This window comes from Ylistrum balloti, unplaced genomic scaffold, assembly GCF_031769215.1.
Source record: "Ylistrum balloti isolate Yb309-2 unplaced genomic scaffold, AGI_CSIRO_Ybal_v1 Utg370572, whole genome shotgun sequence".
Taxonomy (NCBI): domain Eukaryota; kingdom Metazoa; phylum Mollusca; class Bivalvia; order Pectinida; family Pectinidae; genus Ylistrum; species Ylistrum balloti.
This window is the reverse complement of record NW_026782358.1, coordinates 160954-223779: the sequence shown is the minus strand read 5'-3', so window position 1 is coordinate 223779 and position 62826 is coordinate 160954. Positions and strand designations below refer to the sequence as shown.

Sequence of the window (62826 nt, the reverse complement as noted above, 5' to 3'; positions counted from 1 at the left end):
CAGTTATGAGTAATTTAGTACTGCATTATTTGTAACGCTTCAGTATTATCCAGTGTCACCGGAGTTACAATGGAATATAAAGAAAACTTAAATATTATCCTGTTGCATTTTAGATATTCTGTTTATCATATTGAATAGTATCGAAGTTGCAGACAGTATGCAGTGAGCGGTAGGTTGTAAACATTTTATAGTATAAGTATACAGCAGACAGTATGCAGTAAGCGGTAGGTTGTAAACATTTTATAGTATAAGTATACAGCAGACAGTATGCAGTGAGCGGTAGGTTGTAAACATTTTATAGTATAAGTATACAGCAGACAGTATGCAGTGAGCGGTAGGTTGTAAACATTTTATAGTATAAGTATACAGCAGACAGTATGCAGTGAGCGGTAGGTTGTAAACATTATGCAGTGAGCGGTAGGTTGTAAACATTTTATAGTATAAGTATACAACAGACAGTATGCAGTGAGCGGTAGGTTGTAAACATTTTAAAGTTTAAGTATACAACAGACAGCATGCAGTGAGCGGTAGGTTGTAAACATTTTATAGTATAAGTATACAGCAGACAGTATGCAGTAAGCGGTAGGTTGTAAACATTTTATAGTATAAGTATAAACATATATGCAGTGAGCGGTAGGTTGCAAACATTTTATGATATAAGTATAAACATATATGCAGTAAGCGGTAGGCTGTAGGAATTTTAAACAATAAGCAGTCTACAAGAGGCAGAATGCAGCGAGCGGCAGGTAGTTGAAATTTTAAACTAAAATAGTCAATACGCCGTGTGCGGTAGGTAAAGAGGAACAGAAAAATAAATTTACTCAAACGTTTAGGGAAAAAACTATCATGTCAATTATATGCATTTTCTTAATAGCAATTTAACAGAAAAGTAATAGAAATTTGATGGATTCATGTTAAAAGCCTTCATATCAATTTCCAACATTTACAAACTACTTCATTTCAATGATTTGATATAAGAAATGCACAAAACATGTGACTTAAAAGTCATCTGTAATGTATTACCTAATATATGTTCCAACGTACTGGCAGTTTTAGAATCTATGACAGGGATGTTTCAATAACCCTTATGTAAAGACGTTTTGCCTTAGGTCTATGTTAACAAGTTATGACCTTCTTCTAGCTTTGTCAAAGGTTTGAGTAACTCAACTTTTTCATCAAAGTGTTTTAAATTATATTATGTACATACATCAAGTCTTCTCTCATTCTTGCTGAAGTTGACGCTCGCTATATGATAGTTCAGTAAATGTTGGAATTAGCTCTTCGAATGTTTTCCATCATTTGGATGTCTTTGGTTTTGCGGTTCCATGAGCATGCTATATATTCCAAATGTGGTCTAACTAATGCTTCAGATAATGTTTAAATATAATTTAGTGAACGTACATGTATATGTTGAATTTATCATCAAACGACATTCCCAGGTATTTTTCCAGTTTCAATACTTCATGAAATTTAAGTTTTACCATCCTAACGTTTTCTTTTGTCACCTCCTAGACTTCAAATTTTAGGACCTTAGCATCACCGACGAGTCCTAGAAGGACGAAACAACTGTATGATGCAGTTTAATTGTTTGCCTCTACTGTATCTCACTCTAAATTATGAAAATGTGCTATTCACTTGAGTGTCTTTTATACAATCTTCAAAGCAGGAAAACCAAATTGGTTGTTACTAGTTATTTTTTCACATATGCAATACAACTTTGTCTCGGATAAGCGCTTCCATTGTTTATTAAGTTCCTTGATAGACTAAATGGGTCCCAAGTTGGATTTCACCTTTTTTGCTTTGGTGAATAACTGTAATATAAACATTATTCTAAGACTGTGGTAACGTTCCTTCTCTATACGATGAAAAAAATGTAATTTCTTTTAAGATGACCTATTACTGTCCAGTTTCAGCAAAAGCTTTCTTAACTACTTTTCATTAAAGTGTGTTTTCTCTATCGATTATTTCGACCACTAGCTCCATTTTGAATTGGAAAATGGCAGCACAAAATGTTGAAAAAGGTCCGGTGGAGCAACAAGACGAGTCAACAATAAAAGGTTGTTTGTTTATTTTAGGGAGGTCCTTATCCTTATTGATAGACAATCGAAATCATTGTAATACTGGAGCACCATTAACCAACATATCTCTAGAAAGAGTCAACAATAAAAGGTTGTTTGTTTACTTTAGGGAGGTCCTTATCCGTGATAGGAATTGATAGACAATCGAAATCATTGTAATACTGGAGCACCATTAACCAATATATCTCTAGAAAGATGTGTAAGTAGGTTTTCCTTTGTTCTCGGACAAGTCTGGCTGAATCTGTATGCAGGGAATGTAAAAACTGTCTGCAGACAAGGATTGGATACCTTATCTACAGGCATAATAACACAGAAAACATGTAAAACATGAAGGATGGATCTAACATCAGAATCGAGAAACACTGAGCTGTATTTCGGTTTCCTTTTCTATTGCAAGCTGTGATTTTGTTTTGAGAATGATAGTGAAGGTGAAAACATTACAGTTCGATTTCGTTTAATGTTTTATGGGATTGGTATACCTGTATGCAATGACAGCTGTATTTCGGTACTGGAAGTATGGTGGGATGTGGCTTTGGCAAGTGTATTTCGGTACTGGAAGTAAGGTGGGGTGTAGCTTTGTCGGAATTCTTGTGTATGTAACATCGAAAATATTTCTAACCTGTGACTCTTCAAAGAACACCATTTTTATTGATAAGAAAGGAAAGACAGAATGGATTAGGGAAACAACAAAGAAAAGTACCAACTTCTTAACAAAATCATAATTAAAACTCCAAGTCAATAAAACAAGGAAAAATAAGAACAAAAGAAATATTTACACGGAGACGCTTGCAAAAGTACAAGGAGAATAAGACCAGATGTTCCGGAAGAGTATAAGCGTCTTTTGCTTCATGAATGGCACCCGCTTTTTCGATTCAAACAAGGAAAGTCACACTCCCGAATGAAAGCATGGAAATGAGTGAACATCTACTGCAGTGTAAACGTAGAAAAGCCTGAACATATACTGCAGTGTAGGCGTAGAAATGACTGACCAGCTACTGGCAGTGTAAGCGTAGAAATGACTGAACACCTACTGGCAGGCGTAGAAATGACGGAACAGTTACTGGCAGTGTAGGCGTAGAAATGACTGAACACCTACTGGCAGTGTAGGCGTAGAAATGACTGAACACCTACTGGCAGTGTAGGCGTAGAAATGACTGAACAGCTACTGGCAGTGTAGGCGTAGAAATGACTGACCAGCTACTCGCAGTGTAGGCGTAGAAAAGACTGACCAGTTACTGGCAGTGTAGGCGTAGAAATGACTTAACAGCTACTGGCAGTGTAGGCGTAGAAATGACTTAACAGCTACTGACAGTGTAGGCGTAGTCCACGTTGGTCTGATTCGAGTGTAAGTAGGATCCTTTTTATTCTATTCGTGTTTGACGTAATTCTATAACACATGCAGAGCTGTCAATGATCAGGGTCACAATGATGATCGATCTGTTTATTGAAATTTGATTTAAACCACTTATCATGAGATCATCTAAGAAAAAATAACATGCGGCAGTGTAACATATAACAGACGAACCAATTTCAGATAAATGAGTATATCATTAGTATGTTTCTGGTGACAGTCGTTGATTTGTTATGGGATATGCGTGTGACTTTTCTACCCGTTGTCGAGAAAAATCATTTGGTCTACCCTCAAAGTATAATTATTCACATTTCACAAGCATCAAAATAAATTTCTCCTTCTTTCGTTTTTTTTTATTCAACCCATTGTGCTGTAAATTCATTGGCACGTTAAGATTGCGTCATCAAATGTAAAAGATTAATAATTTTGCTCTAAACAAAACCTGATATGAGCGTTCTTCTGTCCTTCTGTCAAGCGTGTCTGCTTTATTTACATAAACTTTTGTCTGCTAAATCTGAAACCCAACACTCATTAATGAAGTGTAAATACCATAAATCAGTTTTCTATACATCTGAAAACTGCTGAATTGTAAAAATATGCTTTCATGAAATATAGCATTTTCAACATTACATATTGTTCATTTCAGTGGTTCTTAATAGGATAAAACGAATATATTCCTTTACTATTCGCTCTGTGAATAGAGGATTGCTTATCGTATGAATAATGTAGGTAACTAAGAGTTTCCTTTGGTACTTCGGAGGGGATATTCGTTTGAAAACCGTACATATGAAACGTATACATTATTCTTTTGAAGTTGTTAATGAATAGTTAACTTATATTTACACACAATATTACGTCAACGACAAATGAAACTCCCACAAGTCCACAAAATCTTAATTCAAACATAAAATTGATGAAGCGAAGGCACAAATTGACCAAAAGAATTACTCACACAGAGAATCCTTAAACATAGTACGAGGAGAATACGACCAGGTGTTTCGGAAAGGTAGGCGGCTTCTGTTTTACTAAAGTCGGCCATCATGTAAACAATACCAATCCAAGCAAGTAATATCACGTTACCGAATGAGGACACGGTAAACAAGAATGATACCATCAAGTATATTTACAAGCATTAAACACATCCAATTTCCTATCTTATTGGAAATTGATTATTTCCCAATGAGATCATTATGACGATCATACAATTTCCCCACAATCTTTACCATCCTTCATCTCTTGAAACACTACGTTATAATGTGATATTGTGATTTTGGGAACAAGTTAGATATTGAATCGACTTCTTCATGTTGGTTATAGATGCAGGGATATCAAAAATTCAGAATAAGGAAATTCAAATCAACACGAGCTTTTTGAAACCAGTCCTTGTTGGTCTATTTGTTGGAAAAGATTGTTGAAAAATAAATCCCGCCATTGATTTCCAGTAATGTTGGGTGTATAGGATGGACATTATAAACAAACTTCTCACTTACAGACAAGACGTGATCAGTAGCTGAAAAGGAATTTAAAGGTCGTGGTAAGGGCTTTGTGATCAGTTGTAATAAGCTTTAAGATAAAGTCTGCCTTATAAGACAACAGAAACAAGTCAGGCAAGAACAGGGCACGATTGTTCCCAGAGGTATGTCAATAATCTTTCGGAAAATTTTACCATAATAAAAAAAGTGACAACCACGATTATGTCGATATGATTCGATTTGTGCTGATGTAATGGCGTTAATGCCCTCTTAAAGTGATATTCTTACGCAAATATTATATAAATTATTCATATTTCTACAAGTATCATAGTTGTCAAAATATGAATTGTCTTAAGTATCAACACAATAATGGTGCGGTGAACAATGACCGATCTCACAAGACACAACGGCGTTGTAACTCACTAACTACAAAACAAACATATTTGTATTAGGTCAGATATTGTCATGACATAACGGAATATATTTTGTACCCATTCAGCATTACAGATTGAACTCCTGTCGGAGTTATGACTGAATATGGTTTCAACTACCTGATCATCAACTCTGACTCTGGATGAAGTCACAACGTCTGTCAGTAATACTGACTGAATATGATAATACATACCCTGTCACTGACCCCGACTGACAATGATGCCATTTGTTCTATCATTGCAAATCGAATTTAACATCGCACTAACCATTCTTATTAATAATAAACAAAATTCAGATAATTTTGGAAGTTTAAGGTAGCCAGATAAAATATAATAAAATCATGCAGGGAAATGAGTGTGATATATTACCTATTATCTAAATTCTAATAACTTATTACATTTCATGATGAAACGAAAATCTTAAAGCGAAAACGGAATTCCATTTTTATTCGCAGCTTCGGTCACGAGATAACAATCGTGAAAGTGTAAGTAGCTTGTATGGGATACCTTGGTACGGAATGCTTCAAATACGGAATACTTCAGTTACGGACTTGTTCCAGTTCGTCAACCTTCAAAATAATATGATCGATCTATATCAAAACATGGGTAATTCAGTATAAATAGTTTATTGAAAACGATGTAAAGAACTAGGTGTGGTTGCGAGACAGAAGCCCCCATACATGGTGTTCATTCTACTATTGTGACTTATCACGTGATGCCAAGGACACGTGCGTATATTTAATTCACATGAACAAATAATGCATGAAGTTTGCATATTTGCATGAACCCTTAAAAATATAATGGAAATAAATACGTGAAGGTGTTGGAAAAGACTATGAAAAACAATCTTTAAAAATATCGAGGCATTTTCTTACAAAATAAATCAGCATCAAATCACTGCAGCGCTAAATATATGATGTACATATACCCATATATATTATGACTATTTAAATGTCGTCCTGTTTAATAACCAAATATTTGCATATTTAAGCAAGCTACTCGCCAATAAATCAAACAATTTTATACAAACCACCTCACCTCCCACAAATAATTTACTAGGTAGCACAAGTAAACAATGAATAAACATCGGCTAGTTGTCGATCAGTTTGGGCACGAGCTTCAGTCAAAATTAGCCAATTATATGTGTAGTGTTTTCTTCCATTGCTAAAATCCGTCAATCACATGGAAGTTTTGTTTAGTCGGAAACTATTAAAGACCATGGTTGTACACTTTCGGATTAGAGGTTTGACAAATAATGTTGAATTTGCCTATTAGCCATTAAATCACTTGTACTCATTTATTTGTCTCAGTAGTTCCACATCGTTTTGCTACTGAATTTTATTTAGTTATCCAGCAGGTGAACGAACGAAAGGAAAACGAGTTACTAAGTTGTAATATATTGAGAAAGAGATGAAAGAAATAAGAAAAAATACCGTACCTGAATGATACTCTACATTCAATATAATAAACATATTTTTAATTGGCGATTCCTTGGTATAAAGATTGTTTTAACTGTTTGCTATGAGAGAATATGGCTCAATTCCTTCTGATAAAGCTTAGCTTCGAACTCTTATTTTCCCCTCTGTGGAATATCTTCGTGTTTCGTTACGAAGATTTTGTAAAAGACACACAAGTGACTAGCACCTTTTAAATTCAAACAGCTTTTGTGTCCTTATAGGACTCGAAAGTGATGCTACATCATACAGCTGTTCCATCCTTCAAGGACTCGTCAGTGATGCTACATCATGCAGCTGTTCCGTCCTTCTTAGACTCGGCAGTAATGATACCTAATACAGCTTTTTCGTCGTTCTCGGACTCGTCAGTGATGCTACATCATACAGCTGTTTCGTCGTTCTAGGACTCGTCAGTGATCCCACATCATGCACTTGTTTCGTCCTTCTAGAACTCGTCAGTAATGCTCCATCATGCAGCTTCCGTTCTTCTTAGACTCGGCAGTAATGATACCGAATACAGCTTTTTCGTCGTTCTAGGACTCGTCAGTGATCCCACATCATGCAGTTTTTTCGTTCTTCTAGAACTCGTCAGTGATGTTACATCATACAACCTTTTCGTCGTTATAGGACTCGTCAGTGATGTTACATCTTACAGGTTTTTTTGTCGTTCTATGACTAGTAAGTGGAAATCTTAAAATCTACATGGCGACTGAGGAAAACCGAAATTGATAGAAAGAAATCTCAAAATCAAGAAGGAGAGGTGTTATACAGCCATAATTCAAATTACTTTATAGTTTCTATATATATGATAATTTAAAAGAATATCAAAAGATTGTGATATTCTGAACTGTGCCATTATTTTAACTTTTAACAAATTAAAATCATCGCATACAAGACAAATGATAAAAGTGATCATTAATGCGCAAAAGTTTTCAAAGAAATCGAGGTACAAAGAAAACCTAACAAGAAAACCCATTATAAATTTCAATTTTGCATTTAATTGTGGAAAAAGTGCTTGAAATTTTTTAATTCTGTCCTCTTCCTTGTTTCCCTACAATTTTCCTTGGCTCAAGCGAGGAGGTTGGTGAGTTATAAGTTGCTCCTGTTTGCTTGACGTTCAACTTTAAAAGAGTTGCGGTAGAGAGACATTTGTCAAAATATTAGTACAGTATGAACGGGCGCTTGCGATATAATTTGTAGAGATTTCAACATTTCATTGAAGTGACATTTACAATAACACTTAAGTAGTTCAATCATCCATGAACGCCGTCTTGAGTACCCAATTATCTATGGACGTCATATGGCCTTGTGTTGTAATGACGTACAGCCCATAACAAACAAGTATACAAAAACATTAATGAACGGTATTGATCGGTTAACTTTGGTTAAGTATCTAGAACGGGACGTCCTCTAAAATGAACTTTAAATTTAATTGTATGTTAACGTTTGTTAATATGGTAATAATAGGTTTATTATATTAATGTTAACAAAATTACTGAACCCAGACATCGATTTGACATTGTCCCAGACTTCAAATACATTTGCATTTAGCCTGTTGTTTATTACAAATGTATATGATGACACAACATACTCACATAAAATAATTATTGGGTTCAATGGTCGGTCTTTGACTTACTCGCTCAACAGAAAAATCGAGAGCGGGTACATATATACTGTGATTGTTGAGATTACGTAATTTAAATCTAATTGCCATACAACTTTGTAATGGAACACAATTACTTTTACACAGATAAGTAGAAAAAAAGTGCCATTCTATTATGATAGCGCCAAATTCCTTACTTTTAGTGGCATTTATCACTTCAGAATCCAGTTAAATAAAACATATGAACTAGGGATACATAAAACACAAAAGAAATGCATGAACTTTCGCAGAGGGTTTTTATCAAAATTTAAAAGCAGAAGAGAATAACATGAAATTGATTGTCGCTTTCCCTATTAGTCTTATTTTCAATTTATCTATTTTTTGTGATTTCAATTCATCCGCGAAAATAGCGAGCGATGCCAACCGTCGAACATAACAACTGAACAGTATATTGTATTGACTGTTGTTAAGAGCCTTCAGTACGAAAGCCGTACGCCCTCGATAATTCTGGTTAACGCTGAATGCTGTCTGGACATAGGCAGGTAGAACAGCTCAATGACTGTTAATGTAAATATTTGTGATGGGATGGTTCAGTGATATTAGAACCACTTTCAGGCAATGAAATAATGGTTGACACGTTTGTCGCTTATCTATTAATGGCTAGTTGATATATAGATATTATTAAGTTTTACTTATCTAGGTGTCGTACGTCAAAGATGTAAAAACACTATTACCACTCTAGGTCAGGATAACGGTTCTCTAATTTTAACACATATAACAACACTTAATTAATTTGTTCTGCGTCATATATATCATTAACGCATCATTTGTGGCCAAAAGCATTTCAGAGAAACGACTCACGACTCACGACTCACGATAACGAGCTAGCTATTGACTCGTGGTTTTAACATCCATGTGATCAAACACATAAGAACATATAAGAGAGTTCCATAACATCAACTGGTCACAAAATCTGTTAATGCCTAGCATAGATAACCCCTACTAGCAAAAACGTACTGAACTGAGGAAAAATTTAATTTAAGCGTACTAACAAGAAATAAGATGACGATTTCTGTACATCAGTAATACTTGCTCTATATAAACGATTTACAGAAGTGACATTTAATGTAATAATATTTTAGCGTAGTACTTTCAGCGCGAAAAGCGCAAAAATAATATTAATGCTAAAATGTATCGGTTTACAATGTCTACACGTTAATGATTCAAATACAATTACATTTGGTAATAGATATTTTCTAAATTAAAAAGCACAATGCTTCATGCTAAGGTTGAGAGTTTGAAAAAAGGAAAAAACAAAACAAAACCCTCTTAATACGCTAAAGAAACGGGAATTACATTTGAAACTTTTTAGTTGATTACGACATATTTCTGATATCATAGGATCAATTGCAAATTTAAATCTAAAAAAGTTTTCATGTTTAAATTCAATGTTATGATATATTTAAAAGTTACCTGTCAACTTAACAAATATCATAGTAACGAGTTTTACCACACTCTTATCAGTGTTTTCTTAATGTTCATATACGGCATTTGTTTATATGTTCTTCAGAGTGGGTGAATACTGAAGGTATTAACGAGATGTAAAGGGATCACATGTATTTCAGACATGCGACAATCCAAACTAAAGTAAATATACAAAAAATATTCTGTCACCTGAATGTTAAACATGTATCATGTTTCAGTTAATATGGACCATAGATTTCTATGTGCATTTAATTACCCCATGGAATGAAGGTTAAAAATAATTGAAAATTCTCTACTCATTGCGTCAACCAAACGAACTAAAACTTATTTTATTTCCATTCACAAACCAGCAACTTTTGGTTGAAATTATTAATCGTTGACGTTTTCTTTGCATAGAACATATAAGGCAAAATCAGTTACTATGTAAATGATTTATGTACTTCAGTCAAACGTTACTACCAGGATATTCTCTCTACCCCTTTATAAGTTGGTATTCAGGCGATAAATTGTTCCTATTAACCATTTTTACTATTATATATGTTTAAAAACTGTAGGAAAACATATTTAGTCACTTCATAATGGTATTCAAGTTGAAATAAAAATGATATTTTACGAAAGATTTAGAGTATAAAAGGTTGGTGGTTACGATATACACATAGTTTAATACATTTCTCAAATGGAGTTTTCAATGGCATGCATAACTTATTCGTCAAAAAACGATTTGAAATTTATTTTTGTGCATCGATGACATATGTGAAAAGCTCTGTAAATACGCTTTTAAAATTATCAAATCAATAATCACATCTATATATTGATATCTGAAGAGTTAACGATGTATGGGAGGACTCTTATAATGTATACAAACACTTGACGGTATCACCGTTCTGTTAAAAATTCTAGTATCACGGTGACATATCAATTATAGCTCGGCTAACGACCTGTCCAAAGGATCATCAAAAACAATGATTTAAAAACATGTCCATCCAGTTCCAAAGAAGATTTGATATAAATTTCGGAAACTTCGGACTTTCGATTTCTGCTTAAAACTGTTTCCTGGTCTTTGGATTTTGGATTATTTGGATCCTGAGAACGTCATGATATCCAGAAATGGCCTCATATGTACCTATAATCTGTAATATCAAGGCTGAATTTGAAGTTCGTAAAAGGTGCTAGACATATACGAATCTTGAATAAATATATATGCCTTTCAGCCTTTCATGACTTACGGTAAATTGTTTTTACCATCATGATTTTCTTATTTAAAACAAAATTCTGCAAATGTGACATTAATATTATTTTGATATAACCTTTGTAGTATTTCAATGATACATAACATCAATTTGTCAAAATATATTACACTGAAAATTATTAATTACTATAATGTAATACCAAATTTTGACAGGTTAATTCAAAATGATTATGTCACGAAGATTTATTGTTTTCTTGGAGATTGACAATTAAAGTGATTAGAATACACATATATGATATTAAGTGAGTATACATTTCCTTTTATTTGTTTCGTAAATCTCAAATCAAATGGAAACGAATTTAGGATCGTTCAGGAAAATTATATTGAAAACGAGCATTTAAACCTTAAATGTCCTTTTTGCATCATAAGTATCGCCTCTAATGTTTGTTTCGTTATCTAACGCTTACGTCACAGTGGATTGCATTGCATATCTGTATTTTGTGAAAACATGAAAATGATATATCCCCTGGATAAGGAGACAGTCATGTGTCAATTAGTGATATATGTATTTAAAGATAGTAATAAGTTACTTACAGGACAACCCTTATTACAATAATGACTATGTTAAGCAGTTGTTCTAGAGTTCTTCAGTGATGGCAGGAACTAAAAGTTTCGAATTAGAAAGAGAAAGTCAAACAAGCTTCTTTCACCTCTACTAATCTATGCATATACAAGAGAAGTTTCACATTTCCACAAAGTGTTCGATTTGATCATAATAGATATAAAGTGTATTTACAATTTGTATAGCGAGCATGTGCAAGTTTCTGTTAATACTTAACCTGTTATGTAACAGGGGAAGTGTGCCTTCTTTGAAAACTACCTCACCTATCTCTTTTTTTGTTGTAAAATTATCAAAATAATGCTGAATAATGAAAGAGGCTGGCAATAGCTTCGTTGCTCCATGAATTAAGTCGTATCTACATTTGAATTACTGAATATAAGGAATATTTCGTGTTTATCGTAAATATATTTAAGCATTTTCTATAACTTTGAATCATAACAATTTGATATCTTCCAACAATCAACGCAATGAATGTAATGGATAAATATTCTTGATTTTAACAGACATCTGAAATGGAAATGGCATTTGTATTACCGTATGATGTATTGTCTTTACATATACAAATTGTATTAGTAATTAACGAACCTGCAAGATCTATGAGATTACTTAACAGAAAAATGGCACCAACAACAATGTTAACGATAATAATGATATACCGACATGTTCACAACATGAACGGAAGAAAGATTCACACAGAAATCGTGAAGATAAGGGAAACTGTCTTCTGCCTCATCCACAATACTGTCCATATTGTTTGATAACAACGCAGCCACCAGGTGTAATAACGAGCATTTAACTCCTGTTTCCTAAGGGCGAAATACCGAATATCTTAATGAAACCTTAATGACGCTCGTTCAGAATTTAATCACACGACTAAGTCGGCAGAAAGAGCATGCTGGTAACAGTGCAGACCAGATGAACCGTATGGGAGATCAGAGAGCAGTGAGTAGTGCTAGATCACCAGTGCTGACCCGCCAACAAGAGAATGTCGTGAAACAGGGGCAGAAATGGTCGATGATGGTTGGAATTCACCTGTCAAAAGTTGTCTCCAGAGCTCCATATCGCTAATGTCTAACCGAAGTAGGAGTTGGGTTTACCAACTGCAGAAAAATATGAAAGTTCGTATCGGAACTATGACTATATCTTTATGTCGGCGTTTGAGTTACTCCAATGAGTGAGATGTCTAAACTCAAATAGTTACAAATGAAAACATACATTGTTGTCATGAAACTGCTGAATGTAATGATTCCATTTGGAATATCCGCAAGCCATTGGGAATGTTCAGAGAACGGGTTTGGATTCTGATTTCTTTAAAAAAAAAGTTGTCTTCGGCCACAACCATTCAGATGTGATGAATAACCCTAATGCAGATAAGTCATCTGCTAGGTCCACTTGTTGTAAGATAACATTATTCTATACAAACATTACAATCCCGAATAAACATTTTTCATTTCAAGTATTCTTAAATGTAGCTCAATATCATTTGTCGTTACTAAATCGAATTCTAAATTTGTTTTAAAAAGTACAAGTTGAATGTATTTTGTACAATTGACGATGGTTCCTTTTGTAGGGCAGTTTATAATTTAATGATGAGACAGTGGTTAGACGCGGCTGGACGTGAAAACACTTGCAATTTGACTTCCTACAACGTAGTTACCCATAGGGCTCTCCAGTTTCTCCCATCATACGAGTCCAATGCGCTTTCAACGGGTCCAAGTTAAATTAAGGCTATATTTTAAGTTTGTTTGAAGTTGTTTTCATGATCAGTTTTACGAAAGCGTTACTGCATCATCGTGTCCATTGACACCGTTTTATAAGTCTCAATCTTTCACATTGATTGTTTTTATGATTAAACTTGTATTGTTCGAAGCTCATAATTAAGAAAAATAAACTATAATCATTGTTATTTATCACAAATATTTCGAACAATCCTATGCAAGTATTTATCTACATACATCCCGATGGCACAGAAGGATCAAATTTGCCTGTCACAAATGCATTATTGATTTCGTGAAATTTTAAATACATTGACACCGTTTTACCAATAAGCAACTATAGCAGCAATTGATTTTACAATTAATGTGATATGATTTGATCAAATGAACACCAATTTCCCACTGAATGAAACGGAGATATATGCTAGATATTTATAACCATTCCTTCCACAGGGTAGTTACCGATCGCTAGCTTACCTGAGGGGACACTCGGCAACCGTCAGAGTAATTATGTCCTTTCATAAAGTACAGCAAGTCAGTGTGAGTTTGATGTAGTATCTATTCTTTCTTGATAATCAGAACGTGCATATACGTGTGTATAAACTAAATCATAAATTGTATTTTAAAACATCTTCTCCTTATTGTATTAAGTTCCATTTGGAAATGGGCTGCTTAAATATCATTACACAGATACAGCAATACTGACGTTATAACAAACCAATTGAGCATTGCCATTGTTTACCGTTGTTTGGTGATTTGCGCCTGGGTTTTGTCGGTGTATAAATACATTTACCTCACCTCTACCAGTTAGCGTATTTGGAGGTCACGTGCATTTAAATGTCTGCATACAACATGGGTAGAAGGCATTGAAAGGATGGCAGTTGATGATGTGACAGTCCACGTTAATTATACGGTGTAAAACGGTTGAAATAACAATATAATACATTTATAGCACCATTTGGTGATTTTATGTCAATACAGCTTGTGATATGAAAGAAAATCATGGATCTGTGATGGAATGGAAAACACTTCTAATTTCGACTTTAATTACAGCGTGCTTCCTTAACACATGTAAAGGTAAAGTGTGTTCTATTTTTCCATTTCAAAATAATTGCCGTTGTATCAAAACGCATGAGATTTCTCTCTATTCGTTCTGTTTCATTTAAAGTTACAAAGTATGCACTTGTATTTTAGCCAAATCTGATTTAAAAACAAAACATTTTCCACTTAATGTTAAAAGAAATGTTCATTTAAACACATAATCAGTAATTACCTGAAACTTGTGTCGTTGATGAAGCAGAGGACGCTTATCTTTCGGAAAAACCTGGTCTTATATTCTTTGTAATTTTAAGTCTCCGTTTAAATCTATTTTTTTCAGTTTCATCATTTCATGCATTTCATGCTTCAGTTATTTCAAGTGCGTTTTTTTATATTGTGTGCAGTTTATTTCCCATGTATTTTATAACTTTGTTATTCTTAGTGCGTATTACATTTCATGTGACGTAAAAGTTTCAGATGAGGTCATATTCTAAGTATTTAGGTAGCAAAAATTAAGAAAACACAAGATTCAAATAAGGGGAAACTAGCGGTACGTACTGTGCTGTGTTTCATCGGTTAAAAGAATCAGTGATACTTTTGCTAAAATTGAAACCATGTAGATATTTATATCCCGAAGGTTGAAATAATCTAGTAAATTGTTTCTTTACCTTTTTAATTTTTACAAATTAATGAAGTACTGATGAAAAATGGAACTTAGTAATATGTTTTTGTGACTGAATTTGGATGGCTTCAAATATTGAAATGTCAACATTTGAATACTGGTTTGTAAATATACTTGTATACCTAATATATTTACATTTCATACTACAATATATTTACCATTCCTGAGTAAAAATACTGTATATACTGTTTTACATAAAAAGACAACAAATATGTTAAAATGTAATATTGAAGATTTTAGATATGTTCGTCTGTAGAATTTACGGCAATTATAAAGCACACACACACACACGCAAAGCTTTATAGCAATGACCAAGTCACATAACAGACCAACAATGCATGAGGTATATCGGTAAAGAAATCCGAAAGACAATACCGTGGCTCTCACTTTGAGGATGATATATTGTATTAAGTGACCTCGATATTCATAGCTTGCATGTTCTGTCAGTGACAATTCTATTCTATTTCGATACTGAGTTCATTTAATGCTTTTAATTACTCTTTTTCCTATTGTTTCAATTCATTTTTTCAAGAATGTATTCGTCAGCTGCTTTATCTTAAAGTATTTCTTCTTTTGAATCGGACATAATCAAATAATGGTGTTATCTGCATACAAAATTGTTAAGTCAGGAACACATGTAAAGACTTCTTAAACGGCATTCTTAAACCTCCACACATAACAACAATAAATGATATAGAGTGTGCCTAGATTTACGATCTTTAGCCATATTGAGTCGCACTTATGTCATTTGTATTACATTATATGTACAATTTATGTTCAGCTTAATACGCCTCCCTGCTTTTAACTTTATATAGTATCGTAAACAATTGATTCGAGATTTTGTGGGTGAAAACTATATTGATACGTCATTGTCATCTCTTCTTTTAATCAAAGTATTGATATACTAGGTTTTATCCACAACACGCCCACCATGTTTGTAAATATGAAATGTTTCCTGTTACATGGCATATGCTGGCAGAATGCTAACAGTTTACAAGAAATATAATTTTCTCAATATATCTTAATCATAGGAGCTTTTCTAGCACGTAAAACACGTGCTGTTGAGCAGTTTTAACAGCAAAAATTGAAGAAGAGGCTCTTATATCAATGTCAGTGTCTGTGTTTCTTATTAATTAACAGTAGCACTAGAAAATGTCAAACTGAGTCACAATCGAATCGGTTGAAATATTTATATAGTTAATGCGTATATACCATTTATTCGCTGAGGTGCCTTATTTGTTGATTTACACGTGAAATCTTGGTGCTAGGCGAGGTTCTATGATGCCCCCTACCGTAACAGTGTTGATAAGGATAGTTGAAGTACACTTGAGAACTGATGATAAGTTATCAGAAGGGTTTGTATTTCATACTTGACATCACAAATATAAATCTAATAAAAAATATGGTCATGTTATGTTTTTGTTGTCTAGTACCTTAGTAACAAGGATAAAGGAAAAAAAATGTAAGTTTCCTTTAGATCCTGTGCTGACATCGATATACCAGGATGGAACTGATAGAGATGAATAATGGAGGGGAAAATCTTCATATATCTAGGCTAGATAATGATGTTTGATGTTCGTTATTTTTCCTGCCGGTACCGTGTTGTATTTTCCTTAGTTTTATTGACTTTGAGTTTGGACTATGATTGTGTTGACAGGTTTGTGTTTTCTTGGTGCTTGTTTTACATATTTGATTTACTAGATTATGCTTGTATATCAATAGGCTCTTTCCTATGTATAGGATTTCACCTGGGCTTGGAAATTGCTTCAGTTAGGCATTTTTCATAGTACAAAATGCTGATAGGTTCCGCTAGAGTTGACTACCTTGTTTCCTCGATGAATCATAGCATGGCAACTCTTTGGAGCATTTGGTTCGTTTTTTTCAATTCTTTTTCGAGAGTCTTTTTGTTGATATTTTCTTAATTTATACTTCATCCACGGTTTTGAGTACGAAATACGCCGTGCCACTATTTTCTAGGTACTACAGCTACTCATTGTTTCAATATATGAATGATGTTGTTGTTCCTGTCTGAGAAATCGGATTATGCAGAAACGTTTCCTGTTATCCGTTAAAGACTTCTGAGATACGACTTCAAAATGTAGAAATTATTACGGTTGTGGAAACTTTTATAGAAATTTACATCCTTTTAATGTATTTCAGTGTTTAAGAATACCTTCGAGATTGATTCACATTTACGCAATATTTAATCATATAAGTAAACCGGAAAATATATTTTACGAAGCATTGAATATGACAGTTGTTTGGTTTCATTCCTCGACTAATTAAGTATTTTGTTTCGGTCATCATAAAGTTTGCTTGCTGTAGGAAGACGTACATAACTGATGACGTACCAAATTTAGAATAATTATTTATGATCTTAAATGTACAGGTTTTAATGTAAATTTGTCTCAGCTATGTTGTATACCAAGAGAAGCATTTACTTTAAATGCGTCGTTTATTAAATGTATAAGTTACATATATATAACAGAATCGTACTGCAATTTAAAAGAACTGAACATTACAGAGTCGTCAAAAATTTCGATGAACTCATACAATACCATTAAGACATTCAATTTGATGTATGCATACCTCAATTTAAACATATCTATGTAATATTCATGCAGTTCCCCCATTTTTATTTTTGTTTGATGGATAAGAATTCTTGTCAGTCTGGAAACCTTCATACTCTCAAACAACTTTTTAAATGATTTGAAATAGATGACCATTTTTATTTTTTTTTCTAACATTATTTCCCTTTCTGCTTTTAGTTGTATAACGATTTTCTTGTTTTTTGCAACCATGTACAGAAATGACTGGTTTTCCATTGGATAGATAGTGATCACTTAACACGATACGATTAATGCTTATCCCTAAACCTTCGTTTGTATCGTTTTGAAATGATCATCTACTGCGAGAGTTAGCGTGAGGATTATAGGGTCAACTACAGTACGATTTATGTGGATCATGGCATACTGTCTTTAATGTAAAAATACAAACGCTGTCTTTTCAATGGCGCAAATGTAAGCTTAATGTTCCGGAACTGTCTTTATCTAAAATCGCCTTTAGATGTGAAACTAAACATCGAATACAAAATGTTTTCCAAAAAAATTAGTGTTATGAACGGAAAATATCACAAAGAAAGAAATGGCATGGTTTTCGACAAGTAAATCGTAGACACACGTTACGATCAATTGTCTTTCCCGCCTTCATACATTATCGCTACATACATTATATGTGTGACAGGTTTCACAATAAATCACAATAAATGCAATTGAAAGTAAGACACTCCTGCAATGACAACCTATAAACATAAACTCTTTGTAAAGAAAACTCTTGTATCATTTTATAGTTAATGGTTTTAACACATGTCTCCGCTGTATTGATATCACTATATACATAAAGTGACGAGGCACAGGACCCTCTGGCTAGCTTATCGTTAGAACAGAACATCTTATCTCAGGTTTACTTTTAAGTGGACTTTGGTGTTCAATTTGATAGATACACTGAACAAACTTCATACTAAAATTTTTCCACACGCTACCATGGGTGAAACTGGAACAATACGCGGAATTTGAAATACATAAGAAAATGTATTAAACCGAATCAAGCCACTGTCACCAATACCGTGTTTATTTCTCTTTTTATAACATCGTTCAGAGGTTCACAACCATATTTATATTTAGTAGGATATTGCACAGAATACGACGCGTACTTTAGGAGGCTATCTACGTCGGGAATATAACTTACACCAGATAAAAACACATTTAAAAATGCTTTGGTAAATATCAAAGACAATCTCAAAAATAAAGATTGTGTGCAATTACATTTATAGTACTATTTATAGATTAATTAAAATATCACCTGGTTGGTCTGAACTAAGGTATCATACACGCTTATGTAACTATAAAATGTAATTGCTCTCCCTGATCAAATATGAAATAGTATAATCATTACGGAACAGCGAAATAGTCGTATATCAGCATTAGTTCTACTGGCATGTGTTGACTCAAAATTACTGTTAAATGTATAGTTGATGTGCCATTACTTATCAACCCAGTGAAATATGTTGGAGTCGACTCTATAACTAGCCGAGAATTATCATTTATTTTTCTTATATTCTAAAGAATTTACAAAAAGACACTTTTAAAAGACAATAATTATTTTAAAACTTGGGATATGCATTTTTTTGCTAATTATTATCGTATATAATTCACACAGAATTTTTTTTACAACATGTTAGGTTAGGGATTTACTTCACCGTAAAAGTCGTGCTAGTAAGCATGTTGTGGGGTTGTATATTTATTTAGATTTTACTATGTTGTCTTTAACAACTGTATTGACTATAGTTAAAATGAAATTGATTTCTTTCACTCCTCCGTTATAACTGTTTATATTATACATAACTAGTTAATTACAGTAAAATTATTCGTTACGATAGCTTTGAAATGACATCCAAGCGTGAGTTGATGACCGTTTACAGTATTTTTTTTATTGTCGAATCATACGATCATTTCTCGATAGCAATCCGTTTTATTCATGAAAGCAATTAAAAGGTGAACTAATTCATATATGTTAAACATTTTATTACCAACAAATTGTTAAAAAATGGATGTATTTATGACAATTATAGTGATTGACGTCACTAGTTATATGAAATGGGGTGGGGGATTTCATTTCAAGATAAGTGTTTAATCCCATCAACACGGGTTCAAAGGAATGACATGTTTACTTTTGGAAGTGCTAATTTTAGGACGGTCGTTACATTTGTTGTTTTAACAGAGCATAGCAACAGCATTGCATGTACAACTGCTGTTACCTGTATCCCAATAATCCTTCGCATTCCACAATCACATGTAATCATTCATAAACTTAAAGTCCATTTTTTTTCTCGAAATATCTTGAAAGCTAGACAACGTTCAAGTGCTTGTCATTCACCAAACAAAGAACTGCTCAACATGAAAACGGCTTTACAAGCTCTCTGTAGTTTCACAAGTACCTGAATGTCAGACTACAGTCCTGTGCAAAATGGTAAAGGGCTGTCAAGGTGTGTCGTATTTGATTTTGTATTACCGCAGGAGATCATAATCTCTCAAACTGCAATATATCTGGTGAAAGCGTGTACACATAGAATTTGCAACATGAACTCCATAGTAAAGGTGTGAACGACATATTTGTTTCATTTCTCTTTTTCCGGAAATCATATCAATTATGTTCCTTACTTTTTTTTTTACTTTTTTTTTTTAGTTTATTTATCACGATTAATTGATAGAAGAAAACCCGTGCATATTCTTGGATGTTAAGTTAGAAGTTTCTTTATATAAGTGATTTTAGTCATTTTTCTTCAGATTTTAAGATTGTATTTTGCTAGCCTCTCCAGGACTTACCAAAATTACATATTTGTTATTATGATTTGTAAATATGTAAAGAAAATGTTGATTTTCTCTTTCGATTGTTCCTTACAAAAGGTTTTATATTTAAATCGGAGACGTCGTACTGCAAAACCCTTTGACGCCATCAAGTTATTACGCCTAGCCTGTACTTTGAAATGTTTATCTTAACAATGCTCGATAGTTTATGACAACTAGTTGCATATTTTAATATAACCACGGCCTTTCTCCACCAAAAATACTACTTATTCGTCGTTCGTGTAGCAGTCATCGCTGATGATTAGACTATTTCTTGGAACGATATATGATAAGAAGGGTTCGGCGTGTGTTGGTACATATGCCTGTCTATTTGTTCATACTGTAGTTATCAACATGCTCTCACTTGCGGATATCGTTGATGAAAAAGAATCCGCTATCCCTCCTTGAACACATGGTCACTTTTAAGTGTCGTTAATCTTTGGTTGTTCCTGTAACATATCCCTGTCGATTACACTTCATAACGCATATTCCGTATGAGTTTAATACTGTATATAGATTTTTAACTCATCCAATGTTGTGTTCATATGGCATTGATATTTACATATGAGAAAACAACTCTAAGTGTTCGATATGAATATATATTCATAATATAATAATATGAAATGTACAAGAAATATTGAAATCCACTACACCGAGTAATAGTCATAATTTCAGGTTAATACAGTAGACAACTAGTCATTAGTTTACTGTCATGAATTGGAATCAATTGTATGTGGATTTTAAAGAACTACAGAGAGATTTTTAGAAATCTTCAACACACTCTTCTAATAAACATTTTGTCTATAAAACCATTTGATTTTTCCACACTTCCACAACCATCCCCCAATTCTAAACTTAAAGAACGTCTACTATCTCTTGTCAAGAGAGCTTTCTTCTCCAAAAAGGTGAACGGCCGTATTAATATATGGTTGTGAACCAACGTGAAGCGTATTTTATAAGAAAATACGACCAAATCAAAGATGACGAAATCATAAAAATAATCTAGGTTTTGGTTGACAACATCTCCGTCGAGTTTGGTGGTAGGATTTTCAAACTAACTACTGACATACCTATGGTAATTAAGTAGGCCCTCTCTGCTGAAAGGCTTATTTTTTCATACGAGGTTAAATTGATTAAAGAGCTTATCAAAACAGGTCACAAAGACCTTGCAAAGTCGTTTAATTTCACTTTCAGATAAATTGATGACGTCTTTTCTTACTTACAATATCATTGTACCAATTAGTCTCGGAAAACAAAGACACGACCAACTCCTCTACAAAATCGGTTATCACGATCTTTTCCTGCAACAAAACCAACATAGCTTTCCACCAAGAAGCATGATAAGCTTGAGGATTTCAATTTGCCTTTTGTTAATTTCTCATTTCTGGATAGTCATGAAAACATTAGGCAATCCAAGTATGTAATGTCACGTTCTCGAATGAGAACAGAGTATAAAACAACGGAACCCAACATGCAAACAAACGAGCATCAAACACATACAGCGTCATATCGCACAAAGAAATCGAATATTTCTCAATGAGATCCCTATGGCGACCAACAAACTTCCCATGACTTTCATCTGCCTGATCTTCTGCAACCCTGTGTGAGGAGTTTGTCCGTTACTTGGCAGTGTCAACCAATCAAAACGCTTGTAGTTTATCTCACGTGTGGTATAAATGTTTTTTTATACAGCTGTCAAAGTTGCAATGATTAAGTGTTGCCCAATGAGTTGATTTACAACCTACCGTTTGGTGAAAAAGTAATTGATATGTGATAGAGAGCGAAGCATGTTTCTTATAGGTGTTGACTGTATGAGATTATGTTGATATGAATCAAATAATGCAGATACCTACCCACATTTTGCATAGAGCACTACTGACATTAACGTCTTTCAAAGTCAATAACAGACGTGTTTATTGCATTTAATCATAATAATTTTCGACACGTAACTCAGTAATTACATCGAATCAGAAAATATGACGTATGTCCTTCAACAGGTGCTGATCCCATCTGGACCAAGCCCTCCACCTCGACGTCTATCTCCATCAGTGAGAACACAGCCACTGCTGTCTCCGTCTATCAGCTGACGGCTACTGACGCGGATGGCGACAGTATCACCTACTCCATATCGACCGGTTCAGGTTTCAGCGTCATCGGTGACGTAGTCTACACCAATACGGCGTATGATTACGAAACAACGACGTCATACGCGTTACAGTTCAGGTAAGCACGACAAACATTCTCGTTAAATTCGTTAGAATGGTCAAGCAAGATGTGTTTTGGCAAGCAGTTTTATGGTTATTAATCCATGAGATTTTAGATAGAGCTTATACTGTTATGATTAGAAACGTGATAGGATCATTGCAATGTTTGATAAAACTTTTCCGTGGAATAGCCATGCTATTTTTTCAATTTTCTGGCATAAGCTTTGCGATTTTCATGGGACAACAAAGCCAATATTTTTTCAATGCTATCAGTATCATGTGACATTCTGATATTGGTTGTATGTTTGTATTGTTTTTTATATTGCAATGTAATGTTTTATAACATTTAACTATAACTTTTTGGGAGGTTTAACAAGATGAATCGGTCTATTGACAATGTCATATTATGTGATATTAGGTTGCTTACATGCATTTGAATAAAGCTACCAATATATAAAACTTATCAATACTTTTGTCAAGGTGAATTAATTAATTAATCATATAATTAAAAATTTCAAAATGAATTGAGTAGAGTATAACTTTATCACATCTTTGGAATCACGGGGTTAGCGCACTGCCCCATCCAGGATTCAACACCTTAAGCCCATAGCATCACTGACAAGTCCTAGAAGGACCAAACAACTATTTCATGCAGTTTAATTGATTATTTGACAATACACTATGTAATTCTAAATTTAGATGAAAAGGTACAATTACTCTTTGTCTCTTTTGTACATTACTGCCAACTTGCTCATACCTGTACTATTTGATAACGATGAGTGATATTATTTTTCAGTGCGACTGATGTCTTTACCCCTGTTACAAGTCCTACACTGACGGTGTCCATCATCGACTACAACGATAACACACCCACCTTTAGTCCCGTCATCTATTCTAAAACTATCCCGGAAGGATCCGCCTCCGGTATGTAATTTTTATGTGGAAAACTAGCGCGGTAAATTTCGTATATTACAAAGTGTACCTAAACAATTAATACTTTAAAAGTTTTATTGTGGCATGCTGAACACTGGACGTTCAGACAAAATCATTTGTCACTCACATGAACTGGCTTACTTGTGAGTAAACTTCCAATTATATACATTATTAATGTATATTTAGCCGTAAAATGCAAAAATAATGATAATGTAATATTTTGCATAAAAAGTCATTTAACGCATTATTGATATTAAATTAATTATAATCTTATCTTTTGTTCAAAATTAGACGTTTATTGTTAATATAATCTACAAAATCGTTATTATTACATGTATATTATAATGTAATGCAGGATGTGTTTCAAGCGGTGCTAGTTTATCTGTTTATGTTTTCTCAAATAGATGAACTATCTTATCCACAGCGACATCTATTGCGGCCCTGACTTGTACCGATGCTGACAGTGGTACTAACGGAAACTGTGCACTCAGTATACAGAGTGGGGACGATGCCTCAGCCAAGTTTACTATTTCCGGTACCACTCTACAAACAACAGGAACAGCCACCGACTACGAGTCGCTCTCCTCACAAAACTATATCTATAGCCTCGTTGTGATAGCTACGGACACACCCACTGCAGGGTCAGTTCTAACCGGAACTGCCTATGTTTATGTCACAATAACGGGGACAAATGACAACACTCCGGTGATATCGGGGACCACGCCCTCGTCAATATCGGTAGGATTGTCTTTTATATCTTCAAAAGAAGGGATGGTTTATATCGTTAGGTAAATGGAGATTTTCTATGGGTTCCTCAGTACTTTTAATTTAAACAGAGCACTGTTTAGGTAACATACATCTCTGCATTAAAATTTATCATGAAGACAAGCTCCATTTTGAGCTGTTTTAGAATTTTCCTTTATTTAAAGCAAGTGCCAACATCAACAGAGTCTCTTCAACATGGAAAAGTACCGCCCACACCCTTACCAATATCGAAAATCGATATGTTATGGTGTTGAATTGCGATTGAAATATATTGATGTGCTGTAAACAGGTGACAAAAACAGCCAATTTGATGATGGAAACGGATGACGTCACAAACACATAGTGCAATTTTACATTGCACAGCAAATAACGCCCTCTATATCCTTAACAGATATGAAAAGAATGTCTTTTTTCTCGGAGGAAAGTTATATACTATCTTGTACTAAAATTGACGACGTGAAGATGTTTAATTATATTCATATTTTCACACATGATTTATTGGAGATACTGCATGACTATGTTCCTGATACTGAATTACAATGGGCATGTTATGAAGCGTTTCTTTATCCATTAAGTCAAAGTACATTGTATCTTAAACAGTACCATTTCAACAAAACGTGTTCTTATTCGAATGTAAAGTTAATGTTTACTCTATCAGAGAAATTCAATATAAGTCGTAAAGATATTCAACACGAAATATCAGCTTTTCAGGCCAAATTTCCTTTAAGCAATTTTGATGACCTCTCAAAATAATGGCGAACAACGATTTCACACCTGACTGTATACTACTCCAGATAAATATTTCATTATATCTAAAAAAAATCAACTGTGTTTAAGTATGTACATTTGATTTTCGTATGATAATGATAAGAAAAGATAAAGTGATGAATTCTGACGGTTGTTAATGTCATTAAACTTTTATTAACTTTTAAGTATGTAGAAGATATTCAAATGCTTTCAGTTTACGAATGAAATATATACAGGTGAAATATATATACAAATTATATTTAACAGGAAACCATATTTTTTTTTCATTTTATTACATTTTTAGGTGGAAAAATTATAATAATAAAAAAGTGATTGTTTGAAATAGTTCGTGAAATATTAGCGCGTTTGACAGTACATTTGACAACAAGTCGACGCCATTTCAGATAGGACGTTTAACGTGATATTCAACCACTTTATGTTGTTTTCTGGTAGAAATAATCCAATACCGTTTAAAGTAACAAATTAGAGAAAGCTCGTAATGCACTCTGGAATTATTTGAAAGGAAACAAACTAATTCAACTATCGCTTCATATGCCTCCGAACAGGACACTCGGCGAATATCAGTGTAATTATATAGCTTTGTGGTCAAATGAAAATGTTACGTCATTACTGCAGTGTTAATAAAGCTTTTCTCTAATTGATATATTCTATGATTAAATATAATTAAAGGTTGTTCATAATAATTATTACTCTGTTCCTGACCTAGGCGTCACTATAAAACTCAGATCAGGTCTGTTGTATGTTATACGCAAAATATTATATATTAAAAATGTTACGTTATCTTTGCATTTTAAAATGAGGCAGCAAATCTCAAAATGATATAGAAATCAGATTCTCCGTTAAAAGTCTCAAATACTCCCAAATTTCAACGGCAGAGAAGCTAAGTCATGGTGTTGTAAGATTTTTAACACTTCCGTGATTTTTTTACACTAGGTTGCTGAGAACAGTGCTGTAGGTACTACAGTAGCGACTATACAGGCGTCAGACGCTGACGATGGCGACGATGGAGTGCTCACATACAGCATCATAGGTATGAACTTAATGATAATGTGTCTTAACAGAGAGAATGCCAATTTATTCTGCAACTGACGATATCAGGTTTAAGTTTTCTGTATTCAGCAGTGGCAATAAAGAGCAATATTATAACTTTTCGTGTATGGAAAATCACTGTTTCTGACCATCAATATACAAGTGGAGTACATTTTGTTCATAATCGGCTCAATAATGTATGGTTGATGAACAGCCATATTAACTGTTTTTATTGAATATTTATTTCTATACCTAATGTTAAACATTATTGGGAAAGATTTCGAACTGTACGGTATGAGACTACTGACCTCATTCGTGAGGCAAAAGCAAACTGCGTAAAAAAAAAAAAAAAAAAAAAATAGAAAATTCACTTCATGATAATATTACTCCAGATAAATGGTGGAAGATTGCTAAATCTATTACTAATTTCTCTAATAAATCTTCTGCAATTCCCCCTCTTTACTCAAACAACCAGTTAATTCATCACCCCACAGACAAAGCTGAACTTCTTAACAATCACTTTACTAATATTTCTACCTCATCACCTAACTTTGATTTACCTTAGACGTCACATCCCAATACCCACTACTCACATACAAATGTTCATGTTACTGAACAAGATGTCTGTGACCAAATAGATATTCTTAATACTAATAAACCTCCTGGCCCTGAAGGTGTTATTCCTAAAATTGTAAAAAAAATCTTCATGCCTCTCCCAAGTTACCTCTTATGCTCCTTTTTAATAAAACATTAGAATCAGGATTGATACCAAACAGTTGGAAACAATCAAATGTAAATGCTATATATAAGGGTAATGGTTCATCTAATGATGTTTTTAATTACAGACCAATCTCCATAACTTCATGCTTCTATAAATCAATGAAAAAAATAATATATAAATATCTTTTTAACTATTTGACTGAAAATAGCATACTTACAAAGCATCAATCTGGCTTTATACCTGGTGATTCTACTGTTTATTTATAATGAAATTGTTAGTAATATGGATAAAGGAAAGGCGCTTAGATTTGTTTTTTGTGATGTCAGTAAAGTTTTTGATAGAGTTTGGCATGAAGTTCACTTACATAAGTTCGGATTATATGGTATCCATGGAAATTTACTTCATTGGTTTGAAAACTATCTTTCTGACAGAATGTAAAGAGTAAAGACGGAAGGTTATTTTTTTCAGTTTAAGAATGTAACAGCAGGGGAACCCCAGGGATCTGTACTCGGACCTCTGCTATTTCTTCTTTATATTAATGATATCACTACTAATGTTTCTACAAATGTCAAACTTTTTGCAGATGACACTTCCTTATATGTAATAATGGATGACAATCCAGCACAGGCAGCACAATCTCTTTACACCGACCTAACTAACATTGGTGAATGGGCAGCAATCCGGGACATAAAATTCAATCCTAACAAAACCACATCAGGTACCTTTTCTAGAAAACAGGACACAAATCACCGACCAATATCCTTTCAAGATAATCAAACCACAGACACTTCAGCACACAAGCGCTTAGGACTAACACTTCAAAACAATGCCGAATGGAAACAACACATTCAGATATATATATATATATATATATATATATATATATATATATATAAAAGCTTACAACAGACTAAACATACTTCCCTTGTGAAAACAAAAATTAATAGGAAGTCATTAATTAAAATGTATGTAGCATTTATCAGGCCACTCTTAGAGTATGCGGATGTAATTTGGGATAATTGTACGACAAAGATTCTCTTAAATCCATACAACTTGAAGCAGCAAGAATCATTACTGGATTGAGATCTGGGACTTCACATGAAAAATTATACAATGAACTGGGTTGGGAAACACTAACGGTAAGAAGAAACAAACACAAACATATAATGATATACAAAATTATACATGCACAGACACCACAATATTTACAAGAAAGTTTAGATCCCTTGATTAACAATCAAGATAATAACCCCTATCCTCTCAGACAAACAAGGCTTTTTAACCCACCTTTCTGTAGAACTAATATTTACTTTGAAAGCTTCTTCCCTCACATGTGCCGCACGATTAATACCACTAATACTGACCTCTTAAATTTTCCCTCAATTGCAGCTTTGAAAAACAACTTGAATAAAAATATAGAATCTGATAGTAAATCTGTTATAATATTTTAAACTGAAGGTAACAGAAGGGCTAATATTATTCTTTGCCAGTTAAGTAACTCCTGTAGTAACCTAAATTATGATATATACAGAGATCACCTTACTTACAGTCCTGCATGTACCTGCTCTGCTGCAAATGAATCGGTGTCTCATTACTTTTTGGAATGCCCTTTGTATGACAACCAAAGAATCTCTATGTTTAATTCTCTCGTCAACTACAGTAATAATAATCATACAGATTTAAATAGTCTTCTTCAAGGCTGTCCTGCTTGTGATTAGCTTACAAATAAATCGATACTTGAGGCTGTTCATACTTTTATTGTTAAATTGCGTCATTTTACCTTTTATACAATTTAGAATGCCAAGGTGTATGCTTTAGTCAACATATTATAATATATATATTAATATATCATTAATTACTTTTAACGACAACTGTGTAAAATATTGATTGATCCTGGCTGCTGATAAATAATGTTTACTGATATTTCTTGTACAAAAGAATAATTCTGTTAATATTAATTTGTTAATAGTTGGTATATATATATATAATTACAGTATATATAAATCCTTTTAATCAACCAATTGATGACAGATGTGACCATGCATTTTCATGCACATGGACATTTGGTCAAACTGTCAATAATATATTTCTTATATATATATTTATATATGAATGTATTAATTTCTATCTGTTATACCTTAAAAAATTGTGTACAATATATTTAGTATACCTTCATGTATGTGTGTATGAGTGAAAGTAGGACGAAAGTTAAATTCTATGAATTACCTCCCTTTATTGTTGAAAGAGTTACCTCCCTTATGTTTGTTATTTTTCATTTCTAACTACCTGTTTGGAGTGAATTTGCATAGGCTTTGCCTGTTATTCAATCCAGTTTGACGTTTACATCTTTTCAATAAAATTTGTTGAAATAAAAAAAAATGAAATGTTGAACATATTTGTTATGTTAACTATAAATGAAATGTTTATACATGATATAGGTGGTAACTCCGAGGCACGGTTCGGTGTGGGGACTACGACCGGAGAGATATATCTTATACTGGCCCTCGACTATGAGACGACCACATCCTACTCTCTTACTGTACAGGCGACTGATGGCGGTTCACCATCAGATAGTGCCACGTCTGTAGTCACAGTGACCGTCACTGGCGTGAACGATAACACTCCAGCCTGTCCATCCTCTAGCTACACTTACAGTATACCGGAGACAAGCTTATCCGGGGTTTGTACATTGACGACAAATACTGATCTTTCTTGTCTCTTCACCGTTAGAAGAATTGCAGGATTTATTTTTGGATATATTCATTAACATTGATTTCAAATATGTAATGTAATCATACAAGTACAAATAATTAATCAACATTTTTTACAAATACATTATCTGCCCGTGTTCATTACATTGAGCTATACATGTCCATTGTTAATTTTTTTGATGAACAGACAGCCGTGACCACTCTAGCCTGCACCGATGCCGATGGAGACCCTGTGACGTACTCAATAACGTCCGGTAACTCCGATAGATGCTTCTCTGTGACAGCTGCTGGCGCATTGTCCACCGCTTGTAGTATGTACCATAATATTCAAATATATTATGAAATATAAACCTCACTTAACATTTTCTATCATAAGAAGTCGATTGCACTAAATTTCATTTACTTTCATTTTCCAGCTTTGAACTATGACACCGGTAGTCAGTCCTACACTCTCGCCATCGATGCCAGTGACGGGAAAACATCTACATCCGTAACTGTTTACGTTAGTCTCACCGCCGAAAACGACAACACTCCCGCATTCACTTCAAATCCTACCGTCAGTCTCGCAGAGAGTACAAGTGTTGGAACAGCTGTGACTACATACACTGCAGTAGACGATGATGTATCTCCACACGATATAGTCTCATACGCAATAACAACAGGTAAAAGACATCGATCTCAGAATCAATTATAAGTAACGTCAACAGTTGAACAAATAAGACATGGTGACTAAGTCGTTTATCACAGTAATCAGTCAAAGAAGGACGAATCAGCTGAGTGATGCAGTTTAATCAATTGTTTTGTTCTACTGTATCTAACTCTCAATTATCAAAAGGTGCTATTCACTAGTGTGTCTTTTGTACAATCTATTATGACCCACATTTTCTGTTGATACCTATCACAAAAAACAACGGAAAGGCCAAGCAACTCTCCAACTTCAATCCCTTTCGCGAATGATTGTATCCCATGTCTGATAAAAGGATGACAATATACGTGAAATTCGGTGATCGCAAGATTTGGTTCGGATGTGATCTATGTTGATAAAATTTGCGAACATAGCGTTTGATATCTTTTCATGTTTTAACGCTAAGTTGAAGAAGATGATCAATTATCAAATACTTTTTAAGGAATTTGTTTAAGGAGAAGATTCTAATATATTTCGGCTGAAGATTATGATAACATTCCTTCTTTGCACTATTACAACAATTCTGCGGCCTGTATCATGTATTATGGAATTGGTTACGTTTTTAGCAAAATTTAGAGATATTTTGATTTAAAAAACTTCCTCATGAGGGTTCAGCAAAATCAAGGTGACGAATTGTTGAAATATAATTCATTATTATGAAATATTCGCAGAACAATAACAAATTCCGTTGGACAAGTAATCAACCGTCAAAGAAATAGCCCTTCATTAGAAGTTTTGCTATATAGATAATCATTCAGGCACTAACAATAAGGAGCAAAAATACTGATAAATTATTTCCTTTTGTTACCAATTAAGCAAAATAAAGATTATAACATGTTGCAGTGAATATAAATACATTTCATTGATAATTAATTATATGTTCCAGTGACAAACACAGGTAGTTCGTACTTCGGAATCGATATCACATCCGGGAGCATCACTCTAACACAACAGTTAGACTACGAGACATATCAGATTTTTGAAATAACCATAACTGCTACTGATGGAGGCGGTCTAGTGGTAAGGGAAATAACTCGTACAGATAGAATGATTAAGCGATTTACTAAAAATGCATCCTCTTATATATTGATGTACAAAAGAAAAACGAAACACGTCGTCAAAATGTTTATTTATCTTAAAATAAATAGTATAAGGTATGTCAGGGTAGTACTCAGTATGTCAACTAAAATATTCAAGATGATTAATTATCTATCTTTCACAAAGAATATGAAACTCTGAAGATATATTATGAAGGCAAAACATATGAAAAAATATCCGGGAAGTTATCCAAATTCAGCAAAAATTTGCAATATTAAACATAAAGAATGCTTGTACATGTATGATCATAGTTCGTTAAACAAAACGAAAATATGCAAATATTATGTACCAGGTAAGATAAGAAATATAAGCCATCTAGGCATTTTTTTTAGAAATAGACACACGTATTTGTGACAGGCCAAATGAGAACCAGTCTCCTAATTTGAGGGAAGTTAGGTAGAGAGTTCCTCAATCGGGATGCATCAAATAATCGAACGATTGAATTACGCTTGGCTTTGATAGCACTGTTCTTAGTCCAAATAAACAGTCAATCACTTTATCTTCACGTAGCCAGCCTTTCAGTCAAAAATTACTGATGTAGATATAAAGGTAATTTACATACTTTGTAGGATATTGGAAAGGGAAACGAATATGTCTTTATTTCAAACTATGTATTATATTACTGATATAGTGTTTTTATATTTCTATCGGGTATTATATACGCATGTATTTGCAATTAACTATTTCAAAGTTTTTCATGTTGAAAGTGTCGTGCTTAACTATGATTGTATTATCAAAAATCCATATTGGCTATAACATTGAGGATTGCTTTACAGGCAACAGGGACGGTGACAGTTTCAGTAACAGACATCAATGATAACTCTCCTGTGTGCAGTCCTTCCATCTATACCCCTACAGTGTCGGAAACCTCTTCAACTGGAGTAACGGTAAGACATTACTGATGGAATCCATTTATAAGAACCTGATATACATCAAAACTGTTTAATTTCGTGAAAGCTTTATTTTCCTTAATTTTGTGGGTACTCTTTATCAACGAATTCACTTGTCCACGAATTACCAAAATCTGTCATATAACTTGGGTGTCCTTGAATTTCTATGAAATCTTTTTATCCGCGAAAACAAATGTCCGTGTTGTTTTAAAAAACGCGAAACTTGAGCTCCGCGAATATCTATGATACACAGTATACAGACAGTGTTGTTAAAACACAAAAAGGCTCATGTATATATGTATTTTATTCTAGTTAAAATGTTTTTATCTTTATAATTCTAGGTCACAACATTTGCCTGTACCGATGGCGACACCTCTGACACGGTGTCCTATGCATTCGTCAGTGGTAATACTGGTAGCGACTTCGCTGTATCGGCGTCAGGAGATATCACACTTGTGAATGGCGAGTATATGACATTACACAGATTTTTATACTAGAAAGTGCTCTGCAATTCTTATCTGTCTCCTGTGATTATATCAAGTGAAGTAGAAAAACGTACAATAACTCAGTCATACCAATCAGCAATCATTTGTGTGAAAAATGAAATCGATTCGTACTTGACGCCTTTTGCTTATAATTTGCCTAATTCGGGTGTGAGACTCGAATATATTTCATTCGTGACAAGATGCGATGTTATACAGAATTTTGTAATAATAATGTCTGTCTTTGGTAATATATATATATATATATAAATTGATAAAAATGAATATATAAGTCAAAGATGATAAATCTTTTTATATAATTTCTTCAATCACGTATCATGCTGTAGTATATTTAGATAATATCGTGCTTACAATTGTTATCGTGCATCTCTAACGGGCCTCCATTATGACGTATTGATACTATGATCTCCGTCTTTTAAAACAGCACTCGATTATGACGCTGGGACCCAGTCATATACATTACTAGTTAAAGCATCTGATAGTTCAAATACAGTCACAGCAACTGTAGTTGTCACTGTCGGAAACGAAAACGAGGATACACCAGCATTTTCATCAAACCCTTCTACAACGCTGACGGAGGATACCGGAACCGGAACTGCTATCACGACGTACACGGCAACGGACGCTGATGCGTCACCCGACAACATCGTCAGCTATGACATCACGGCAGGTAATGTTTAAAAATGTATAAAAATGTCAAAAGGGGTACGTAAGATACACAAAAGAAGTTTGTTACAACATTGTCGATATTGCGAAAATGAGAGACGAAATCCTTAATAAGCGGTGAGGTCGATGATGAGATCTATGGCAATTACTACAAAATGCTTATCAAGAAAAAAAATCGGCAACTTTTGTGTGATATTTTGAATTTCGCTTAATTGCTGCAGTCACTAATGGCGGAACCTCCTACTTCACTATCGATCAGACATCTGGAAATATTCAGCTAGCGCAAACTCTGGATTATGAAACTGCTACAGATTATGGACTGACAGTAGTGGCAACAGACGGGGGAGGATTAACGGTAAGTAGCCGTAGCAAAAAAATCATCATACTTTGTATACATAATCATGCTCAACATGAACATCGATTTTGGTTTTCTCGAATAAACCAATTAACTGCAACATAACCAACGTTTGAAGCTATCATATAGCTGTTTTTAACCTGTTTCTTTTTTAAACAGGGGACGGGTACCGTGACTGTTTCAGTAACGGATGTTAATGATAATACGCCAACATGCACGCCGTCATCTCGTGTTTTGACCGTGGCGGAGAATACAGGTATGGTTACGTTTGTAGGGTACAGGAAAACCTTAAATTTATATATAATGCTCCACATCCCATAACATCCCACGGTTGAAAAAAATCTATGTTCTGTCCCAAGAAAAACTCCATTGCGAACCCCCGTAAAAATGGTGACCTGATGGTACGTCCACCATCGGTAAAACGAAGACGACTAGGCTCAACATTGCATTGCATTTTCAGTTAGACAGAAGCGGAATCTCAAAATACGTGAATGGAAAACACATTTGTTTGACATTTCCGTGATGTGTGATGATATTCTCAACTGTCTATCACTGCTTACTTCAAAACGCGAAATCATATTTTCACCGTGTTGCGACGAACGGAACATAACTGGAAATGAAATCGCCCAATCTGTCCCTGGCCTGAGTTTGTTTTTCGAGCGCTGTAATTTCTGGGAAATGTCCTGGCGCGGTGTTTTGCTGTACGTAATGCATCGTGATTCTGACGAATAAATTTTGATTTTCAAGACAGAGATCTGGTGTAGCATCAGAGGAAAAAATAGATGTCACATGACTTGTATGGACAAAATGGCGGCGCATGGTAGGGGTTCGAACCCCGGCGAGAATTTTTCCGGTGTATAACTCTCCTAAATTCATCCTTCATCTCATGAGAGGGATGTCTTTAAATAGCCGAAATCGTGCTGATAGGGTGTTACCAACATTTAATTTCATTTTGAAGATGCTGTACTTTTAATCCCCTGTACTTTTATGAATTCCCAAAGAATTTTCCGCTCTGTACTTTTATTCCGCCCTGTACTTTTATTAATTTCCTGAGAATTTTCCGCACTGTACTTCTATTTGGCACACGAGAGTATCGGAACGGTATTGCTACAGATAATTAAGAGGAGATGGATGTGATATGAAATATTCCTCTTAACAACAAGGGCTTAAAATGAATCATAAATGTGCTATATATTTATTTCTAGCTGTGAATACGGCGGTGATATCCGACCTCGCCTGCTCTGATGGGGATGCCGGAACCACACTGACGTACGCGATGACGCAGAATCCGGATAATAAATTCGGGGTGACCGTTTCCGGATCTACTGCCTCCCTTGAAGTTATAGGTAAAGTAATCAATATTGAAATGTTAACAGTTAAGTAAATTATCCATAAAATAAGCTTATGAAATCATATCCCGGATTTCTTTAGTTGATATTCTATTTATTTATTTTTAGCATCTCTTGACTATGAGACGACGACATTTTATAACTTACAAGTGACAGTAAAAGATGGCGGTTCACCGGAACTCACAGCTACAGTAACTATCGACGTCAACGTAGGAGATGAGGACGAGGGCTCTCCCGTGTTTACAAACTCTGGTGACTATGATTAACATCGTTTTATGAACTTTTAAATTGTCATACATGAAAATTGACTGTGTTAATACAAATGGGTATGCAAACATCGAATGTTTTAAACTAGATCATAAGAGACAAAATATTTCTACCAATGTTAACAAGTAATGAGCATGCGTCTATTGAAGGCCATAATACAAATATTTACTGAAAGCGGTTCTGTTCTTCTGCTCACAGGAACGTACGCTGTGTCTGTTGGGGAAGACACAGCTGTGGGATCTACATTAGTGACCGTTACGGCTACAGACTCTGTAGATACTGGCGATTCAATATCTTATGCCTTTGTCGCCACCTACTCTATGTTTGAATTGGACACGAACGCCGGAACCATTTTGCTTGTTATGAGCATGGACTACGAAACGGCAACCAATCATCAACTCTTTGTAACCGCGTATGACGGTACAACTTACGTCACTGCCACCGTCACCATCACTGTGAATGACGTCAACGAAGTTGCTGTTTTTGGTAGTTCGACGTACTCGTATGTATTTCTCTTCGTCCTTGACAGTGCAGTTGCATTAATTCAATTAAGGGATCTGGGATGGGGGTGTTTAGGGGTAGGAGGTAGTTGGATTATTTAGCAGTATCGTTATATTTTTTTCTATTAATAATTTCCTTAAAATTCAGCTTGCATTCACTACAAAATAGTCCTAATACACAACTTCTAGATGATTTTTATATTTTAACCACTTATTGGACACAGTTGATGATATATAAAGAGAAATGATCTATATATGATAACTTCATCTTTTTTTTCAGACCGACGTTTGCCGAGAACCAAGCCATAGGATCGACGTTGGTGCAGGTAGCTGCTACAGACGGGGATGCCAGTACCTTTGGTACGATAGCCTACTCAATCTTCTCAGGTGATGGAGCTTCTTACTTTACCATAGACTCTTCCACGGGTATAATCACATCAACTGCCGTCATAGACTATGAAGTGAATACAATATTTTCCATGATAGTACAAGCGGTTGATGGAGTTCCTGCTTTAACTGCTCAGTGTCTCGTCCAGGTGACCATGTCAGACGAAAACGACAACACACCCACCTTTAACCCAACAACGTATACCGTCACACTGTCTGAGGACTCCGCGGTTTCTACGACCGTGACCACAGTATCTGCTACTGATGCTGATTCTGTCAGCAACAATAATAATGTGTTTGAGTACAGTACAACGTCATCCGTACCGTTTACTGTCGGAACAACCACAGGGATAATTACTAGTAATTCTGTCTTGGACAGAGAAACTACAGCAAGGTAAACACGATTATTATAAGAGATTATGTAACATTAAACAGCTTATTATTTCAAATTTGTTCATTTACAGAGAGGTCATTTCAGAAGTTTTGAATTCACAAGGAAGATATTTGGTCGTCTTGATGGCTTTTTTAATGAAATTATAACCATGTGTTCAAAGCTGAATGTGTCGTAAGCTCGTCAATAATTAAAGTAGAATAATCTGTACTTAAAAGATTGTTGTCGAGTGTGTTACATGACGTGGATTGACCTAGATTCATCAGACCGTGAGAGAACGAAAGTCTTTGCCGCTGCAATTGATGGTCTTTGCTCTCTCAAAATTAATCATTCGTTATCATTTCTTCCTATACGCTTTCCCTCCAATAATCTATTTTGAGTTGAATTTTGTTATGTTTACATCTTGAAGATGATTACTCTCCCAGAACACCTACTCTTATTCTCCTTGTATTTTTTCAGGGGCCTCGTGTAAATGGTTTTCTTGTTCATATATTGTCATAGTTTTATTGAATTTAGGTTTTAATTATAATTATGTTGATATTTTGTTATTTTCGTGTTGTTTCTTGTCGCTAAGATGAGAATGAAACACCTGATAATTCTTTGAGTTTTAGTTATGACATGGTGATCCTAGCGACGGACAAAGGGGCCACCCCTCTGACCGGCACCTCCACCATAACCATCTCCTTGATAGATGTAAACGACAACGACCCCATAATATCTGGTACTTACGATAGCACGATAGACGAGGATACCGCCGTCAACACTGTTGTGTTCACAATCACTGCAACTGATACAGACTATCAAGAAAACAGTCAGTTAAGTTACAGCATCAATTCTGGGAATACTAATACAGACTTCAAGATTGAGGTTGGAACAGGAATATTACAAACGGCGAATTCCCTCGACAGAGAAACAACAGCATCATATACTTTGGAGGTTTACGTTGTTGACAATGGTGCGACTCCTAGAACAGCTAGCGTTACATGTACTGTAACCATTGGTGACCTCAATGATAATACCCCAGCATGGACGGCAGCACCATACACATTTGCAGTGGACGAAAATGTTGCAACTGGTACGAATGTTGGCACTATAGCAGCTACGGACGCGGACACCGGGGTCAACTCGGCGATAAGTTACAGCATTATAGGATACTGGTCGGGTGGTTCAAACCCTGTAACCATCGACACTTCAACGGGAGTAATAACAACAAGCGCTAGTCTCGATAGAGAGAGTGTCGACACGTACGTTATATGGTGCCGTGTCCAGGATTCTGGAACTCCTGTGCTGTCGTCGGACACTAATGTTACCATAACAATAAACGACCTTAATGACAATGACCCGACATTTGCCAGTACGACCTTTTCCGCCACAGTGACTGAAAATACTGCTGTTGGCACTTCGATAACAACAATGTCTGCTACGGATGCTGACACGGGCGTCAATGCAGTCATTGTGTATTCTTTCGACACCTCTACAACAGCAGGTGCTAGAGCAGATCTGTATCTGACCATTGGTTCCTCTACAGGCTTAGTAGAAGTAAAATCCTCGATTGACCGAGAGGTTGATGCGACATTTACTGTAGTAGTTTTGGCTGTAGATACTGGTACGATACCTAGAACTGGATCCACAACTCTCACAGTGACAGTAGGAGATGAAAACGATAACTCCCCAATATTTTCTCCGACCTACTACAACGGGGAGGTTCCGTATACAGGTTCATGTAATCCCACTATTTTAACACTAACTGCGTCGGACGCGGATGATGGTGCCAACGCGCAGTTGTACTATTACTTCACAACCTCAAACAGTGACTTTACAATGGACTCTAGCACAGGTACGTTTGCTCATTACATATATACTTAATACTTTGTAACTGTAGTATTGTTTCTTATGTCGAATGCACTTCCACTTGTGACATTGTCCGAAATGTCTCCATGTTAATTGACATTTTGTTTTAATATACGATTGCAGGTGAAATTACTCGGGCGTCAACATTGTCAAGTGGGAAACGTTATATTACCTATGGCTACTCTCATGACGGCGGTAGCCCACAGCTCACGACCAGCACCAGTTCGACTATTCGGATAGATGCGTATACTCCCTCTATTGTTGTAATTTCATTTTACTTGGGGATTAATAAAACATACTACGAGTCGGTAGAAAGTACATTCATCGGTCTGTTAGATGCCGTGTACCAGGTCACATATCCATCCGCCTCGGTCAAACGATGGTGTATCATCGAATCATCCGGAAGGTAAGAATTATGTTGCAGAATATCAGAATATTATTGGGACAGTAGAATCGAAAAAAAAATACTATGGACAGAAAAACAAAGTAAACACGTTTCTTGCATTTAGCTTAGAATGTAATTCCTGTTGATTCTAGGAAATATTTATTTTCCAGCTTGAGTATTGTGCATATGTATGTGTTACAAGACAATACGACGGATTCCGTTAGTAACGTCGCTTCCAATAAAGTGTTCCTCAGTGCATCAACCGCCCAAGGATTTGTGGCTACCGATACGGCGGGAACACCATCAGCAAGTGTTATAGGTAATTCAAACTTGCGGTTAATTTGATTCAAGTCCATGTAAACATTGCGACATCATCCCCTATTTTGCCAGATGCAGAAAATTCTATATAAATTTCATCAGAACTAACCAGACACTTTAAATGTTAATTTGTTAATGTATGGACACTGGGATCTTTTAACTGATGTCAATAATGTAAACAGTGTTTCGAAATGCAGAAAACTCAACCATTTATCTGTTAGATGTAGATTTTCTTTCTGTTGTAATATTGTCTTTTATACATAATGTCATACAGGGACTTCATGGGATCCATATGCCATACAAAAAATACCACTTTACGATAGCGGCTCAACCGACAGTAGCACGCCTTGGATACAAACAGCCACTGGTATCGCCGTAACCACAATTTGTGTTCTTGTTGGTGTCATATGTATTGTCGCGGCAACGGTAGTCATCGTCAAGTACTGCAGAGCTAGGAGGTAGTCTTTTGAGATAATGGAAAAGTCCAGATTTGACATATCTTTTAACAATTGTAATTGAAAATATTTCATCTTAATGATGGTCTTTTGATATCTGTCAATGCTGCAAAATCTTATTTCTGAAGGCTAGAAATAGATTTTTCGATTCTTTCATATAAACGATAATCTTATTTGGATTTAAATTTTCAGAACAGCAGACGCGGCAGAAAGTGCCTCAAGTAAAGCGCCAAGAGCAGAGGTCGTTGAATCAAATGGTGTCGATTCATCTGACAAGCAGCCTCCACCATATTCACGTAATATAATTGTATTGATGTCATAAGGATTGTAATTCAAGTACTGGTGTCCTAGTTAAACTGTTCTTCCAGACATCACGAAAACGATAGCATTTTCAAACACAGTTCTTAATCCACTTTTTTGACTGAAATGCACTGTACCTTGACGGTGAGAGATTACAAAGCTGTACAACCCGATAGGAATATAAGACTCGGTGAGCGTTACGGGATTTTTGAATCTCAAAAATGTGATGTTTTATGCAAATCGGAACACAGCTGACGTATAATGACAACGTGACAGTATTTCAGCTGCCATTTAGATATGCCTTTCGCTTCTAAGTCTTGTAGTAACGTCTATGTTTTTAATTTGTTATAAATTCAGGCCAAGGCCGAAGGGCAGTAGCAGCGGCCTCTGTGAGTATCTGAATATCATTTTCAGTAACAAAATCCCTTTATTTTCATTAGTATAAAATAATATAAGATACTTACTTTTGATTCCTTTTCATTGAAAGACATTCTTTCCTATTCCACTTCGACTTCTTTCGTAAGTTATATCATTTCCAAGTTTCCAAAGTTGTATTCCGTATTTATGTAAAATTATATTTATAAGAAGGAAATTCTCCCGTGATACCTTTTTGTTAAGTGTGTGGCCTCATGATCTTAACATCCTTTCCAGACGTTCAATAGTAAAGCGCCTGTCAGTACAGCATTTGTAGCAGAACCTGGAGGAGATATAAACGCTTGGCAAAAAAAGAGTGATTTTGTTATTACCAATAGAGATTTTGATGGGAGAGCGTTTGACCAAGGTAATATATGAAGGTAAAACATTTGTCATGAAGAAATTTATCAAACAAGATTAAGATCGCTTGTAAAACCAATAATAAATCTTCTATTTTCGTTTGATATCTACATATAAACGTATTGTTATTTCTGAATTTCTTTTCATTTTTAACCTTAACCGAAACATATTGCATTTATTAATTCTTTTCAGCTTCAGGCCAAGTATACGAGTATAGCACGAAGACTGAAAAACGACAGTGGCTTAAAACACCGGAGGGGGACCCCGTTAAGGTCAATATTGGCAACACCAATGACGCGTTGGATGCATGAAAAAATATACATGCATTCATTGTTTTATTCAGAACATTATTTGTTCACGGATCCTATCTACTATATGATACTTATTACAGATATTTGCTCACGAATCCATTATTTTGGTCTATAATTTACATGTAGAAAAGCACGCTTGAGTTCTTAGCTCATGAAATAAGCTAATTCTTCATTTCCTCTATAACTAATCAGCTTATCACTAGAAATGCTTTTATAAAAACGATGCATGAAAATGCAGAAGAAAAGAAAATATATCTTTGTATTGTAAATCTCTTGAACATTGAAAACAAATATACCTTCTGCTGAAAATAGCTGTATCATACAGTGTTTGCATCGTACTGGGGCACTTTAGTAATGCTTTAGACGAAACAAAGAACTCCAGAAGGAGAATGAGAGCAATACATTCGCCCTATATAGATGTAACTTTATAGATGGTACAATCGGAATATTGAATAACTAAAAGGTATTTCAAGTACACGTGTACAATTACTTATTCAGGGATCGACATTTAAATCTTTCATTGTATTTATATGTAATTTATTTTCCTTTTGTTCCTCTACTTCTACGAATAATCGTGTTTTTTTATGTTGCCACGATTTCGTTGATTTTGTATGTTGACGACAATATTGTTGAATGGTTACTTTTAAAGAATTGCTCAGTTTTTATGAATGTACATGTACATGTATCTTACGTCATACGTATTTTATTTAAGGATTCTCTACAATGTTAAGATATGCTTAATTTTGTATAATTTTTATTCACATTCCTTTTTTTGTTTGAAAACGGCGATAAAAATGTTGAAATTTTAAGAATAATTGCATATACAGGTAACAGGGTAAGTTACTAAGTATTAAATTATACGGTACTAGAATAGAACAGTGTAAATCGTAATTTACTATTTTTGACAAGTGTAGTTCACATTTTATTTGTCAAACTATGTTTTATATGTATGTTTATTGGCATATTATAAAGTCATTTTAATGACGGAATAATTCGAAGCAGTAGTGTTATACTCTTTTCACCGATTGACCTTTAACAGGTCAACCTCGTGCTTGTCGTCTTCTGTTGGTACGTTCTCAGGATGACGTTCCCCGTTTTATCGGGCTTGTTTAATTCTTCTGAAATCTTCTAAAAAATGGAATTTCCACTAAATAAATTTCTAGCGCAAACCAAAGCAAGATCTTGTGGGATTCTGAAATAAATACAGCGCATATTAAACTAGTTTTGATATAAGATGTAGAGGCATGCATACTGAAGTGCGACCTGTAACATTTAGGAATGTTAGTTTAGTTCCTTAAATTGATGTCTATTTCTGTGTCGGCCTTGATCATCCTCTTATTTATTTTGTGACGTAACTTTTTTGTAAAGTGGTGCATACAATCATAATCACAATCATCTCTAACTCCTTCATAGCGATATTGAGATACATCTATTACTTGTTCGTGTATTTAAATGATTAAGTTATGTGATCACCGTTGAGAGAAGTGATATTCATTTTTCTGTCTTGAAAAATTGAAAGTGTAATCTGACGATATCGCGAAGGTGGAAATACGAGAACTGTTATGTAATAAATTAGTGTAAGGGCATTTCACACGCACGGCTTTTTTCAAATGAATTCGCATGGCTATAACGAACTTTGATAATGGGAATGCGTGTTTAAGGCCCACAACATATATAGTTTGATAATGATATGGATACATAGATATAGGTTTTTACTACCGTAAGTAACTAGAAACGTGATACATTTATACAGCTAGAGCGTTGCGGAAATCATCATCTTCATGCAAATTAATATTGATGTTGTTTAGTTGAAGTAATTGGAGCTTATCGAGTGTTGAATTTGATTTGGTTATCATATTGAATTAGTTCTGTAACAACTGCTGCACAAGAACGTTTGGCTCTGCATTATAGATACAATTTTAGTTATGCGGAACAGTGAAATAGTCCTGAAAGTTGATGTCTTTCAATTTGTTCTGTGATAGTAAAGCACTCCTGAATTGGAAGTAATAAAATTGCTTTTTTATGTTTTAGTTCAAGTTTTTTGTAAGTGATTTTCGAGTATGTATTTCACAAATTATCTTACTATGATTTGTTTCAACGATTTTATGAGACATGTTTATTGTTATATTATTACATGATTGCTTTTTTATGTTTTAGTTCAAGAATTTTCTCAGAGTGATATTCGAGTACGTGTATCACAAACTATCTTACTATGACCCAACTAAACGATTTGATGAGACATGTTTATTGTTATATATGATTACATAACGTCATAAGGAAAAATTAGATCACACTTAGAGGTTAAAAGGCGTCAGGAACATGTTTGTAAACTTTTGTATTTGGTTTCATATGCTTTTGCATTCTCTGTAGTTTAAAGGGTTTTTTTTATTTTATCGTTTTACTTTATAAAAAAATGTTTCCCGGTTTTCAGCACCACAGGAATAAACATGTCAATTCAGTTACGTATTGGTGCATCTAACATGAAGATACTGTAAAATGTCACAGTTAAATACCAAGGTTACCAGGATGGATTATACAGTAAACTATTGCATGATAAAAACAAGACATGGATGATTATGTTTTTTTCACAGCCATGCATTCATATACCATAAGAAAGTATGATACATACCACCACCTCAATACAAATAAGAAACAAAATTGAAATAAAAATTAAGCATTTTTCTTTAAACATCACGACAGTGATAAATTTAAAGTGATAAAATCCCTGGTAGGTTTTCAGAAATCAATTACTTGTCAGGACCTTTTCCATCCTCTTCAAACCTACAATATGCAATAAAAAAGGAAATATTGAAATACATCTAAGCATGATATACATGTTTAAGGAACGGAAATTACTTTTTAAAATAGTCTTAAAATTTAACCACGTCAATTAAAATTTTTTTTAATTCAGGACAGATATGCTGAATTCTGATGAACCGGTTATTTTGGTTACAAATTTATAAATATCTATGTTTTTACTGATACAATTTCAGAAAACAGCCACGTATTCTATTTGATAAAATTTTCAGTATAAATCGGACTTATACACGGATGTCGTGTCGATATCTATAAGAGGTATCGCCATCTTTTATAGTAACAAAAGGTTAAATCATCATATAATGAGCCAGTTGTATTTTATAAAATCACCCTCTATCACGTGGTCTTTGTACGTTGTGAAGGTAAAACGAAACCAGCCCGCGTAAGGGGAGAACATTTCTTTGCCTGGACATAGGTAAACTCCGCCCAGGAGTAACTTATGGAATAAGGCTAGTTCCTCTTCATTAGTCTTGCTGGGTAAAAACTACAAAATGAATTAATCATCAGCAGCAGCGACAGTAGCAGCAACAGAATCAAACTTCATCGAGAACAATATTTCCATCCATTACGAGAAGTATCAGTTCTTTCTATGGGGTATTTTTTAAAGGTTTAGAATTGTTAACATAGAACAATTTTCTAAAAATATGTTATCGATAACATTCCAATCACATAAAAACATTTTTTTTACTTTTATCATTAAAATGTTTTGCATGATATCGGGAGAATACATGACTTAAAAGTATGTACACAATAATCATAAGAACATTTTTGAATTGTAGATCCATATAGGTAATCATAATTCGACACTATATCAGTCTATTAAACATCTTCCTGAAACATACAAACCTTTGTTAGATCCATCCAGATGTAACTTCCGGCGGTTCCTCTGTAAAATGGAACCCCAATGGCTTCTAAACCCCTACATGCGATTTCAAAGTTTTCCCGCATACGTTTTTGGTACGTTGGAAAGTAAACTGTATCTAGCCATTCTGAATAAAAGCGAAGTTAAACTGTATACATGCAATTGAAATTATTATTATTGAATTATATTACATATTCAATCCCGGCAAATGACACTAAAGAAATCAACTAATTCACTACCATATATCATTTTAACAACGAAGTGTATTTTTATTTCATTGATTTGTCTTATTACATATTCAAAACCGACATTGAGAAAACATTGCTTACCGGAGTCAGAAATGATGGCATTTAAGATGATTTGAACGGGGGCAGGCACTGAGCAGAAGAACGATACCTTACGAATGTAATCTATTAGCCGGGTGCTTTCACTGTATATCATTCCACACCTAAAGCCTGAGAGTGACAGGTCCTGAAAGCAACATGCAACAACAGATTAAGGAATTACAATTATAGTCAGAAATTAATGTATATTTGTTATTTATAATTGAAATATGAAATATGTATATGTCCTTAGCTTAAAAAGACAAGTGCTTTACTTTAATCCACCAGACAGAAAGTTCATACCGGCTAATTTTATATAATTCTTGACGGATATTAATGTACTGTTACGGAAAGGTGATACGGCAATGTGTTGGATGATATCGAATTCATTTTTCCTCTCTGAACCCACATCAGAAGTATGACAATGCTTGACAGGTACTGGTTCCTTGCTATACATAATTCTTACAGGAAGGGAATATGACATTATATGACACCATTTGGACATCTGCTGGACATTTCCATACCTTACTGAACCCCCACAGGAAGTGGGTACGAGCGGGATCAGGGATATTGCACTGAAGCACGCTTATGAATTCTGGTTTGTCATAACAAGACAGTGCGTAGATTTCATCAACAACAATGTGGATCCCTTTCCTAAAACAAAATTCATGTAATTACATTTTGTTCCTCATCCTTTAATACTATTTTGAATAGGAGAGAAAAAAAGTGATTATACAAAATTGATTTCATCATCAAGTGAAAGTGATGTTGTACACTTTTGTTCCTATATAGAAGAATAAGCTTAAACTTAAAGCTTATTATACCATTTAACCATTTAAAAAACAAGCAACAAATACGAAACTGTTTATTCAGGAATATCTTAACAAGATGAATATCAATCCTACTGAATACCTTGCACAAAAGTCCAGCAGACAGGATATATCATTTTGGCTGTAAACTTTTCCTGTCGGGTTTTGGGGGTTACACAGGATAAGTCCTTTCACATTGCGACCCTGCAAGAGCAGAATGGTGTTAACACGGATGATATCTTATCATACATATTTCAGTTTAAAACTTTAATAATTCAATACTGATATGTAAATTTGTGTTTGAAGAACCAAAATATGCAAACCATTCGATTGGATAACATATGAAAAATTCTGGTCAGTTTAAATACTTTTTAAAATTAAATATTGATACACATGAACGTTATTTGTGGGTGTGTTTTGGAGGGCTTTAGATAATCACAGCATCTGAAGCTATTGCCTAAATGACTTCATACTGAAATAACATCATACCGAAATGTGAAAATCTCGACAATGTAGTATTTCACCTCTAGTGAATATCTCACACTGGCAATGGCCAGCGGGAAGTCGAGAAGGAAGAAGCGAATAGACATCGATTCCAAATTGAACCGTCCTTTACGTTGTAGTTACGTCGTTACCATGGTTAATTTCATTACCTCGTTAACAGCTTTTTCATAATATTTTTCAATTACATCAATTCGGAACTCAGCTGCATCACCAGTGTCACATTCCTGGAAAATGAAATAACAGTTAAATATCTTTATTTGAAACTAAAACCTAATATCCGCATAACAGTGTCCGTATATACGATATTCTTACTACGAAAGCCGCATTTTATAATATCCTATAGACGTTTGTTTAGTATTAAACTTGTTCAACTTTTATTAATAGAAAATACCTGAAACATCGGTACTTTGTAGAATCGGGCGCTGGCCACTTCCTCTATGTCATTAAGTATACGTCCATAGGTCGGTATCGGGCATAGTATGGCATCTAGGACGACCAATATATTACAAGATATATATAGAATCGAATTTTTTTGGGGGGGCACAATAAGAAAAAACAGAAAGATTTAAAATATACCAAAACTCCTGAAAAATTACAAGGAGTATTTGACCAGTTTTACTTAAAACGAATGAGAAATATTCAGATGGATCGATTAACCAAATATCGATGTTGCTTAGAGCATTTTAGAAGGAGCATAACCGTTCTCTACCGTGATCAACATAATAGCTATATGAACGCTGTCATGATTTAATAAATAATTGTATAGTACTTTTATCCCTCACGGTGAGGTGAGTCACCTGTAAATTAATGGTGATAACAAACGTTCTACACGTTGAATGCTACCCATTATATTTCATGTGATCAACAGATATTTAATGAAAAAATCAACTTTGAATTCAAGAAGTTCTATAATGAATATGTTCATGAATTAACAAAAAACAGAATGAAATCGATCTTTGGCCTGTATCTGATACGGTCAAGAAATTTAATTTCAATAAATATTTTCAACAATATAGCCAAGTGATTAATGATATACATATGTTCTTTTCCAGAAATTCTAATTTGTACCCAATAGATTCCTGATTCGAAATTTCATGAAAATATTAACACGCAAATTTATACAAATTTAGGGAGAAAGGGATTGTTTCCCTTGTGTTATGTTGTAATACGATTATTATATATATTGTATATCAATGTATTTTGTCGGATACCGCTGTAATGCTATGTTTGATAGAGGACTGAAATAGTCTTGTCTGATGTCCGATCCTTTGTAATATATGTATCTATATGTCAATAAAGATGTTTGAAATTGAAATTATACACGACCGCTTAGATAACACCTGTCACAAAATAACATATAAAGCACGACCTACCACCCTCATCCGCGATCGCTAACGCTACTGCATTAAGAACAGCTGTCACTCCATCAAGAAGAACTATCTGAAAGTGTAAAACATTTCTATCATTTACCATGACTATCTCTATCATCAACGATAGATGTTAATTAGAAAGTTATATTAATGTATTTATATTAAGAGGGACAATCTAATGTTGATACGGTCGTTTTTGTTGTGATATTTACGATTCTCAACGTCGTCACGCAGTCATGGTGAAAGTTATTGAGGGATAATTGTAAGCATTGCATGATTTCTTTGCTTATTATGCTTCAGAATGTAATATTATTAGCATAATCCTCAGTGTCGCATAACGATGTGATTGCTTGGAGGAATGGGTCTCGGACTGCGGCTGCGGCTGGGGTCTTTAATGTATTACTAGTAGTCCGGCAATAATACCTTTTGTGGATCAAGAGGCTCCGGGAGTTTCAATTTGGTTCCTAAAAACTTGCCAATATTTTGACGAAGCCTGTAACATCAAATAGGGTTAATAAGCCATGTTTAAAATATAATTTCTTGCAAGTTTGTACAAAACGATCCGGACTTCTATGAATTAGACAAAATAGACCACGTCCCTATTGACCATATCGCATTTTCGACCAGTGCATTTAAGACCAGTTTTGAAAAGTTTCAAAGAACTGTCTTGTAATGAATTTCACTTCACTTATCAGACCAACGACCTGTCACAAAAAAGTATAAAGTTACCTGGTGTGTATTTAACCGTGTCAGATGAGTTAGTTTTTATGTGTCAAACTTCAACTCAAGAATAATTACGGTTTGTTCTATATTACGTAACCTATATTTTATTGTAATGACTGAATAGATGGATAGAAGTGATTGTAAGGGAAGTATGTTTTTTTCAATTGGCCATGCACTCTATTCATACTACCTCGCTGTTGTCTAGTCCACAAGGTTGTATTAATAGAGATATTCCCCTATATAAGAAAACGAAGCTCAGATAACAACGTAAACATATTCCATTTTAATCGTAATACAATCTTATGCCATGACTTGTGGACTTTTATGTATGATAAATTGTGGGTCTAGAATATTGTTTAACTGTAGATACGATATAGTATATATACAAGTTCGCTGAAAAATTCCAATTTATTAACAAACTATATGATTTATTTTGATGAGATGGAACCTATTATTTTCATAACAAGTAAGCGTTTTAAATTGACTCCTGTATTCAGACGTCATCGATAAAACAGAAGGCGATTGCTCTTCCAAAATGCATGGTCTTTTCCAGGAGTCTCCGGGTAAAAATTTGTTTTGTTCATAATTTACCCTAATGTCACTGAATTTGGATTTGGATTATTATAATTATGTTAACATGTTGGTATTTTCCTTTTAGTTATCCAATATAATGTGAAAAAAGACACGAAAAAAAAATGTTTAGGATACATTGTATATAAACGAAAACTAGAACAAATGCATGATGAAATTTACATACTTTTATTTGTGTGGGTATGCTTTAAGGAAATTTTACGTATTCATGTAGTCTTTACTTACGTTTCAAAGCCAGATAAATTGTAATAATACAGTGAGGATTTATCGGCAATCAAAGGGGTCAAATCCTCCACCTAAAATAAGATGAAATAAAAATGGATGCAGAATCTAAAACTGACAGTACAGATTGAATTGAAAATACAAAGGTAGAGATTACATTCATGATACATCGCTATCCTTTCATTTGTTTACCTTGAAAGGATCTTTTTGTAAATGTTTTAAATGATTTCATTTAAATTGCATCCATTGGTGACAATTGCCTCAATCAACGGCAATTCCAGGTTCTTTAGTCTCCGGAATAAAACAAATGAAGAAATCAAACCTGAATAATATACATGTTTATAGATGTGTGACCTTGTGTTATGCTTGAAAAAACGATAATCAATATAACATGTGTGTCTTTTATAGGTAGCATACTTGGTCCCATACAAGGCAGAAACTAAGTTAATTACTCTTCCTACGTAAACCGTATATGTCTCAATGGAAAATCAGAAGTATTCTGAATCTGAATACAGTAACGTTGTTTACATCTGATCTCAATTTGACAGCCTTTAATCTATACAGTAAGCTTCAACACAAAAGGATAATGTTGATAAAGTGAAAACGTTGCAGAACCCTAAATTCAAGATTTATTTTATAAATCAGAATACTTCCTTTTTTTTTAGTATTTTAAGAATGTTGGAAGACTTGATACAGAATATGATGGTATTTTTTTCTTTCTATTCTGCCCATTTGTTTCGCGGGGCTAGTTTTCCCGGGTGTCCTGGATTTACGTAAGCTCACAGGGATTAGGTTTCGTGCGTGTCTATACATTATTAAAAGTACCTTTTCCCAGAGTTTAGTTCACCGTAAAATATTTGCTTGGTATTTCAGTTCACGTTATCCTCACTTTATAATTCGAGATTAAATTAATCATATATATAACTAACTATAGAGTATACAGTATGGTTATGACATTGTTATGAAGGGATAATCAAGGTAAACTGTATGTACCTTTTTCAGCCATATGTCTTCACAGGTTTTATTTTCAATTGTACCAAGGTTCACTATGCCCTGAAATCCAAAATTCAGATATATAGTACCCTGCATAATTTTCCATTCATACGAGATTCATGGAACGATCATTGGGTATTTTTCATTGAATCGAGTCGCTAGGGAGGTAAAATAAAACATTTGGGGCGAGTTTCAAAATTCTCTTCATGGATCTTTCTTTACTGATGTATATGATGCCATGAATCTTTGATGTTACATTGGAAACAACATGAATGTTCAACCTATCACATCTCAACTACAATGTAGGTCATGTCACACGTATGTAAAATACGTACGTAACGAAAATAATATTTAATGGGTGTTTCCATACTGATAACTGGGAAGTCATGTGATAAAAATATTAACAAATAGGTCAAGTCATATCCTGATTACACCGATTTACAAGCAAGATATATGTATTCTATATATACTATTTATTTATCACACTCATATTACATTATCATATTGTAATATATTATATCATATTGGATAATACCTTTTGTACTTTATGTGGGTTGCTTACGAGAAACCATCATCCCCTGTCCTTTTAACTGTGAGACTTTCAAGTGTAAATATTTGCTTTCATTGTGTCACACTTGTTATACTTACGGAAGGGTTATCAGCAGGGTGGAATGAGTTAGCAGATACCTCCAACAGGTAATGCACTAAAAACTCAGGAATGTTTAAGGTCCTGTCTGCACGTTTAGACAACACGTCAGCCATGTTGGGTGAGCTAGCTTATCTTTTTATGCCATGACCTTCACACACTCGGAGGGTTCCTATCTGTCACAAGTAAGCCACACATTCCTGGTGTACTGACCAGAATACATTTGATTAGGTCATACCTTTACTTATTTGGCCATAAGATCATTGTGCTTAGGACAGACAAGCTCATTCGCGTCTTGTTTGTTTCCAATATCAACAATTTGTCATTAATGATACGATAGTGTTAGGTACTCACTTTATCATTTCAATGCAGTATAAAATCCGTTTTACTAGTAAGTATTACATGCTGGGTAATGCAAGATATATATAACACGTGTTCTTTATTAATAAAACAGTCTCTATCGCAAATTAACTAAACAATGCGATGCGTCAACTTTATTTAGATTTTAAAGCTCTGCTTACTAGTTCGAAGGTTTTGAAAAGGGGCATCATGATCTGTATCGAATATTGTTGTGTAGCTGGATTTCTACAGGTGGAATACATTGTCCCTAACAAAACATTACATTAGAGAGTTCAAAGATAACACAAAGACAAACTACACCGATCTAAGTTTTAAAACAAATGTATCTATTTTCTCCACCTACCTTTATCAAATAGGCACATTACTTAGCCATCTTTGCTGCTTGTTAAAGAATGCCCACGATCTTAACTACTCGGTTGATTGCAGACGTTATCAGAAAGTTCGCATTGATGATAATGTACGAATAATATCCAGCAATATCAAATATGGATTTGAATTAAAAAATATCGGACACAGAACTTAAGATCCTTTGTATCGCTGACCAGTCCTAGAACAACTGATATTACTGGCATCATTAATCGAATTGATCAATATTCAAAATAAAAACAAAACTGAAAAGTAACTTAATTTGTGTAATCAACTTTATTTCCCGAACAACAAAGTAATAATATAATAGTTACAACACTGTGATGTTCCCATGGTATTATGCTTAATTCTGAAAATAATCGGTGTTAGTAATAATTATTATGAAAGGCATTTAAACCTATAAACATACATTTCACCACATTTCACTTTTCCTCCACATTAATTATTAAACATAGTCAAACCTCATTCGTTCAGAACATCCTTGGTGATTACTGTAATTATAGGATACTTAGATATATTTGTCGCTTTCGTAAATGTGTTGTAAAGTGTTCATTTCATAACATAGCTCACTACTCTCCTAATTATAAATGGACACACTTTCTTATGTATTTTTCACTCGATCATACGAATGAACTAGTATACATATACACGAAGTTAATGATTAAAAATCGTTTGTCAGAAACATTATAATGATTGCAATAAAGCATGGCTGCTTTAAACGTTGCGCCTTCAGCCTCTTCCTGTTTGAGGTAGGTACACAACAACAATCAACGTCTTGACATGCTTGAAGTTTTCCTCCTTTTCATTGGAGGAACATCCGGGCCACTAGCAGTAGGAGAGAAAACTCTGGTCTCGATAGATTGGAGAGAATGATAGTTATCCATCATTGGCTTTGCTTTCCTCCAAACCTGAAGAAATCATTATTTTATTGCAATAACTCATTGACATCTGCGCTTTGCATATGGATCATCTTTGCCTCACTCATGAAATATTTGTTCATGCTTATGTAAAAGTAAGCATTATTGTGGTGATTCAGTTTCAAAACTTTTAGGTGTGAAAGAGTAATTCTGAATTTTGATTGCAATTAGTTTTTTTTTTTTTATCATTATTATAGTTTTGTAATTTTGTATACGTCATCATCAGAAGCATCAGCATTCTTACCTGCTCTTCTTGCAGCATCTTTGTCACAGCCTCAATGTCTGGGGTCATGTATCGGTCTTTGTTCCATGGTCTGTTTGTGAAATATTGAATCCCTTTTCAATAAGATTTGCCCCTCACATTTATATATGTAGATTTAATATAGTCATGTTAGTGTTTATAAAATATCATATAGTTTCCGAGAACAAAAGATACAATATAAGTTTTGCATCCAATTTGATTAAAAATGTCACAAAAAAGCTTAATCCTTATTATCAATTCATTTTTCGGGGGAAAAGTTTAATCATAACATACCCAGCTTTGCTCCGAACCAACTTATAAACTTCTTCGAGTGGTGGAGTAGATTTCAACGGACGTAAGAACTCAATCGCCTGGCATGCAGCTAACAGCTCTATTGCCAGCACTATAGAAAACAACGAAAATAACGTAGGCTTGATTTTTTTTCCATTTGATATATGCGAATATGTAAAATATCACTGTCACGGGTTTCATTCAGATTGTTAAAACTTACTGAAGCAGTGAACTGTATTAAAATGTTATCAACGTCCTGAATCAAATGATGTTTGTATGTAATACCACCCTTGAATGTGACATTTTGAACATGAGTAACTTTATGGTGTTTCACTATACCTTGCTCGACATGTTCAACCACACGTAAACATTTCCTAGCGGAAAATCCTCCCATTGACACGTGGTCCTCTGTGCCAGCACTTGTCGTCAGTGAGTCGACAGATGCCGGATGACACAAGACCTTGTTCTCAGACACTGGTAAATATAGCATAAGGAGTCTTGATATATACAAATCAATATGTGGAATAAATCCTAGAGTATATTAATGGAAGAGAACCACGAGTTTCAACAGAAACCAGGATCATAATGAAAGTGCTTTCAAGGAAATACATTAAGCTGATCAAAGTTCTTATGCGAATTTATCGTTTAATGTTCTGGGCTGTATGCTTAATTGTACGGGGTGATAAATGTACTTTTGGAAAATAAAAGAAGCTTTGAAAATTAAACTATTTATCATATACGGTACTGAAAGTTACATGAAAGTTACCTAAGGCTGCAGCGGTACAATGAGCAATCATAAAGCCAGAATTGAGTCCACCATCAGGTGTTAAAAACGCTGGTAGCTCACTATAAGCTGAAAAGAAAAAACATTTTAAGCTACATATAAATGTATATTTCATGTTTCTTAATCAGATATACTAATCATAATAATACTTACATTTTTACATAGTGTATGGATGTAAAATGACCATATATGTAACACAACTTATTGTTAAATCTTAACTTCTCATATTAATATATAAAAGGCACTGAAAGTCCTACTAGTTTGTGTTCTTCTATCGATATAGTACATACCTGGATTGACAAGTCTCTCGATACGCCGTTCACTCATATTGGCGAGCTCGTGGACTCCGATAGCAAGGTAATCGAGAGCCTGAAAGAGATATCAGTAGTAGATGTAATTACTCAATATAAAAATGCTGTCTTTGTGCACTGAATGAATTGAATCTTGCTCTGTAATAGAATTTAAAGATTAACTGAGCTTAGTATGTTTATGACATAACAATCTTGAATGGTGATGAACGAACAATTACAACACTATTTGTTAATCTAGAATTGTCCTACAAGATAGTTTTACTTCAAGATTACAACATATCAAACCTTTGCTGGATATTCGCCATGAAAGTTTCCTCCAGAAATGATTTCGTTGATGTCAGCGAACACCATCTTTTACACGCTTAAGGAATAACATCAGAAGACATGTGCAGAATTATGCACAACTTATTATGTAATAAATACTTGTTATTGCGCATGTTTATATGATCTATGAAGCTTGTGATTTGCTTAAGGTTTCCATTGTGACTTCATAATTGCATGGCGTCATATACATCAGTAAAGTTATAGAGTGAAAATATCAATAAAAACAATTATCTCAGTCAAATAAAAGGCTGCTTTATGAATGTTTCCAAAAGCATTACGTTAAACAAATTCGTACATTCGTTTTCATTACACGAGTTTTCATTCGCTTCCTAGATATCATATCAAATTGAAACAAAACAAATATTGTCTATAAACAGAATACGGTACATAGTAATTACTTTTAATCAGTTCATTAGCAATGAACACTATGAAAATTTTAAAAAGATACAGGATTATCGGTAGCACTGTTGATTTCCGTAGTCAGCAAGCCTTTTACAAAATCAATAGTGTCGTTCACAATTCCATGAACCTACAAATCAAACATGACATTAAACAAATTAAAATCATATTTTTTCCACCGTTTATCGATGTATTGTATGATAGAAATATTATATTCATCTCCTGCATATACTGATGAGGACGAATTCATAACGACAGCGAATATAATAACACAGCTTTAAAGAGATTTTGACTTTTTATAAAAATACCTGAGGGCAACAGCGAAGGGTGTAGGAATCTTGTACCTTGTCACAGAATCTGTGACTAGCTGAAAAAGTATACACGACTTATATATATGTACTATTACTTTTTATTTTCATTATTTTTTTTTCTTTAAAATTTTAATGAGATGTTTGAAAGCTTTGGAACAAGAATTGGCACCTTTTTATTATAATCCTAATGTAAAACGGTTTGAAATTTCGTTCACCGCTGTCATATTAATAGATATCGATATGATAAGCATAATGCACATACATCATAAACTGTATAAAAGTTGTACTAAATAAAACACATTTAATTACATTATGATATGAATTGTCAAGTTATGGATAAACTGATTACAAGTAGCATCTAAGTATTGATGCATGTAATCTATTGGAAGTTCATTATACTCTATAAAATTAAGATGACATATTATGATGATTGATTTAGTCAATACCTGCAATCTCAGATGGATGTGTTTCCGAGTGGAGTAATGATCGCAATCTTCTGGCAACTTTTATTTGGCCCTTATGTGGTCTGACATCATGAATGTCTGCAAAATGACAAAGGATTACTTTTTGGTTTGACAGAACTACCTTATTATATCTTCTGGGGTATCAAATAAACAGCTTGCCGGCGATGTACCAAAATAACTTTACAACAAAACTGAAGAATGGTGTCATGCCAAATACGAAATTCGTAACAAATTTACATCAATTAATTGTTGACTTAGAAAACTGATTTATTGCGGTATCAATGTATTGGTTATTTACAATATCTTGAAAGAATGATAAAAAACCAACATATACATACATTGTTCCATTGGTTAAAATTTTCTGTACTTATTCACGTTTGTTTTCAAATCGACTAAACTGATCTTCATCTTAGTTGAAATTTGATTATCTGAATTAGTGTTGGCACCGATGGTAAGTTTATTAGTCTATAATTAAGGACTTACTGCTGTCAAATGCCCTTGTTGTACCCTTGAGAACATCCAAGGTGAAAGCCGCTACTATATCCGCTTGCCTTGCAATGGCTTCCGCTCTCTCCACCGCTGTAGATATGATGTATTTTTCAGTTGTTTGTTATATGGTATAAACATGATAATCTTTAGACTACTCAAATGATGGTCTTATAAGCAAAATGTGTTTTATTTTATACACGGTACGACACATTGTAACGTCATATGTACCAACCTTCAGAACCGAGTCCAGCTATCAGCTGTGTTCCGTTGATCAACGCTATACCCTGTCAGTAAAATATGACAACAATGCAATCATGTTTTGTACTTAAATTCATTTATCCATTTGACATGGTATGGGTTAGCGAAAAATTCAATATTTGTTAATTCACAATACCTGAAATTATAACCAAATTAAAACAACACAACTAATGAATTATTACTATGTTGCTTCCATAAAAGGATATTGGACCACTTCTAATTTACATATTCGTGTCAGTCTTGCTAATGTAATGAAAGGCGATAAATAGAAGTCTGAATTGTAATTTCTTATGAACCCAAGTTACGGACAGAATTGGAAACTATCTTTTTGAAGTTTTGGTTTTCTTTATATCACATTGATTGCATAAAGAATTATTTTGATTTTGAATTAGGTATTTCATAAATTGATATATCACTCATACATTGTAATAGGATACTTGCCTCTTTTGGTCCCAGCTTTATTGGTTCCAACCCGTTGGATTCCAAAACCTGTAACGAATGGCATTTGCATATTAATTCTTATAGTTTCGTGATGAAAAGTGTTGCAGCATATTTTCTGTATGAAGACTAATATTGATATTCCTCCTTGTCTCAATACTTACGTATTTAGCATCTGCCCAGCCGCTGTTTGGACTCCACATCTTGCCCTCTCCCATCATCCCTAGAGCGAGATGAGATAATGGTGCGAGGTCTCCACTGGCACCAACGGTCCCTTTTTCAGGCACGTACGGCAAACAGGAGGCTACAAAATGTTACATTCAAACAATAACATTAAGTATTTCGTGCTAACATCACCATATATACTGTAAAAATTGTTCATTATCAAACTCTGTCTACTTATAAATTGTTTCCTTGAAGTACAATCAATACATAAATTCAGATTCGTTATAAAATCCATATATGATAGTCAAACCAATTGAATTCAGTTAGCTAGTTTTCCAAGTGTGTTCCTGATGTTGTTAAATGTACAGGTCCATGCTTTTTAACTACTTAATGCTTTGTATGTGGCGCTTCAGTGAGTAGTACGCAATGTACCCTGCCTCGTTCTATAGATAAAAGATATAAACATTAATAAAAATAGCATTATCTATTTGCATTTAGTGACCTTTCTTCGTAACCATCTCAGTTTGTTTTGTGCAATTTTACCGGATGATTTCCATTTCGTTAACGTATTAACGGCTATTAAAATTATGATTTTTAAGATTTATAAAGATTTATTTAACTCTTACCTGCCAACAATCATACTGATTACCTTATACTGCTTGAAGTATGTGCAGTTTCAGTAAACAAAAGCACTTAAATTTAAGTAAATATTACCGTTAAAAGCCGCTATATATTTTTGAAGTGTATCCATGGAGATTCCGCTGAAGCCCTTCGCTAAAACATTGATCCTCAGGGCCAGGATCATACGAGTCCTCTCTGGGGATAGTGGTGGACCAACACCTGACAAACAATTCAACAACAAGTATATAGATATGAACAGATTCAAACCACAAAGGACCTACTTATTATCATTTAAAATCCTGTCAGTATCATGTATAGTTCCCTTCTCGTGACATCTTTCTTTTCTCTCTATTAAATATCTATCAGAAATATATGTCGATTTTTTTTCAAAACAAAATAGAACGAAACGCATCTATTAAGATAGGTTACGATTACATAATTAATTTCGTAGCGTATCCCTATAATGATATATTGTAAATATTGATGTTTTTTCACATTCTAAATATAAACACAAAAATATACTCTTACAAACAAAACTTTCAAACGTTTAGCAGAAATATTTTAGAAAAGATATTGTTAGCATACAAAAAACACAGGAGTACATATAATTCATTATTGAAAATACTAACAATAAAAATAGTTTCAACCTACAGTGGCTTGTCAAATATTCAGATACGTCTATTGTTTGACTTTCTAAACTTACCAGCAGCATGAGATCGGATAAGATTTTCTTGTAGCTCTCTAAAACATAAAACGTGGAAAAATATTCAATAAGTTTAATGACAAACTGTACAGACACTGAATAGTGATAAACACGTTATGAAGCTTATCTAAGCAATTATACGTATACTTACATAAGTTTGGATTTTTCAATGGTTGTACGCGCGAATTTCCCAAACCCAGTAGTGATTCCATAGACAACTGTAAACAACAACATTAAGGTGAGTCATCAAAACGTGTGTCTGTCTATTTTTTAGAATCTCTCTAAACGTTATACGTCTAGCTTACTTAATAATTTTATTCAAAGCTTTTAATGGTATACCTACCTTACTGCATAGACAGACATACCTTTATTGCTACTTATAATATCCTCCAGGAGCTGTCTGGCTTTGTTTACTTTATGTTCTGATTCAACTGTCAACTGTCAAATAGATATGGTTACAAATAACATCTATTTCACGGTCTATAATTATGCATCGTTGATACCACTGCGTACTTTGTGACGATGTTGAATGACTTATATTGAGTAGACCTTCATGATCAAGTGTTGAAATAGAAATTTCGTGTACTTCAGAACCAGATTTTTTTTTTTTTAATTTTCGATATGTCCGTAATCTTCCTTACAGATCATTTCACATCAAATTGAGTTAAGGACAACTACTGTTGATGTTGTACGCTAGGTTATGATGGTATATATTATGGAATAAAATGTTTACATCTCTTGTAAAATTTCTTCAAAATAGATATAAAGTTAATATCTCTATTTGCATTTAAACTTGAACGAGAAATTAATGAACATCAATAGTTATTCGTACCAATTGATATTGCTCATTTTAGGACCTATACAGATAAACCTACCTTTATTCTGTAGTATCCCTTCCCTAGTCGAACCAAATCATCGGTAGAGAGGCTGTTACCATCCAGAGACATCACCTGTAGATAAAAATGTAACTCAGGACAACTAATTTCCATCATCCATGATTGCAAATTTTGTGAATCGGTAAATTCTGCATTGATGCAGTTGACTTAACCTCTTCTTGTAAACAACATGTTACATTTCTTTGAAATGTGTTTTCATCGTAGGATTATATTTCAAAAGTTGAATTATTCAACAGGTAGGTGTGTTTAAAAACTACAACACAAAGAACTGTCTAGTCCTTAAAAATCGTATACGTTTGTCGTTAACGATATTTTGATACGAATATTATGAGCTAACAAGTAAACAGATATTAAGTATGCATACCTCCTTTGCAGCTTGGACACTTTCTTTTGGTCTGTTTTTTTTGTCAAGGAAATATTGACCAGAATGGAGAATCTCTCCATCAATCAACAATGGCTTTTTCCTGTGAACTTCGAAATGACTTTGATAGTAAATTATGTAGTTATCTAATGGGTTTCTGTGGCAGAGTTTATTTCACTCAATGTCGTGTTAGTTGCGCATACGTCATATTGTGCAAGAATTAGATATTATTTTAATAATGTAAATGCCACTTTTTCGAGAATTAAAATTTCGCTGTTCTATAAAAAGTTTAAAGAAAAAACAGTATATATATTGTTCTCTATCAATTTTATTTTCGATGAATCCTTTTCTTTGATTTTCTCAATCCTCGACAAAAGTGAAAAAATAAACCCTTGAATATGACATGAGTAGTCAAAAAATAGTTTTAAAAAATGGTGCGTTTTGAATCATTGTTGGTAAAACTGGCAAAGGATACATTTTCTCCTCCACATAGACCGGTTCTGCAGGACCTGTAGCTGGGCTCGACATGTCGCTATCAAGGACTGTAGAAATATATGCCTCAAATTAGTACTGCATACATGTAGTTGGTAATATTCAGTGGGGGTTAGGGGTGTTTATTTCGCTATTTTCGCGTCAATTATAATGAAGCCCAGGAAATTAAACAATTATATAACATGTTCGTTCTGTAAATAGTCGGTGCTATAGATGATAGTTAATTGGAGACATACATAGATGATATAAATGATTATGAATAAATCGTCTTGGTGATTCAAGTGATGTACCTTTACATAACATAAAATCGTTCTCGATCAGTTAATTAATCATAGGATATCATTTTCAAAGTTTCAATGTCGCCCATTTGGATATTTATGAATTAAATGAAAACTAAAATGAAACATATCACTTAATAAATATTTTGATATTGCAAACAAACTTCATGTAAGCTGACATCTATGGTTTACGGATATAGATACTTTAACTAAAATTGTAAACGTCCATGCACCTATTTCTCATATTTAGATTAATTGATTTCGCTCTGATACGCAAGTAAATAAAATATTCCCTTCATTTTAATGAAACTTTGACATTTGCAATAATAATCTGGAATTAATTTGTTTCTATGTTGTAGTATTTGTATATTATAAGTTATACAGATAATGCTATCGATCACAGTGCAGGGAGTAAATAAAGTTGTTGTAACTTGTGAAACAGGTAAACAACATTCATAGATCACTTGGTAATAAGTTCAACTTTTTCTAAGAATGTACAAGGCTTTAAAATTAAACAGGGTATTGAAGGTCACCTTTGTTTTCTTAGATAGGTTTGATTGCTCCCATTTTCCATTGTTCTGGAACACTTCTTGTATCTAATACAATATTTAGTAATTTGACATAAAACTGACTAAATTGACGTATTTTTAAGGTATACATTATAATGTTCAAATATATTTCAAAAACATGAAGAAATGGGGGACATCAAGGATTTGGCAATTAAAAGCGATATTGACGTAACTATATCAGAAATATTTTCTATCGATCTATATTAAGAAAAACTGGGATAGTAGTCTTTGGTGTACAGAGTAATTAGTCGATGAACAAAGAACTGACCAACTGTAACAAAGTCGCTGTCGTCCAGGACATCTCTGATCGAGTCATCAGAATCCAGAATGGCGCCACCCTTGGCTTTGCGAACTTCGAACACAGTTTCATCAGCATGGCCAGAATTACATTTAGCCTTGTAGTATCGACGCAAAGATTCCTCACCGAGCCAACTGACCTTCTCAGTTCCTTTACATGGCACTGCGAACCAATCCCCCCGTACACGCACGGACAGTTTCATATTCCACTTTAGCTTCTTACTAACTGGTGGTTCGATATTCTTCTACTGGAACCTACAATGTGTGCAAGGTCAACACAGTACCAGTCGAATAAGGTCCTTGTCTCCTAAAGATAAGGTCTGTCTGATTTGACTTTCCACATCGAGGTTTGAAACTTGTCATAAACAGCAAATGTTTTGAAATAGGTCATTCATTACTATCTGAAGGTCAGTAAGGATTTCCATTTTCAATGAACTTTATTTCCATATGGCAGATTTCCCTTACCGATAAAAGCGATACTATAATGGTGCTGACCGATATATCTCAAGGTAAAGTTTATTAATCAGTTACGATTCATATGCTTTGCAATATGACAGTAAACATTAAGCATCGACACACACGCGCCACTCCCGTTCCCATGCCTGAGATAGCTACATGCGATTCTGCCAATTTTGAGTTCCGCCAGTCAGCTCCACAACATGTGCCAAAAATGCACCAGCTGTTCCCTCTTCTTTCTAAACAAATTTTCACCTAATGTCTCCCTTGACACTGTCTAACTTTTGACCTTTATTGGAGCGTTTGCCGCTGCTGGGAACGTTTCTTGATTCTGTCTTCTGGCCGATATCTATGTTGTTGTTTTTTTAATTTATGCCATTGAAATACAGTTGTACTGAAATATTAAAATATTGACTTACGCCAATAAAAATGACAGAACAAAAATCGTCTTATAACATTGACAAAATTATTAAAGTACAAAGCATACAAAACCAGACATATGATGGGGTTGTTTACTTGTGACACGACATTCATTTCCATGGTAAACGTTTATTTCCATGAAAGTCAGCAAACAATGCAACGCAAATTACCTTATTAGAGATAAAATCCAATCCCCAACTTGAATATGGAGCTAACACGTCAGACATTCAATGGGAATTCCTGTCTTCAACAGCGACAACTGTAGAATGTTGCCATGTTTTCAAGTAAGTAATAACAGGTTAAAATCTCGTTTTACAACAAATTTTGTCTCTACGTGACATGAATAAGTAGCGTTTTCTGCGTGAATACATTTGCTTTGTAAATATGGAAATATATTTATATTGATTTATTTTTCATAATGAGAGAGTATTGTCCGCGAAAAGCCTAGTCAGCTTGCTCGTTTTTTATATGTTCTAAACGTGCCAGCTGTTTGGCTATGCTGTTAGAGAAAAGGTTATGAACCAGTCGTAATGCATACTCGTGAAAGATAATTAAATATTAGACAAACTGATGAAATACATTTGTTATTATTGAAGACACTATTAAATATTTTC

General features: G+C 34.1%; 4 protein-coding genes across 4 annotated transcripts; 2 read left to right on the top strand and 2 right to left on the bottom strand.

Annotated features, from left to right (window-relative positions):
• The first annotated feature begins 22784 nt into the window (after positions 1 to 22784).
• Positions 22785 to 35468, top strand: LOC132556469 (protocadherin Fat 4-like). Its single transcript, XM_060220878.1, has 16 exons — positions 22785 to 22807; positions 23526 to 23653; positions 24087 to 24400; positions 26129 to 26225; positions 27529 to 27663; positions 29384 to 29625; positions 29844 to 29967; positions 30073 to 30318; positions 31228 to 31361; positions 32216 to 32326; positions 32671 to 32791; positions 33257 to 33502; positions 33720 to 33853; positions 34013 to 34109; positions 35059 to 35199; positions 35311 to 35468. Exons 1-16 carry the CDS (start codon positions 22785 to 22787, stop codon positions 35466 to 35468), a joined length of 2451 nt encoding a protein of 816 aa, XP_060076861.1.
• A 135-nt stretch (positions 35469 to 35603) lies between these two features.
• LOC132556468 (protocadherin Fat 4-like) lies at positions 35604 to 41141 on the top strand. Its single transcript, XM_060220877.1, has 10 exons — positions 35604 to 35971; positions 36250 to 36750; positions 37359 to 38584; positions 38722 to 39004; positions 39154 to 39302; positions 39576 to 39759; positions 39949 to 40052; positions 40414 to 40445; positions 40708 to 40837; positions 41023 to 41141. The coding sequence occupies exons 1-10, from the start codon at positions 35604 to 35606 to the stop codon at positions 41139 to 41141; spliced, it is 3096 nt and encodes a 1031-aa protein (XP_060076860.1).
• A 2743-nt stretch (positions 41142 to 43884) lies between these two features.
• On the bottom strand, positions 43885 to 51117 carry LOC132556466 (1-aminocyclopropane-1-carboxylate synthase-like protein 1). The gene is made up of 13 exons (XM_060220876.1): positions 51004 to 51117; positions 50356 to 50415; positions 49366 to 49436; positions 48250 to 48319; positions 47830 to 47896; positions 46848 to 46942; positions 46606 to 46680; positions 46056 to 46156; positions 45668 to 45797; positions 45150 to 45291; positions 44805 to 44947; positions 44289 to 44442; positions 43885 to 43922 (listed from the first exon to the last, which is right to left on the bottom strand). The coding sequence occupies exons 1-13, from the start codon at positions 51115 to 51117 to the stop codon at positions 43885 to 43887; spliced, it is 1260 nt and encodes a 419-aa protein (XP_060076859.1).
• Positions 51118 to 52494: 1377 nt separating this feature from the next.
• On the bottom strand, positions 52495 to 61539 carry LOC132556483 (histidine ammonia-lyase-like). The gene is made up of 22 exons (XM_060220892.1): positions 61308 to 61539; positions 60176 to 60242; positions 59704 to 59734; positions 59319 to 59393; positions 58809 to 58881; positions 58595 to 58661; positions 58444 to 58481; positions 57834 to 57959; positions 57119 to 57258; positions 56958 to 57005; positions 56491 to 56542; positions 56253 to 56348; positions 55752 to 55847; positions 55303 to 55361; positions 55044 to 55124; positions 54557 to 54622; positions 54251 to 54329; positions 53943 to 54029; positions 53516 to 53650; positions 53180 to 53288; positions 52889 to 52958; positions 52495 to 52635 (listed from the first exon to the last, which is right to left on the bottom strand). Exons 1-22 carry the CDS (start codon positions 61537 to 61539, stop codon positions 52495 to 52497), a joined length of 1968 nt encoding a protein of 655 aa, XP_060076875.1.
• Positions 61540 to 62826: the final 1287 nt, after the last annotated feature.

What these genes read in the sequence shown, in the direction of transcription:
- LOC132556466 (XM_060220876.1), bottom strand. Translation starts at nt 51,117, where the DNA reads ATGGCTGACGTGTTGTCTAAACGTGCAGACAGGACCTTAAACATTCCT. An exon ending in AGCGATCGCGGATGAGGGTG is followed by an intron (nt 46,943 to 47,829) that starts GTAGGTCGTGCT and finishes TGGTCGTCCTAG; the next exon opens with ATGCCATACTATGCCCGATA. An exon ending in CTGCTGGACTTTTGTGCAAG is followed by an intron (nt 45,798 to 46,055) that starts GTATTCAGTAGG and finishes ATTTTGTTTTAG; the next exon opens with GAAAGGGATCCACATTGTTG.
- LOC132556483 (XM_060220892.1), bottom strand. Translation starts at nt 61,539, where the DNA reads ATGAAACTGTCCGTGCGTGTACGGGGGGATTGGTTCGCAGTGCCATGT. An exon ending in ATGGCGAATATCCAGCAAAG is followed by an intron (nt 54,330 to 54,556) that starts GTTTGATATGTT and finishes TATCTCTTTCAG; the next exon opens with GCTCTCGATTACCTTGCTAT. An exon ending in TTGTACCGCTGCAGCCTTAG is followed by an intron (nt 53,651 to 53,942) that starts GTAACTTTCATG and finishes TATATTTACCAG; the next exon opens with TGTCTGAGAACAAGGTCTTG.
- LOC132556469 (XM_060220878.1), top strand. Translation starts at nt 22,785, where the DNA reads ATGGTCAAGCAAGATGTGTTTTG. An exon ending in TCCTAACAAAACCACATCAG is followed by an intron (nt 27,664 to 29,383) that starts GTACCTTTTCTA and finishes TACATGATATAG; the next exon opens with GTGGTAACTCCGAGGCACGG. An exon ending in CAGACGGGGGAGGATTAACG is followed by an intron (nt 33,854 to 34,012) that starts GTAAGTAGCCGT and finishes TTTTTTAAACAG; the next exon opens with GGGACGGGTACCGTGACTGT.
- LOC132556468 (XM_060220877.1), top strand. Translation starts at nt 35,604, where the DNA reads ATGCGTCTATTGAAGGCCATAATACAAATATTTACTGAAAGCGGTTCT. An exon ending in TACAATGGACTCTAGCACAG is followed by an intron (nt 38,585 to 38,721) that starts GTACGTTTGCTC and finishes ATACGATTGCAG; the next exon opens with GTGAAATTACTCGGGCGTCA. An exon ending in TGGGAGAGCGTTTGACCAAG is followed by an intron (nt 40,838 to 41,022) that starts GTAATATATGAA and finishes AATTCTTTTCAG; the next exon opens with CTTCAGGCCAAGTATACGAG.